Genomic DNA, 66,229 nt, shown 5'->3' with positions numbered 1-66,229 from the left:
AAGAACACCAACAAGAAAAGTATTAAAAGAAATTTACTCCATTCTTTTCACCGTATGCTCTCTGCTTTTGCGTAGCGGTAATAACACTGCGGATGGCGTGTGTGTTTATTTCTACCGCTGTATGGCGGAGTCTTTTTTTATATTTTTTCCACTTCGTAATCTCATTCCTGAAGGTTGTCGAATGCTTAAATCTGTTAATTTCTCGGGAGGAGCCCGCCTTATAAGTCTGAATTTTCCATCGCTCTCGTTCAAAATTTTGCTAATGAAATCTTATCTCTCTTTGAGTACTTAGTCGATTTGTCATTTGGTATTTTGACTTATCAGATTTAGTACAAATAAGATATAAAAAAGTGCCTCTGAACAAAATCGCGATATTATTGAGTTGTTTCCTCGTGACCTTTGTTAGCAGATTATAAATATCTTCGAAATTCTTTTTAGAATGAGAATCCAAATACCGATTTTGTAATGCATCTTACCGCCATCTAATCAAAGAAAGTCCGTTTTTCTCCGAATTTCCAACATTTATTTTCGCTGAAAATGCTGGCAAAAATCTTATATTTTGCTTCAATATGTACGTTAAATCTAATTTCAGACAGAAAAGCTGTAAAAATTCAAACTACAACATTGGAAAGGGGGGGGGGGCATAAATTTGAAATATTGCAGGCACTTCGTTTGTTCTTACAAGGGGAGTAAAACCTGTGAAGTTGATCACTCTTGTAAGTTGACCACCTGTCTAAGTTGACCGCTGTTTTCAGGCACGGAATTAGCCCTAATCATATAAATCAACCTTTGTAATTTGACCACCTGTTTAAGTTGACCACTAAAGTAGTGCACCGCAAGTGGTCAACTAACACAGGTTTCACTACCTTCGTTTTTGCCGGATGTTCTTAGACCCAACAGCTCACATTTTTTTGCATTGAAAAACCTGTTATGCGGAATATAATGCACAAGTAAAGAATAAATAAATATTTTGGCTTGCGGTTAGTAAAAGTAAAATTTGGGGCACATTCTATTCTAGAAGGTTAAGTTTTCATCAGTTGCTGCTGCAACTACCTTTTATTTTACTAACTCATGCTGAGATTTTATAAGCTAAAAATATTTTTAAAGAAAAATAATATGTCATTCACCTTCTTTAATTTTCTTGTCTGTTGACAACTCATCAAGGTTATTTTAATGGACGAGATAAACTGGTGAAGCAGGTAAAAATTACTTAAATGTGGACCTTTGTTAATGTGGTATCCAACTGCTGGTGTTATTTCTAATTACATCAAGCTTTTTTTTTCCCTCAATAATTTGTAAAAATGCGTGCAGCATAGGTTTAACATTTTAACAATAAAAGTTTTCTTTTAATGTTGCAACAGTGAAAGAGAAAAAATACTTAAGGCCTGTTTTCCCATCATTTGTTTTTCCCAAATTGAGAAACTTCTATAACCTGATTTCTGTTATATAACGAAATTAATATACATTGCTGAACTGAAGTTGTAACGAATATCTCTCTGAGGTCTATCTGAGCTGTAAAATTATGAAGTTATAAACGAAGTATGAAAATACTTAGAAATTAACATTTTAATGAATTCACAGCATGACAAAAAGTTTTCTTTGCCATAAGTAAAGAGCTTGTTTAAATTTCTTTTAGAGAGCAACTTTCTCTTAAATATGTGTCGGTTTTTTAAAAGGGTATTTGTTTTATTTAAAGGGGGGGGATCTTATGCACAAAATCAGTTATTTTTCGAAGGAAAATTAAGTGTAAAAGAAATTAAACACAAATCTTTAAAAAGGTCATAAAATTCAAAAGTTTCCAACACAGTTCTTCAGTTTATTCTTTTTAACGTTTGTCCTATTTACTAAGAATGGTAATCCCGGTTTCACACGCATTTGTTCTCTGATTTAAAGTAAATACTTTTGTAATATTGAAAGAACACGCATTGTTTTCAACTGATGTTAAACACTTTAACTGTGACAAAAGCATTTAACTTTTTCCTGGCTTCTATGATGTAACTTAGGAGAAAGTTAAATAATCGAATCTCAAATTTCAACAGTACTTGAATAGAAAGAGAACATCAAAGTTTTTAAAAACGACCATTTAACACAACATATTATCGAAAACAGACGTATCAAGTGCTCAATGCAAAAAAAGGAAGTAGCTAGAAAATGTGTTGAACTGGGTCCCCCCCCCCTACTTTCTGCTCTTATAAATAGCCTGACGCACCTAACCGATAAGCTGTACGTATTTCTCTCACGAACGAAGAGAACTTCGAAAGCCGCATCTGAACGGGCATGCGCTGTTTCGATCTTTGCCCTTCGTTCAATCTTCTCGTATGTCGACGAATGAAGTAAAATATATATGCCCCATTTTATTTTGTTTCACTTTTTCCTTATTCATCGATTTTATTTTGTTATCATTTTTTTTATCGCCTCACTTTTTTTATTTTTAACCTCGCAGACATTACTTTTTTTTTAAATTTAATTTAACAAAGCGAATTTTTTTTGTATCAGGAATTTCTGAGTTTATTTATGATAGTTACTTTATTCTCGTATCGATTTCAGGAAAAAATACCATTAGTTAAAGTTTGATTTCTTAAGGTATTGAAACGATATGAGGTCGCATATTGTACCCAACATTTTAAACCCTATTTGAAGTTAAGAATCCGTTTCGAAAATAATTATGCAGGCTCTTATTGTTATGCTACTTGTGAAATGCCAAAAATACATTTAAGTTAAGAAATTACTTCTGAACCTAGATTTCATTCACTTACTGCTGTATTTTTCTGTCCGATTTTCAAAAAGAAAAGTAATAATATTAGTATTAAATACATAAATAGAGTTGAAAAAAAAAGAAATTAAATAAATTAAAGTTAAATCAATTTATTAATTAAAATAAATTTTAAAAAAATGAAATTAAAACTTCAAAATCATATTCAAAAGGTATGAAATATATTCTACAGTAATTTTACAATTTAATTCAAATTTTCATATTTCTTTTACTGATTGAGATAAAAATGTACAAACAAAACTTTTACGCGATTAATTTGTTATTTGACAATAAGCTATAGTTACGAGGCAAACCTAACTTGGCAGCATCGTAATGTTGTGATTAAGATCTGCGTAGCCTTCATAATACTGCCAGGTTAGATTAGCCCCAACGATCATTAGCAATGTTTTATTCTTTAAATTATTTGAAAAATGTGAATGTGATGTAAGACTTATGCATGTGCTTGAAATTAGAAAGTTACTTTTCAAAACTGCTCCCTAAATTCGACTTATATTATCTGTATAAATCTGCTTTTCAAGAACTTTTAGAAGAAATAATAATTTTCATAAATCTCAGGGGTGCCGGCCCCCCTAAATATCACGAAGACCTCCCAAAATGAGAAAAATACCCCTCAAAAAATTTCAATGACGCAGTCTGTGCCATGACCCCCCTTAGGTGGGCACCCCTGTATATTTGTTGTACGTACCTTCAAATAAATACTTTTTTCAAATTAAATACTTTTTAGTTGCTTGCAACAAATTATTTTCTGTACAAGTACTTTCTGTGCAACACCAAGTGCTTGAACGGAAAACTTACTTTTCTTTTTTCTTCAAAAAGAAAAAAAAATCTCCACACTTCTATGAAATTGCGAACGAAGGCATTACATGAAATGTCCTTTTGTGTTTTACTCCCGCTTTAAATTCTTGAATTTTCTAATGGTTGCTGTATTTTTAATAATTGTTTACGTAGAATTCCCTACAACGTTCTCAAACGTTTCTAACGAACAGCGTCATTTTCCCCCCGCACCAGATGGATACCTGCTCTGCTAACGTTCCGCCGAAATAAAACGTAGTAAAGAAAAGAAAAAAAAATGGGGAACACTTTCTGACTAGGCTGCATCCCTATAGGACTCTCCTTGAATTCACTTTTGTGGACCCCTGTGCTTTGCTTAATTTACTCATGCCGCAGCCTGAAAGATAGATACTGCAGGGTTGCCGACTCTTAGGCGATGATGTGGAGAGTAGAGGGAGGAGGGAGAAGGTTTTTGCACTGTGGCGAAAGTTCTACTTTGTGTTCGCTTATCATTTTCCGCGATATTGTTCAATGGAATTAACGTCGGAAATATGCGTTCGATTCGAATTCGTTTGTTCTGATGAGCCTAAAAAGACAAAAGTAATGTGCTTGCCTTGTGGAATTTATACTGTTGGCCTAGCGTTAAAATTTAATTTGCTTTGACAATCAATTTAATAACGTGTGTGATAACTGCAAATAAATTGACAAAATACTGATATAAACACCGAAATTGGAAAGTCCCGATTTCCAACGATTGAAGTTCGAAAATTTTCTTGGTGTTATTTTCTATCGAACAATATTTTGAATATTATTTTATTACCAGCAATCATTAGCTCTTTAAACTGATAGACATCGGTCATAATGAAAGAAAGCGGTGAAAAGCGAATTCGAATATTATTTTTAAAAATTATTGATGTAATAATTCTTGAAATAAGTCTCTTTAAATACTATTTCATAAATGAAAAAAAGTATATTGAAATTTAAACGAAACTAATGACTAAAAAGTGAACAAATAAAAACTATCAATGATGAAACATCATAGTGAATTATGATGTTACTGTAGTACTATTTCAAATCCGCAATCAATTTCAAAGTTTCTGATGTAATTATTTTGTTATTTACTTTTTCCATCTGCTTGTACTACATGCAAGATTGTCCATCAAGGGACGTCTTGGTGTTGACTGTGCCATTGAAATTTTTAGGGGGGTCGGGGGCTCATTTTTGGGAGGATCTCGATCATAGGGGGTGCGCCATTGTTCTTCGTTGGGGAAGGAGGTAGGCACCCCTGAACTGTGTACCCCAAAGTTGATTCATTTTTTTAAAAATAATTTTGGAGCTTGAGAACAAAATGATTTTTTTTTTTTTTTTAAATCAGTGAACATAGTTTCATCTTTTAAAACTACATATCCACCAGCTGAAAATGCATCCGAAGGGTAATATTATCCATCCTTTAGCACGAAGTTTGGGCATAACATATTAATTACGCTTATCACTACCCACATAAAGTGCTCACAAGGGTTGCTACTCCTCCTCCCTTTCCCTAAATTCTTCACTGTATTTTTCCTATCAAAATTATGGTGCTCAGAAAAATGATGAAACCGATTCCCTATTGGAAAAAGAAGAAACGCATCTTTTTTCTTTTTTTGACAATAATGTGTCAAAAATAAAAATTTCCCCCAAACAGTACAAAACTGTTCTGCGGGTGCTCTTGGATTCTTATCAGCTTTTATTGACAAATTAGAACAAAGATCTTAAATGTTACTCTCCGAGTTCCTCAGAGTTTCAGTTATTGATTTTTTTTGCTGGAATTCGTCCTTCAGTGTGTGATTACCTCAACCTCGACACGGCGGAATTTCGAGAAATAGATGTCGTAATATGAAAATTCAAAACCGACTTAGTAAATTATAAGTATGTATTGTATAGTAGTGAAGTCCCTCCTTCACGTGGGTGCTGTAACACCCTCAGACGCAGTGCAGCTGCCTCAGTTGTATATGTTTGGAAGCTTTTCGCCTCTTCTGTGATCTCGACTAGCATTTCCTAAGCTAGCCTAGCTACCGATCCTCTTGTTCCCCCCCCCCCCTTTCCATCGTCAAACGTTCACTATCTCTCTATCCCTCCTACTCGTTTCGCTGTCTCCACCCCCCTTTCCTTCTTCCGTCTGTCTCTCCGTTCAGTACGTTCTCTCGCTCAAATCGGTGCGCGCTGTGCAACCACGCGCTAGCTTTGACCACTCGCCGAGGGATTGGAATAGCGAATTTCCCTTCCCTATCCTTTCCTGCACTGCCCCCCCCCCTCGCGCTCTCTCTGCTGTATTCTGTCTCTCGTTCTATCTCTCTCTGCAACTAAGGTATACGTAGTATGTCGCCCGTTGTTGCTTGTGATGGTGGTAGAATTTTTGCGTCTTTCGTCGGAATTGCGATGGCGTTTCGGAGGGCCGCAATAAATGTATTGCTGAGATTATTGCCCGAAAAAAATGACCCGGTCCCTGAGGCCGGATACAGAGCCGGATGATGCTGAGGTAAAAAGTGAACTCCGACAAAATTTGCCGCGATTCTAAGCTTGTGTGAAATTTATTATTATTATTTATTTATTATTCCTTCGTTCGCTTCTCCGTCTGTTCCTCTCCTCCCGACCAGTGCCGCCCTCCAGCCCTACCTCCACAACCCTGCTGATGTGCTGTCTCAGTAGTAGCCGAGTGGTTGTGTGTTGGATTGGAAGCCAAGATGGTAGCTTGTAGTATTCTGCGGATAACTTGGAGATCATGCGATTTGGTGGCAATGTTCCGTCACGGATTTTTAAAACTATCTGGCGGAGGCTTGCTTCCATCTTGCTTTTCATACGTGGCCATAGGACCTTCCTAATTTCTTTTTCTTCTCTGGGGGGGATGAGTGGTAGAGTATTTCTAACCACACGTTCTGTGTAAGACGTTTTTTTTTTACCTCTCCTGAAATGCGCTTGTTATTGTTGCTCCGTCATAATGAAGTTTGTCGCATATACTATTTATTTTGGAGCGAGTGATGCGAGTGTAAAAATATGTTAAGTTGCAACAACACAAGTAAGTGCTCTGTTGTTAAAAAGTTCAAAATAAAAATGTGCATGAACACTTAGACACAACAATATCTATAAATCTACTTCCGCGAAAGTCACTTGCTAATATTAGTGATTAATAAGAAGTAGATTTATAGATTTTTTATTCAAACACACCTCATTTTTATTTCATTACATTATTTTTTAAAAAAATGTTTTTTACAAAAATGTTTCTTCTTTTCTTATGATCGCACTATAATTGGCATCTGAAGCTTTCAAATGGGGAAAACAAACATTTGGGTTTTGTTTTTTTAATTACTATTTTTTTATGTACACATATGGCAGTTGGCGCAGTGCATACATAATTTTTTCAAACATTTATGCATACCTATCATATAGTTTTTAACTAACAAAACAATTCATAGAACATTTAAATGATTCCTTGACACACATTAAAATGCAGAGAACAACCGAAAACTGAAATTCTCTTCTTTGTTAACATTTTTTCATGTGACATATTTTTCGTGTCAAGCAAGTTAAAATGTGTCCCAATTGTGCATTTTGTAATACATATTGCATAAACTATCATTTACTCACCAAATCTTAAGTTAAATATTGATGATTTTATGTTTTTCTGACAACAAATTAACTATGAATATATTACTTCTATAAAATGAACTATAATTTTCAGAATTCTTCTGAAACAGTACATGGTTAAATTTAAAGTTTTTAAAAATTGATTTTGAGTTAAAATTCTTTTAAATCAATGTTTGAAGAAAAATTTTGCTATTTTCACAACATTAAATTCCTCTGATATAGTACATTTTAAAATTAGTATTAAAAATAGTGATTTCTTTTAAAATGAATATCTGAAGAAGATTTCAAAATATATGCTGCTCTTTGATGGGAAAAGTGATTTTTATTTATTTTTTAATTGAACAAACTACTTTCAAATTTTTTGCAAATAAATAAGTTAAATACTTATCACTAATGTTTTCCATGTTAAGTATAAATATTTCACTACATCAAAACTGAAAAAATAACATTAAATCACACCAAATGATGATTGACAAGGGAATATTTAAAATCTCATCGAGAGAATTAAATTGACAAATATTAATGCTAATTGTTCAATGGCATAAAAAAGATAATGGGCATTCAGTGTTGAATGTTCTCAAAAATAAATTAGGAAATAAAAATGAAGCCATGAAAAATTGAAATAAGGTAGTAATCTACGTCACATTAAAAACAAAATTTTTAGTAGTAATTCAGATTAAATTACAATTTTTTGTTATTCATATGTGACTTTAAATACCAATCTGACTTAGTGAAACATTCTAATAACTTTCAATTCCAATGACTGAATAATTTACAACTTCTAATTAGGCTTGCCAGATTTCTGAAATGTTCAACACTCCCCCCCCCCCCCCCCCCGTCAGCGTAGCGGGTATTCAAAAGGGTACACACCTCTGGTTGGTTTTTTGAGTGTTTTAGTTTTAGAGGGTAAATGGGTTACTAATTATGAGCCTAAACCTGGGGTAACAAATAATACATGACACAAACACACACAGATACATTTAAACATTTTATTTCCTACATGTTAATATTTTTTAAGTTACTTTAATTAGAAGAAAAACTTTAAATGAAAAATTTTAAAATGGAACAATATTTGCATGCTCTTCACATTGGCATGGACTTTTTTAGAAAGTCTTTTTTTGTTTTTGATCTTGTTGTAAAAATCTTCACAGGCTAATACAAATCTGTACCTCAGAGCCATACTAATGTAAGTCACATAAACACTACTTTACAGTAGATATATAAAAAAACATTTGTCTGACGCATGCAAAGAATAGGACGCACACTGTTTTAACACTGGTAAATAATTGCAGACTAAGATTTTTTCTTTAGAATTACATTTACATGGCTCAATGTGGGTTAGGGTTCAACATACATGCAATAATAAACAGAAAATCGTAATTTTTGGACTTGCGTCAGTCTAGCTCTGATGTATAGAAATGACAAGGTTATTATTTTAAATAATTCTTCCCAGTTAATTATTTTTAGACTTTTTTGGTCATCTGTAATCAAATTTACCTTTTTCCGGGACATGAAGTAAACCAGCCGTTACACCGGGATGTGTGGCAAGCCTACTTCTAATGAGCATGTGATCTGAGCCAAAAATGGCTAACAATTAAACAGGGGAAGCAATTTTCACTCCCCTAGTTATAAAATATTTGCCTCTATTAGCAATTGAATAAGCTATTAGCAGGGGTGTCTCCCCACAGACCCCCCTCCAGCCCACCACCTTCAATTACTGTGGAGGACACCAAAAACAAGATGTCCCCCCACCCCCTCTACGCAAAAAAGAAACAAAGCCATATTCTGTGCCACCTTTGTGGCATCCCTGCCATAAGTTTTCACCCCATAGCTGAGTGCATAAGCAGTTTATCAACTAACTTGTTATGCCACTCAGAAAATAGTTTTGCTGTTTTTAGAACCAGTAGCATATCCAGAGATTTTTTCTTAGGGGAGGAGGGGATAGATTTGAGGATATACCCCCCTTTAAACTAAAAATTCTTCCATTTTTGACCCTCAAAAATAGCTAAAACAAATATCTCTCCCCCCCCCCCCCCCAAAGTTTAACAGTATCTCCCTTTGAAATTTTTCCTGACAGTGCCGCTGCATCCCGGAAAAGAGTGAAACTGCAGTCTGCATGTCATAACAAGCTGTCTGGTATATGCTTAAAGGCCATTCATTAATTACGTAAGGATGATTTTGGCAATTTTTTGCCCCCCCCCCTCCCCACCCCTATGTAAGGGTACATAAGATTTTTCAAACCCTCCCCCCTATTCTTACTTAATATTCGAAAATGCTGTTAAAAAAGGATCAGTGACACTAAAACTACCAGTGTGACGTAAATCAAAGATTTTCATTTTTCAAATATAATACATGATGCCATGTTAATTAAAAATAAAACATGCCATACATAGTGTGGTTCTTTTATAATATTTTACACGATTCATTCTTTGTAAAACAAGCAAAAAACAGCTCACTTTAATATGTTTTTTACCTTCCAGACACAAATGAAATATGAACCCTGCCAAACCACTTGACCTTACGATTTCTAATGTAAAAAATCAGCTTGGAAAATATTACGTAAGAATGGGTTTGACTCCCCTCCCCCAAAGTAAGGGATATGTAGAACTTTTTCTAATCTCCCTTGGGACCCTTACATAATTAATGATTGGCCTTATAGTTCTGTCCACGCCAAGGGCGCCCCTATGCAAAATTGTAAGATGGGGGCTCAGATATTTTCCCCATGGTTTAGCAGGATATTTTCCCCATGGAAACTGATTTCAATGCAGATTAGAGTTATTAAAATTTGACATTTTTAATAACTTATTCATTAACGACTGGAGAAGAAATGTTTTTACATTTTTGCTAAGGAAAAAGTTCTAAAAGCAAGGAAGTTCTAAATTCTGTGAAGGGGGCGGGGAGCTTGAGCCCCCATATGAGCGCCCTTGGTCCACGCCTCTATGCAGCAGCATTTTTCTTTACATTATAATACAGAGCTGTACCAATTTTGTAGAGCCCTCCAGTGGTACCAGTGTGTGACAGAAGCACACTAAACTTAAATTTTTGGGAGGGGGAAATTAGAATTTAATCAAATAGAACTATGAATTTTACTGAATGATAAAATATGACCATGCATACAGACATACATCAGATGAAAGACATTAGGCATCATTTAAAAAAAAAATAATTACCCCCATAAACATTTTTTAGGAAAAGGGGCGAATCTGGCTGAGCAAAATTTCAGCTTCCATAAGAGGTTTACTGCCTCCAGCTCTGTCATGACTATTCTAGAGAGATGATTCCAAATAAGGGGGAAACTGCAGACTCTGGATGCGGTATCAAGCTGTTTAGTGTATGCATATAATGATGATTGGATTCCAATGTTATGTATTTTAGATAGCTATGCACACATGAAATTGTTGAGGAATTGGCACTCATTTTATAATATGGAGTATAACTTGATTGACTTTAAATAATGACATTATTAGGATTGAAGGGAAATGAAGTGTCTGGTCTCACATCATGGAAAACAGGACCGTCATTTGAGTGGTCGCATAGAACAAGGATAGATGTTTCAAAATATAAATTTAATAGGTGAACGTTTTTTCTAAGAGTGCCATTAAATTAGAAAAGCTGCAAAGAAAATGTGACATCCTAAAATGTCAACATTATCTAGCAATGCTTTGGATACTAGACTGTCTCATTTTCTCATTCTGCAAAAAGAACCAACATTATTTCATTGGAAAACCATTTTGAAGAAAAGTTGCATCCAAAATTTTAGCCGGCCGTTCATCAAGGGAAGTTGGGAGGGCACAACTGCCCGCCCCCTTCCCCCGGCTTTGAGAAACTAAAGTATTTGGATCTATGTGAGCGTGTTTTTTGTTGTTTTTCCATGAATATACATTAAGTATGTAGACATTGACCTTCCCCCTGGAAAAACTTGAAATGATCTGCCTGATGGGCAGATTTAGAAGGAGGTGCGCCCTGAAATCAGGGCCGGATTTGGAAGTGTGGAGGCCCCCTAATCAGGGTTCAAAACGATCATCATATTTTCGAAAATATTCGATACTTTGATATATATCTAAATATTTTGATATGTACGTATCTATCCGATATTTTGGACCCGTTAAAGTTATGATATTTTGTAAAAATTTTATTGTGGGGGCCCCTTCATTGTGGAGGCCCCGGGGCAGTTGCCCCGCCTGCCCTCCCCTAAATCCGGCCTTGCCTGAAATATTTTTTCTATGCTCACCCGTGTCTCACACACTCTCCCCTCCCTCCTACTTGACCACTGCCTGTAACAAAAAAAATAGTAATAATAAATACATGTTGATACTATAATGTTTGTTTGTGTAGCATAATACCTGTGTATCTTGCCAATTATGACAAGCTATTTCTCAAGTTATCATTATTCACCACCATGTATCAATATATATGAATTGCAACTCATGATGTTCACGCATATTTTGGATGAGAAAAGTAAAAAAATTATTATTTCCAGGTGGGAAGCTAAAGCGATGGATAATATCCATACATTGGATCCCAGAAAGCAAGAACTCTTAGAAGCGAGATTCATTGGGAATAATCGAGTTAGTATCTCATTATATGTTCTGATTTGTATATATTAATTTGACAAATTTTTGAACAATAGCTTTTCCCTCATTTATGAGTAATTGTTTGATTTCCTTTCCATGTTGAAATACTTTTATTACAGGGCTGTGCTAGATTTTTTTTTTTCAATCTGAAAAGTATTTTTTGATAAAATTATAGAAATTACTATGATTTTCCTTTATGCTGAAGGAGAAAGAGACAAAAGAATCTATATTGATCTTACTAGGGTTGCTCAGAATACCATATTTGCCAAATATCAAATGTTCTGAAAAATGTCTAACCAAATATTTGGCTGAATGCTGAACATTCAGTAAAAGACCTTTAACTGTAACTTTTGTATTTTTGTTTCATGTCAATTTAAAATAGCATATTTCTGTCCATTTTGCATCTTTTGTGAAATTTAGATTCATTTACATTTAGCATCCTAAATTTATCTACATAAAGTATAGTTATCAATTAAAAAGAAATAAAAAATAAAATAAGTCATTCCAAAAGCAAAGGCAAATTGATACAGTAAATGGCTAATTTGGTTTTTATTTAGCAATACTTCTGCATCAATAGATCATTTATTTCTTTCCTGAATTCTGGAGGGAAAAGTGTGTTTGCTATGCATCATCAAATAACTAAATTGGTTTTTCTAATCCTTTGCTGAATATTAAAGTATTCGGCGAGACCAAGTACAGTAAAACCTGTAAAGTTGACCACCTGTCTAAGTTGACTGCTATTTTCAGGCACAGAATTAGATCTACATCATGTATTTCAACCTCTGTAAGTTGACCACCTGTTTAAGTTGACCACTAAAGAATTGCACCGCAAGTGGTCTACTTACACAGGTTTCACTGTATCGTTGTATCTCTCGATTTTAGGTTGTTGTACAGTTGTGTTATGTTGTTGTAACCATTATTTTACAGAGCTTGATCCAAACATACAGCTATACATGAATATGTTTTGGAAGTAATTCAAGTTATAAATCTTCCAAAATTTAGTGTGTGCGTAAAAAGTAGGAAAGTATGACTACAACAATACTAGGGTTGGTTGTGAGTTGATGCAGGGGCGGATCTAGAGGGGGGCCATGGCTCCTCCCAAAGCCTTGTGATTGTAGGAATTTTTTTAAGGAAAAAAAGAGAAAAAAATATTTTGAGAAGATAACAAAATTTAACACATGTATTTTACTGAAAAAGAAGTATAGGTCTTAATTGGGAGATAACTTATATCCCTATCCTCAAAACAAAACTTTTATTTCCGAAATTTTTCTCCATCTTTACATCATTTCTTGATTCCAACTCCAGACACTTGGACGATCTCTAAATACTGCGGTTCTCAGAGTATACCTATTGTTCACAAGACCAAAGAGAGCCTAAATTTTCGTTTTTATGGCTTTCATTTCGAAACTTTCCCATGCCCTTTCACAAATGCCTTGAAATGTAGCAAAAAAATGCATTTTAAGTCTTTTATTTGGGAAAAATGTGGACGGAAATTAGCTTATCCAGCCCTTATCACTTAACTTGCTTAAAAGCAACTTAAATGAATTTTTTTGGGACTTCAATTACAAACGAGTTTTGATAGGACCCCCTCCCTCCCTAGTTTATATCGTGATGATAGCTTTAAAAGGAGGTTTTTTGAAAAAGCTCACGAATCTTCCATCCCTTTCTAAAATATGTATAAATATAGTTAAAAATCGAATTTTTAGAGACTCAAAGGCAAAATATTTCCAGGAAGGAAGGATTCTAAGCACCTCCACACCTTCTTAAATGTAAGCAAACATTACCAAAAGGTGTATTTTTAGGCTGGACAGCTGAAGAGCTAGAAGAGCACCCCTCCTCTTCTAACTTCTCAATGTATAATGACAGAATATTTTTTTTCTAAGCTTTATTTTCAAAAAGTATTTTGGGGCTAGCGCCCGAAACCTGACCTTTCTCCGTACATCATCAAAAATAGACAAAATATGTTTTTAGTTTCCTAATTTTCAAAAATTATTCGGAAATTTAAATTTTGAAACATTTTTGAGGGAGATTCCTAAATCCCCCCCCCCCTCACCTAATGTCTCAATACCCTGAAAATTGAGTTTTTAAAACTTCATTTTAATAAAATTTCTGGGGAGTTATAGGGTCAAATTTCCCAATAGACAGAGTAGGCAGCTGCCTAGGGCGGCAAGCTTTTCAGGGGCGGAAAATTTGCTATTATATATAATTAATTGTATATATTTGCTATTATATATATAATTAATTATTGCTATACACGTTTCTTGAATTAAATTGTTATTCTTGAAAGTATAATATTAGCATTCTTTCATTTTCCGCAGAGACAATTTTTTCTTGTAATTTAATAATGATTACTTTCACACATCTTATGAAAGTCAAATGTTTTTCATTCTCGGTATTTAAGAATCGTCAGCAAAATTTGCCGAATAAAAAATTTTTTGGGAGATCTCTGTGATCATTTCATCGGGGCGTCTCAGAATGTGAAATGCCATCATTTCTTCATAAGTTTGACAGTTTGAATCTGGGGAACACTTTTTACGTTTTTTTTTTTTTTTTTTTGAGTCAAGGATATTTTGCTTCTTTTAGGGGGGGGGGGGATGGCAGATTTCAAATTTGCCTAGGGGCGGCATGGAGCTAAATTCAGCCCTGGGGAGTTTGTTCAAAAATTTCGGATGGCCCCTCCCAAAACAATCGACTGGATCCGCCACTGAGTTGATGTTGTGGGGAAAAACGTGACATTTATATTCAGCCAATTTGATACTGTCTGCATTTCACTTGCTGTATAGATTTGCATTTACTTGATTTAATATAATATTCAATCTATTAGTTCACTATTTTTAACCATTATTTTTTACTACTGCCTTTAAATTCTTATTCTTTTTGTAAGAAACGTGCTTGGAGAATATTGCAATCAAAAACCTTTGAAATAAAACATTGGTGCTACCTAATAAATTTCATACATATTCATGAAATTTTTGAAGATAATTTCATGAAACTAGTAAAAAAAAATACTGCTTTTTGTGAAATTCAAAATTAACTGTTAAAAAAAGAATATTTATGTTATTTTGTTTTAAAAGAGAAGCTGTGTCATTACAACAGATATGCTTCAACTCCATTCCAAAATTCAAGTGTTTTTTTTAATCTGTAATGAAGCAAAAATCTACAATCTGAAACATTCTCTGCTTATGGGTCAATTTGCTTCTTGATTTTCCATTCATGTTCTTCATATACAGACTTCTTTTGCAAAGAAAGTAATGCATTTTTGATGATGTTTTTTTTAAGTATGTCATTTTATGTTTTTCAGAGTCTAGTCAATTTCAACATTCATGCACAGCAGTTGCAGTTACAGCAACAGATAGTGCAACAAAACTCTCCCATGATGACACTTCCAGGAAATTTGCCTCTTCCAGCTCAAACTTCTTCATTAGGAATCAACCATGCTTCCTCGGGGACCAGTAGCAACAGTAACATCAACCACAATCCGGATTCAAATCTTAGTGCAGCCAGTTATGGATCTCAGCCCAGTGACAAGGAGCTAGATGTGAGTACCCTCCAGCAGTTGTATCAAAGCCTCCCTTAAGACATTTCTTTTGATGTGCATTGATCATAGCTATTCAAGGTTTGTTGTCATTAATTTGAATTGATGGAAGCAAAGGGATGTAAGTGCTAAAAGAAAGGTTTCTGAATCGTGATGGATAACATCTCTTGCCAATAAATTGTTTGGTAAAAGTGAGTCCAACACCAGTGGAAGGGAAGTGTGCATTAAGCTTTCAGAGAATAGCATTAAGATTCAGTTCAGAAATGTAAATTACGCATCCATATTCCAATTTGAACTCATTGCTATCAAGAGAAAACTGTCTTTTATAGACAGTATGGATAGTGTAATATCTTTAGACATATTGCTTGCTCTTTCCAAAAACATCAAATATCAAAAATTAGCAATTTTGAGTTGTGCCTTTTTTTTGAACTGCCATGAATAAATAGCATAACTCTGCAAGACTTAGATTTCCATAACTTAATATTTCCGCGTTAGAGAGCAAAAGTGTTGTATTTGCATTTTCAACAATTTTCAGAATGTTCTTTTTAAGAATGTCACATATTGGGCTGTGTTGATCCATTCGACATGAAACATCTGTGTGGTTTAGTTAAAGACGGTATTAATTATTCCAAAAACAGTATTCCTATCAAGAACACACTATTTGCATTTATGTCCGTATTGAAATGAGAACAGTTAGCATCAATAATGACATATTTTGCAGTGTACTTCAAATAATATCTGAAATTTAGTGCAAGAAAGTCATAAATAAAACGCAACTTTTTAAAACTTACACTTTTTACACTTCTTCTTCGTGAAACAGAAGAAACACCAGATTTTCTTGAAAAAGACCTTATGCATAAGAAAAAGTTCAATCTGTGGCTTTAAATATAGTTTTACTACATGATATCTTACTTTTTATTTTTAAAATCGCTCTCCTAAAATATCACATTTTTTGAGGTATGACGTTGTTGAAAGGAGTGAGCGATATAGATCCTTACAGATAGCTGTTCTTCTATCCAACATCTAACGAACTGGCTTGACATGGATGATAAGTCTAGCCTGAATATTTTAGATCTTTTCTGCTGGCTATCTTCTTGCTCTAAGATCTGTCTGCAATGGAACCCTTTTAGCATTGGCATGATGAGCAATGTGGTATGAATTGAATTCAAATCATATTTTGGCCATAATTACTTATTTTCTGCTGGTGCATTTTTATGTAAAGGCAATAAAATTTAAAATATACTACATACAATAATGTATGATGCAGTTTTAGTAAGGTTTACCTTGATATATAGTTCTGTCTATTAGTACTATACTGTGGTTTTTTCTTTTGTTATTTATGTTTGGTAAGCATAAAGTTTTACCACAACAAGGTTGTATTGTAACGTGGCTGAAAAATATTATGTCCCTTAACCCCGCAGTACAATCGGGTATATGTTTTTCTCTCTGTCTTGTTTCAGCAAAGTATTGCTTCATATTTTGAAATTAAAATACCTTTTTCTTAGACACCTGAAAAACATCAACATAGGAATACCTCTGGTACAGAACGAAAAAGGAAAAGAAAAGATGATGGTATGTATAACTTTTAATTCAGTACTTTTTTTTTATTAAACATTTTTTTTATCATTCTTAAAAAATATCTCTTAACTTTTAGCCAACGACTGTCTGATTACCTGATAAGAATTCTTTAAAGTAGTTTACTGTAGCTTAATCATTATTTGGTCTCAAATTTGAAGTATTTGCCCCTTTTTCACTTAAGTTTAGAAAGTAAAATTATGTATTGTAGTTACAAAAAAAATTCTTACTCAAATTTCAGCCAAAATTTACATTTTACTCACTCTCAAATGAATACTGACTTGGTTTTTCAGCGTGGTGTCCATCCATGCAAATGTACTTATGAATATGTAGACAACTGAAATATCAATTTTGATAACCTCCAGGTTAACCATAACAAATTTTCCCATGTCATATGCATGTCTCCCATTAGTCAAAAACTGTACGCCGTAGAAGGCTGAAATTTTGAATGTAGAGTCTGTATAGGGTCTAGTATATGCTAGTTGCACTTTTCTCATTTTAATTGCAATCTGCAATTCCAAACGTTTTTTGTTTTATTAATTTTATTGTTGTGACATCAATGTTAATTTCAATGCTGACTGAACTAATGTCATAAAATGACGGCCGAATGGTTTTGTTGATTAAAGATCACTCTTCTTCCTTCCCTTTTTTGACAGAAAGCATTAATGACACAAAAAAATAAATAAAAACAATAACAATTAATAGAAAAATAAATATCAGCATCATACTTGTTTTCAAAATTAGAAAATCAGCATGGGCAGTATTACTGTTTAACTTAACTAGATGAATTTTTGTATTTTTATAAGGGTCATTCTCTAGAAAACGTAACTTTTGAACACAAATATTTTTCACTTTTGAACGCGTATTATTGATGTATTTCCCCTCCATCATTTATTTTCACTTTATAAATAACGACATTGATAAGGTCTGTCACGAAAGTGAGATTCAAGGAGGCAAGGAATTTCCCGTTAATATAGGCCTAATAGATACATTTTTCAGGTAATTTTTTTTCTTCGTTGCTACAATCTACACATGTTAAGCGTATAAAAACACATTCTTTTCTTTTTTTACATTAATTTACATCCTGAAATTCAAATTCACGGAGGTGAGAAGTCAGAATAACCATACTAAGTTTTTAAAGCAAAATCTATCTTTTTGTTTTTTGACAAAAATCTCACAACTTTAACTATGGCTGAAAATAAACAAATTGGCTCCCTTGTATCATGGAAAACAAAATTTGATGTCATTACTGCCACGTGTTAATGACTAATAGCCTTTTATGTTTAGGTAACGAAGGTGAGAATTTATTGCGTGACATGACTCCTTGTCCTACTAAAACGAACTAAAACACAATATCAAAAAATTAAATATACTTAAACAATTAGTATTTAAGATACTTGTAAAAGGAATAATAAATAAATAAGTACACACTTTTAATTAAATAAGTTATTAAGCAACATAAACAGTCACACAAGGTGTGTGACATGCCACAGAGGTGAGAATTCACATGTTGTGAACCAAAAATGTACTAAAATAAATATTATTATTGAAAAATTGTTGGCAGGTTTAAATAGATATATTTTTGATGAAATTAAAAAGCATTGTTAAATGAGTTGTTCCTTAAAATTTTTTCTGTAAAAGGTGTGTGACAGAAAAGTTACACTTTTTAAAGAATGACCCATAAATATCATTACAATTGCCTAAATGATCGTTATTGCGCTACTAATTCAATTCATTAATGTGATTGCTTGAATTTGTATTGAGTTGGAATCAGTTTTTAAAAATGTCTGTGAGTTTCAATGTATGTTTTAAAGCTAAGTTTTTCTTGTAGCTACTAAAACAGCAAGAGAAAATGCAAAAAAAATTAATGAATATTTTAAGGTACGAATTATTTTTTAAGTATTTTTAAGTGTTACAAAGCTTGATTTGAAATAAAGCTTTCAATTAATTCTGCCATATGTTTATTCAATTGATCTTTTTTAATGCTTAATAATTTTTCTAACACAGGGACATAGCCCTAGTCGATACGCCGGTTCTAAGTCTCCTACGCCTCAAAGTTACATGGTAAGAATCAAAGTATAATTAAAAAATATTTTTTAAAAACGATTGTTTCTTTCACCCTATTTTTAAATTTCTGTTATATGTGCATGAACAAGCCACTGAAATTTCTTTAGTTTACACTGCTATATAGTTCCTCTACAAATTGCATAAGTGCAATTTTTTACTTTTACAAGTACCTTTTTTCTCCCCCCCCCCCTCCCCCATGTACTGAAAAATATTTTTTATAAAACAATGTATAAACATTTTTCCATGCTATTTCTCTCAAGTTATTTAGCTACAGTAAAGAAACAAGAGAATTATTAAGATTGATTGTATTACATTTATTCTTGTTACTACTATCTTTATTATAATTTTTGGCATCTATGATATTTCAAATGAACTATTCCATTTAGAGTTTTCATTAAGAGTTAAAAATTTATCTTGATAACTTTTACATTCATCCATTGATTGTTTTCAACTTACAAAATGCTAGAGATTTAAATGAAATAAAATTCTATTCAGGGTTCGTACGCTCCTTCAAAACTCCTCCAATACTCCTTCATTTAGGAAATTTTTTTTAAGGGCCCTTCAAACTCCGTCATTTTGGTTTGAACTCCTTCAAAACTCCTTCTTTCTTAGTTCGAGACTACAGAGCTGGTAAAAAAAATTGCATCACCCTCGCATTTTCACAACAATGCGATTATGTGCGAAGTTTTGATCCACCGACTAACGATGAATGCATGTGACATTCTGCAAAACTTATGAAATAAACATTTAACAGCAGAAATCTGATAATTGTTTACGTAGATCAGGGCTGTTTCTGGGCCAAGGCAGACTGCTGACCCCATGCTCATTTTTCCATTTCTGAACCTAGTGAGGTTAGAGAAAAAGAAATTACTTAACCCCTTGTCAATTTAAGTCTAATGGCAGGATGAAAGTTTTTAAGTTGTTACTTACCAGTTTTTCCCTATGGCACGGAGCAGAATCATCCTGGAAAATGACAATTGGGACTGAAGTAAAGTGATCCTGGATAGTAGGAAGCAATTTCTCCTCCAAAATGCCAATATACACCTGAGTGTTTACTGTTCCTTGCACAAAGTGAAGCCCACCAACTCCTTGATCAGAAATACATCCTCTAATCATCTGGGATACGGGATGCTTGACTGTGTTGAATGCAGTCGGGATGATATTCCTCTCCTTTCCGCCGGTGATGCAATTTTTTTTTTTTACCACCACTGTATATCGTTATATTCTTCCTCTATGACAGTAACTTGAAATATTTCAATTGACAACTTATCTTCGTCATAAGGGCGATTTTAATGTAGTAATTTCGTATTTTTTTCCTCACAAAGATGTGATTTACAAATTGATTATAGAAATTATAAAAGTTGCAGGTGAAAATATTATTAGATGACGAAGACATTTCATAAATGAAGTAAACCATGCTCAAATGGTGATTGGCTATTATTTCAAGTTAAATGATTATTGCTTTTCCCGCCACGCCACTCTCAGCGCCAAAAGCCAGTTTGTTTAATTATTATTTAAATATTTAAAAATACATAAACAGATGTACAATATTAAGTGATTGTGTTAAAAAAACAATTGTTTAGCAAATCGCAGTTATGATATTGTAAAATGAGTCATCCACAAGTGATGTCATGCCTTGAGGGGGAGACGGGTTCATGAAATTGTGACAAGGGGAAGAGAGAGGGTGACAAAAAGTAACATCACGCAGTTATTATAACAATATGTTTTCAAAAATATGACGTGACAAGAGGAGTAAGATAGAGTGACACTTTGTGACAAAGGTGGAGGGGGTCAAACATGTTCAAAAAAAAAAGGTGTGACATCATTTAAGGACAGCCCATTAGTACTTCTTCAAAATCTCATTTCACTCCTTCAAAAACTCCTTCATTTTATTTCTGAAATTGAGTATGAACCCTGTCTATTGCTTTCCTACCCTGAGCTTTCTTTCTTTTTGCATTTATTGTATGCGATTAAAAAAAAAAAGAAATGGAACCTCACTTTGAGGATGTTGAGCTACCTCCAAAAGTTAAAATTATGTGTTCAAACTTCACAGTAATTATGTTTTACATAAATGAATAAGAGGGTAGAACTGAAAAGGGCCTTTTTTGGACCATTTTTTACTCATGCTACAAATAAAAAGTTGCTCTGCATTAAATTATGCAAATTGGTTTACTGCCTCTTGTTCTCACTGCTTCTGTGATGTTAGTGTACTTGTTTCTGCATCATTCTCAAGCAAATTCTGTGTTTGATATTGATTTAAACTTGATTAATTACTTCTTTCATCTACGATGAACCTTTTCTTTCCTGATATTTGAATGCATGCATTTTATTTCTTGCAGTATGCTCCTGTACCACAGAACATAAACTCGCCCTCCAATACTCCCCTTGGTGCTGGTCTAGATTACTCGAGCTTGATGGCTCCACCCCTCTGTCCTTCACATGCAGTCTACAGGTCAGTGCAGACAGATCTAACTATTAACAAAATCAAAGAGCTTGAGAGCAAGTCTGCTTTGGACCTGGAAATGCGAGACAACAGAATAGAGGAACTCCAAAGAGTATGTTTTAATCTTATGTTTCAGTAGTTTGTTAAATGCATCTCCGTTCATATTAGAAGCTATTAAAAAAATGCTTTTGAAAACAGTTAGTATTAATCCTTTAAGGATGTAGTAATTCATAGTTGAATTTATTTTAATTTTGCTCTTATTTTGTTTATATTGTTAAAATTATTTTAATTCAGCCATTTTTAGTATATATTATAAATATTGTTTTATGCTTGTATTATTTGTATGGCTTCTTCATTGCAATTTGTAAATTTTCAGGCTAATGAAGAATTAAAAAGGCAGCTAGGCGCCCAACAGAAACTAGTAGAAAAGGGTAAAGAGCAGCTACAAAGGTGTCACGATGTTGCAAAACAGTTACTTATTGAAAAGGTACATATTTGTTTTAATTTCTGAAGTTGACTTTGATTCTTTCACTGGCAAATAAAAGATTTGGATGCTTTTCAATAGATTTTAGTTAATATTCATTTTCCTGTCTAGTGTTATTCAAAGATATTCATGATTAAATTATTACATTCGGCAATTGCATGAAGTGAAGAAAAAATGCAATATGGTGCAAGTTCAAAACAATCAGAAAATTTGTTTCAGAGTTCAGTTTTTGGTTTTAGTGAGCATTTATCCTCTTGTGCTAAACAAAAGTGAAGCTTTATCACCAGAATAAGTACTTTGTGACAAAAGTATGCACTAATTGAAAATTGTGTTGTTATTTTGTGTTGTGTTCTTATGAAATTGTTTCATTTAATTATGAATTTGTGTTCCATTGTACTCTCTTGATTAAAACCATCAATTACTGTAAAATTAAAAAAAACACAAACAAACTTTCATTTATATTAATTTTCTGCATTATTCAGTAATGAAAATGATTGTAAAAATAGTTTTTTTTTATTATTATTAATGTATTGGAGTGTAAATGCTTATTATTCCTTTTCTTGCATATTTCCAATTACATTTAATCTCTGAAGTTAAGACAGCAAATAAAGGAAACATTTGAGCAAATTTTGAATCATATAAAAAAAAACCTTTTATTTTAAGCAGAAGTTTACAAATTGACTGCTTCTGTTTTAGCGCTAGAAAATTTTTAGTCAATAATGTGTATAAAAAAAAAACACTGATTTCTTTTAACAATGTAAGTCTTTTAAGAATTTATTTGAAAGACCAAGTTCTACACCAACATTACTTAAGCTGTGGCCCATAGGTCACATGCAACCCGCTGAGTGCACCAATTATAATCTGAAATCATACAAAAGATTTAAATTGTGCCCCAAGTTTTTGTAAAAAGCACACAAAAGTGTACATTGCAGCAAAATTTAATCTTCCAAATAATTGGAAGTAGGGATTGCAATACCGGACCAAAAATTCAATACTGGTATTCGGTATTTTTAAAACGTGATACCGGAATACCAATATTTTAAATTTCTCAAAAATTACTTGAAAACATATTGTTTTGTTGCCATATTTCATAATTGTGTATAATATTGTATTATTATGAAAATGTATTGTGAACAAATATAAAATGAAGGAACAAATGTCATAAAAAAATCAATGGCAGTAAAAAACATAATTCATCTATTGAATTGTCTCTAAGCCTGGAACTTATTTTAGTGCTCAATTTTCAAATTACAGTTGAAACTATTCTTTCTGAATTTACGCAGGTCGGTGGTGCTGTTAAGAATGCGTGATACTCCTCCTCTAATTTAATTGCCTAAAAGTATTTTATCTTCAAAAAAATTTGGTCTATTGCATGTCATTTTTAGATAAACCCTTTTGTGTGAGTATGTGTTTTTTTTTTTCGTATTGTGTGTATTTCTATAATTTTTTTAATTTAAAGCTAGTTGAAATTTCTTTCCTGAGAGACGATACATTTCCAATATTAACATCATTTTCTCTAGAACAGGAGGGGGTTTGTTTTCACTTTTTATTAGCGCTTTGGTTAGAAATTTACGATAAACTTGACTAAATTTGATCTTGTTGGTTTTTCTTATTCGTTTTAGCTTTCTTTTCAAAATTCTTTGCAATTATAATTATGTAAATATCTGAAAATATCTTTGAATATGTGGAACATATTTATGCTTTTCCTCTATGTAAATTTTCAGGGCAATGTTTGAAATCTAAATATTATCTTACCAAGTGTGAAGCCAAATAGTGAGACGACACAACAAACCAATGCTGGTGCCAAAAAATTGCCATTTGTAATGCTAACAAGAAACAGTTTTTGTCAACATTTAGTACAATTGAGACAAATATTTAAGAAAAAAAATCATAAAGCATTCCTTCAATTGATGGTTTGAATAAATTGTTCATAGGACAGGGGGGGGGGAGCATTCAAAAGAGATCAGAGAAAAGGAAAAAAATAAATACATGTTGCACAAAATACTTTTGTTTAATAATATTCTATTAGTTCATGCTTTTGAAGCTACATTTTTACATCAATAAATTGATTTCAGCTCTGTATCATGGGAAAATAAATGTACATTTAAAATATAAGTAGATATTTAATGAGATAAATTGAAAACTCTTGAATTAAAACTATTTATTGTTTTCAGCTAATACCAAAACTACCAGTATTTTCCTCAACAAATACCGGTATAACGAAATTGCGAAATTGCTCGAAATACTGGTATTTGGTATACCAGTACTGCAATCCCTAATTGCAAGAATGAAAACTTAGTTGTTTCCATCTTCCCCAGAGTACAGCATTTATGGGGTAAATGTAGACACCTAAATTCCGTATCAAAAATAGCTGGGAAGGTAAAATTCATAAATCAGTGTTTTTGGTAACCTTCCATATGACAAGTAAAACTAGTTGAAACCAGTTTGTTTGCATCTGTAAACTTGCTGGAGAGGAAAATGCGAGATCACTAAACTTTGAAACAGAATCATCTTCAAGCATTGATGATGCCTAAACAATTTTGTCCAGTAGAAATAGCTTTAGGGGTCAAACAAAATGCAACAGAAATTATTCTTGTGTTAAATGGTGGGTAACATGCTCCTAATGAACATACTAAAAATATACATCCGTATTGTTGGGACAAATATGTTTTTCGGCCACCATTTTAAAAAAATTTTAAAAAAAAATTTCATTAAAAAAAATCATTTGTGGGACCAAATGATAGAAAATTTTTATCTAAAAAGGAATAAAATATGAGATATTAATAGATTCGTGAACATACTATTAATATTGACCCGTACTATCGCAAAAAATGATGTTTTTATCCGCCATCTTAAAAAGTCATGAAAAAAAATTTAAAAATAAAAAAAATCATGTGTGGTATCAAATGAAAGGAAATTTCAAGCTGGAAAGGAGTATAGTAGTTTGAGATATTTAAAGTGAAGTGAACATAGTAAAAATATACACCCGTGCTACAGAAAAAAAATTTGGGGGATTTTTTGGCCGCCATCTTCAAGTCAGCGCGAAGCATATGAAGGCAAAAGATGTGGAAAATATGACCATGGTATTCAATGAGTATAAGAAACCAAATATAAAAGACATGGAGCACATGTTGCGCATAAAGCAGTCGTTAGTTGAAGTAGTATTTGATAAAAATTCACCTGTAATTATTTCCAAAAACAATTTTCTTTCCAATTCTGTGAACAAAGTTTTGTCAAAGAGGAGGTCATTCTGTGATTCAAGCGGAAGGTTACGACGGCACAGTGATAGGGAAAGAAACTGTAAAAATTGCCCAGGAAAAACATGAGACAGTAGATGCGAATGATGCAGACATTTTAATCCTTTTATTATATCATTTTCCCTAAGAATACTTTAATGCATCACCCCAAGGGTCTATTGTTACTATCACTGTAGGGACTCACCAGATGAATATTTTAATACAGTTTGCCATACAATCTGATAAAGTTTGTGACATTCAAGCAATTCAGAAATCTATTGGTGGGAAAGCCTTATTATTGTTTCCTAAAATGCCATAAGGAATATACAGTAGTAAAATTTCAGCTATTATATTAATTAAAACTGAATCCAACATCGGCATCCATATTACCCAACTAATGATGTAACAGAATAATAATATCTATTATCACGAGCATCTTTTATTCTTAAGGTTTAATTCTTAAGATTGTTGAGCATGCAATTTTGGATCATCGAAAAATGTTACTTAAGGAATATTTGGTTGGAATCGGTTGTATGATTATTGTGTCACTATATGGAGGTAACATCGACATAGACCACTTAAACGCGCTTCGCTAAAAGCAATACCTTAGAAAATAGCTTCAGCTAAAAAATAATTTGACATAGCTCGTTTGCCCTCAACGCAAAATGCATCAAAATATCATCTATATCGAGTAAATTTGCATGGCTGTATTTGGAAAAACCTTAAATTACGATCTCCTGATTGCATACTTAGGGAATGGCAGTTGGTAGATTGAGAATTTCAGCCAATATCCAGGCTTGAGTCCAGCACTAGATCAACTCTTAAATATAATTATATGTACTTGCCACAATACACGAGAAGAACCATGTAACTACAAAATATATCTGTCTTAGATATCTTTATTATATCTGTCGTTAAACTTTCATACTCGGTAATTTATAAAAACTGCACAAACACAGGAAACATTTTGAATTTGGATGAAGAATAAGATTTCATTTTGATGATGTAATCATTTGCTTTTGTAAAACTCCTTTAAATTCATTCTTTTGATTTTTCTTCCTACTTATTTTTTTTAAAAAAATGTACTTATTCAACCCTTTTGAAAAATGTACTCAGATGCAAAGTTATCCACAGTTCTTAAACCGTTGCGATTATTGAATAATGTTTTTAACACAACAAGGAACTCAGTGTTTCAGCTGCTGTTTCATTATCTCCTTTCATCAGTCTAAATCAAAATCATTGTCTCTTTGAGCATGAAATTTCTTTTCAGTTGATACCACACATGATGTTTTTTATTTTTGAAAATTTTCCATGATTTTTCAAGATGGCGACCAAAAAAAACCCCCCCTCATTTCGCGCTTCAGTACGGATGTAAATTGTTATTCTGTCCTCTTTACTTTAAATATCCCATTTTATATTCTTTTTCAGCCTGATATTTCCTTTCATTTGATATCATACACAATTTTTAAAAAAAATCATGATTTTTCAAAATGGCGGCAAAAAAAAAAAAAAGAACTAATTTTATTACTACAATTTAGAGGTATGATTTTAGCATCTTCACTTCACTTTTTGTATCCTATATTTCATTCTTTTTCAGCATGAAATTTCCATTCATTTGGTACCACACATGATTTTTTTTTTTTTAATTTTTTTCACAAATTTTCAAGATGGCGACCAAAAAACGCATTTGTGTCAACATGCGTATTTTAGATGAATGTATATTTTAGTATGTTTATTAGGAGTGTATTACCTACCATTTACCGCAAGAATAATTTCTGTTGCAATTTGTTTGACCCCAAGGTGTTTTTTGGCCTATTTCTGCTGCTCTAATTGTTTGGAAACATACAGAACCCCCAGAATCACTTCTTTATGTTTCTTAGCCTTCATTCACCAACAGTTTAGTTTCAAAAAAATACCACAAGTATGGCAATAGAGTTTGTTTCCATCTACCCTATGTTTCCTTTTATCCCCAATCGACCCTTATTAATTTGCAGACTTTTACTTTAAATATTTTAAAAGTTTTCTTAGGAGAATTTTGAGAGAACTGTTTTTTTTTGTTTTTTTTTTTTTTTTTTTTTTTTTGCTTTTGAGTTTTTCCCATTTTAAGAGAGCATTTTCGATCTATATATTAGTTTGTTTTAAAAAAAAAATATCCATTTGAATAATTTTACTTTTTTATTATATGGCATAGGTTGGTATAACCTGGATTGTAAATAATTAACTTACTATCTTTTGATTGAATCTTAACTAAATAAAATTTTCTTTGTTTCCATTGTATATTTTTATTAATGAATTTTCCCCCTGCAGTCGTTAATGGAGAAAAAGGCTTGCCGACAAAAATGCATGCAAAATAGGCTGAGGCTTGGTCAATTCATTACTCAGAGACAAGGTGCATCCTTTGCTGAAAACTGGGTTGACGGCTTTGCCTTCACTGAGTTAATTAAGTAAGATTTTCTAAGTAATGTTTACTTAAGTTGTGATTTGTCACTTATGTTATTGCAAATGTATGAAAGTTTTTATTAAATAATTCTCACTCTATTTGCTGAAATAAGACATTTTTAGACATATACTCGCACTTTGTTCCCATAATTTTAGCTTTGACTTTTAATTTCGATAAATTCTATTACCATGAACCTTTATGTATTGTAATACAAAGTATTAGCTTTCTAAAAAGTTCTTATGCATTTGAAGAAATGCTGTACATGTTGCTGGCATGATCATGCCAACAACTCATACCAATATTTTTTTTTAATGCTAGAATGCACCAATAAGCGAATTGGTCGATTACCGATTAATCGGTAGTTGATAATCGGCGGATTAATCACCTCTTTAATAAGCATAATGATTATTTTTTGACACTGCCGATTCCTCCGTCACTTTTTTTTGAGCAATTACAAATTGCTTATTGCTTTCATTTGACTGCTGAATGATGTTTTGATTTTCCCCCTTCCTCTGCAGCACCACCGTTGACCAACCCCTCCCAATGCATATTTATTTTTTAGAAGATTTTCAAACAATATTCTCCTATAGAAATCTCTAAGATGAGAAAATGAAATTACTAGATTTTACTCTGAATTATTTAATTATTTTGAAAGAAATTAGGTACAAATATAAATATTAAACATTCCTTAACTCTTAAAATTTTCATGATTTTCCGAAAATAAAATTGTTTTGCTTTCAAATGGTAATAAAAACCAAATAAACCCAATTTATACCAAAAAAACCTGGTTTAAACAAAAAACCCGTTTTTTTTGATTTAAACAACCAAACAAACAAAAAACATTTTTTTGCTTTAAACAAACAAAAAAAAAAACTTTTTTTTTTTCAAAAAAAAATCGGTTTTTATACCAGCCCTAGTTTTTTGTTGAAGGTATACTTAAAAACATTTATTTTGACAAATATTTTTTCCGCTGATAAATTGGCAAAATTTGGCCGATTATAAATAATCGGCTAAGTGGCCAATTAATCGGTACTGTCTATTAATCAGTGCATCCCTACTTGATACTACATATTATGACACATAATGGTTGCTTGTATTCAAATACTGTCAGCCCCGCTTAATCGAGTAACGGATAAACGAATACCCTGCTTATACGAACAAAACATCTCGGAACAGAATATTTCCCAATAGATGCAATGCTGAAGATCCCCGCTTGATCCAATTATTTCCCCGGATAATCGAAAAATATTGATCAGCTTTTACCAATATTTTGCTGAGAAATTTTTTGAAAAAATGGAAATAAACATTCATATTATGTCCGAACGTTTCCACTATCCTATCTAATTTCTTTTTGATGCCATTACAAAAAAAAAGAACTAGTAAGTAAGACCTTCTGGCAGTCGGTAAATAAATGAAATAACGCAAAGAAGCATACACATCTCTGACGATAATAAATAATAAATTTGAAAGGTAAAACACCGTTGAGGAGGAGGTATAAAAAAGAGTAGGAAAAGTTTTCCATAAGACTTGAGCAGGTTATCCACAATGATCCACTATGATGGAGTTTAAAAAAAAAATGCCAAAAGAAAGGTTTCATTTCTCAAGTTGTAAGTTGCATTTTTATAATTTCCATACATACTAATTATTAAACTATTTTGTAGATTACTTAGCTTATTTCAAAAGCATTTTAAAACTAACATTACTTATTTCCTTCATACAGCTATTAATTTATTATTGTTAGGATGTAAAGCAAATGCTGTCAATTTGGAAAGGTAAAGCAAATTTCCCTGCATAATCAAATTACCTCGCGTAATCGAATAATAATATTTCTTGGAACCAACAATATTCAATTAAACAGAGCCGACAGTATATCACAGTTAAAAGTCAAAGTATCAAATTCCAGGAATAAACATAAAAATGTTTTTTTTTTTTTTTTTTTGTGCAAATGGATTGTGTTATAATATTTTCAACTGTGTGTTACATTTCTCTACTTTGCTTTTCATTTCGGCTTTTCCCTCTTCTAAAATAGCACCTCAGACACAAGCCACTTTTTCCCAGAGTAGCAAACTAGAGAAATGCTTATTTTGTTGGGAATGGATATTTTTGCTACTAGTCTTAATTTTAAGAGGAAGAAATTTTTGAATCACATTTGCAATTCTATTGTTCTAAGTTTTGGGGTCTCATAAGAAGAAGGTGGCTAGATAAATTAATCTTTAATTATCATTATATTTTCTTTTATATAATCCATTTCCATAACCTGTCGCATTTAGAGTGTTTTCTATTAATTTACAGCCCTTAATATCAAAATTTGTATACCATTCCTTTTACATGTATTTATCTTTCCAATTTATGTAAAATAACATAAATTCGATTTTAGTAGCGTAAACGTACACTTTATAACGAATTGATAATTCTGAAATCTTTGAACATCTATTTGTGCAGTTGAAAGCTTACTGCACAAAAATATAACACGGTTATGTCAAAATTCCTTTAAAAAACATTTTCAATCAAATGATGAATACCACATGATTTGGCCAACTAACGACAGCATTTCTTGCAAGGGCGCCCATATAGGGGGCAAGGGGAGCCTCGACCCCCCCTTTGAAATTAAAACTTCCTTGCTTTTGGTACTTTTTTCTTTGCAAAAATGTCAAAACATTTATTCTCCAGCCATTAATGAATAAGTTATTAAAAATGAAATATTTTAATACTCTAATCTGTCCTGAAATCGGTTTCCATGGAGAAAATGCCCTCCTAACCCATGGGGAAAATATCTGACCCCCCCCCCTTACAATTTTGCATATGGGCGCCCTTGATTTCTTGGAACGAACAGGATGGTTTAGCAGTTGCAGGGAAATCTTGAAAAGATTCTTCTAGTGTTCCATCCTGTTATTCTTACATATACGGTATTAGCCGTTATTTGCAACAACTATGAATACATGAAACAGTGAAAAAAAGAAAGAAGTGGATAAAAAGGAATTCTATTATTTATTATTATTAACACATACATTGCAATATAATTACAAGTATATTCAGAATATTTGAACTTACCTCTTAATGTCTATCATTTTTGGATAAAATATTTGAAAAAAAAAAAGGATGATAATGAACAATGTGGTAATCTACAATAGAAGATATCTGAAACTTACATTTTTATATCATTTAATATTAAATAACAAACCAAGCTCCATGAACTAAATGGTTGTTTTAGCCAGGATTAACTATTAACCAGGGTCGTATTAAGAGAGCTCAACTGTATTAACTTCATAGCTTATACAAATGAACTCAAAAGTTCCGTTCTTGTTGTAAAATCTTCACTGCTCATTCTGTGGTGCAGTTAATTTCAGTCAGTGTCTTAGTTTGAAATCCGTACAGACAATTTTTATGTTTAAATAAATGAAGTAAATGGAATTAAGCAGAAAATGTTCAAGTTTGTACTTGAACATTTTCTGCTTAACATGCTTGAAGTTAAGTCCTGAATTCGTGGCGATTTTGCTAGCCTGTATTAGCCATAGGCAAAAAGTTTTATATAATGCACATGATGCTATATTCACAACTTAACTTATTTTATTTTTTTTCACTGCACAACAGTGTAGTGCAGTGAAACTTCTGAAGAGCACAGATGTGTGAAGTGAGACATTGGATAGAAAAGAGAACATTTTCTGCTGTAACAACCCGATAATTTCTCTTTTTTTTTTTGCTAAAAGATACTTTGTTGGTATTTGTATAATGTCATGCTTCATTCTTAATGTGTTACTATGTGTATTATTTTATAGTAATTATTATGTTATTTTATAAATATAGAAAGCAAGAAACAATAGCTTTAGAACGAGAAGAAATAGAAAAGCAACGTAAATTATTAGGAAAGAAAAAACCAAATGCCAATCAACCGAAAGGCCGAGCAAACATGAATTCTGCATTAGCCAATGGTGATTTTATTAGACCCGAACCCCCCAAAGAGTATGTTAATTATTGTCATTCGTTTATTGATTTCGTCTTTTGCACTATTTTTCATATATGTTGCCTGCACTTAATGTTAATACTTTACAATAATAATGGAACACCAGATATGTTCCTGAAGTAAAGCGAGCCGATATGGGAAAGTTTAAAGACAACTGTTCTTTTGAATCTCAAATAAAATATCATTCACTTTTCCTAAGTTTGATGAGGCAAATGTGTTTTTCTGTTCAATGGTGCCCATCGCCCTCAAGTTCAATGGCGCAATCCCCCCCCCCCCAAAAAAAATCTCAACCCTCTTTCCCTTTTTTATTTTTTAGCTCTCATTTTTATTTTATTTGTTTTTTTTTTAAATATTTTTTTTTATTAATTTATTTTTTATTTTTAAAATTTTTTTTATTCATTTATTTATTTATTTTTAATTATTATTATTATTATTATATTTGAAAAGTTCTGTCCGCCAATGACATGCACACACAAACTAAGTAATATAAAAACAGATTAAAATAAAGGATTTAAATTAAAAATTAATTAATTAATAAATTTAAATAAATAAATAATAAAAATTACCCCCCCCCCCCCAAAAAAAAAAAAAAAAAAAAAAAAAAACTTGATGGAAACATTGCAACTTGCTCTATAATCCCCCCTCCCCTTGTGTGCACCTTTGTTTCTGCATTACTTCTTTCTAAACGCTATTGAATGCCTTGACTTTTGAGAGTATCTTGGCACATTAAATCATTAAACATTTTAACCATAAACAATTTTTTTTCATAATTTTTAACTTTTTTCTCACAGAATACAGGAATCCATTAATAAAGGTGTCTATAAGATCCTTGATGTGTCTTGCATAATTCTACATTGCACTTAACAACCCTAAAAGAAGTAGAAGTAAGGGGTACATAAAATTGCCTTTTTTAAAAAAAGAGAAAGAACTTACTTGGAATGTGCCTAACTTAGAAACACTGCAATGTGCGCAAGAGAATAGAGAATAGGATAAATTAAGAGTTGAAAACTTTAAAAGAGCAATAAGAATGGAACACATCTGAAAAAAATTTTAAACTTCATATCAATTCTGCTTCAAAGAAATTGAAATGTGGTCAAAGATTATATATATATATATATATATATATATATATATTTTTCAGGCAATTTGATATAAATTTCTAAAGCCTTAAAATATATTTTAATCCAAAGTAATAGTTTGAAATATGTTAAGTTGTCCGTTTTTCAAATTAAAAAATCTTTATAATTGTTTAAGCTTCAAAACTAGATATTTGTTTTTATTTCATTATTATCAATTATTATTATTTTTATTTAAATTAAGTTAAAGCTCTCAAAATAGCCATATATTCATTTTAATCTGAGAATTTATGCTTCTAGTATATGTTTTATGAAGGAATCTATTTTGTTTTATTGCTTACTGAAAAAGTATATACAGTCAACTCTTAATATCTCAACTTCATTTAACTCTATTTTGTGTCAAAGTTTTTGGATGATCCAAAATTGATCTAAATGTAGTGTATGTGAATTTTTTTCATTAGCTCCTAATCCACTTCGGTTTTTTCTAAGCGTAAATGTCAGGTAGCAATCTTTTAACATTTACCAGTTGCTCCTTTAGTGGTTCGAGTGGGAATAGACAAGTCCCCACCTCATTTGACAAAAGTAAGAGTTAAGCTGTGCTCCCTGCCATTTAACATTTTCAGTGGATCTTTAGAACTAGTATAAAATGTCCAGTAGAAATAGTTTGATAAAGGATTAGCAATGCAAAGCATTCACATGGCTGTTATCCTTCCCCAGTTTAGTAAGTAGGAATTGTCCACAATGCCATGTAGCAGTGCCCAATCCCCTCGGAGGAGCCTAAGCCTGTTCAATTCCTCAATTATGAAAGTTTGAATGATTGGAGACTTTATGCACTCGTAACTTGTAGTGAATTGTTGTAGTATTGAAGTTTTAGAAAAGCAAGCATAAGATAGCTGCCATTTTAAACCATATCTAAGTTTATGACCTTCTAGTTTTGAGGAAAAAAATAAGTTTTCACCCTTTTCTGTGTATTTGTGTGTTGTTTTAATTGCTGTCTTAAAAACAAATTAATTTCTATTTTTTGTTACCTAAAACTTTGGTTGTGACAAATTTTTTTGCAGTCCCTTGCACTTTAAGATATCAAAAGGTGACTGTAATCTATTTTCTACTGCTGTAATATGTACATGTTATTCTCTTTCTGTGCTGATATTCTGTAACATTTATTCTGAAGTTGATTGAATTATATTTTCCGGAGTATTTTGTTGCATATGTATAAAAGCACTTTTTAATTTTTAATGCGATCTTTTCCTTTAGCATTCTCAGCTGGTCTGAGTATTATGAACAAGAAGAAATTTTTAAGTTAAGACAAGTTTCCTTGAAGAAAGAGGACACTGATTTGCAATTAGAATTAGAAAAGTTGGAAAGGGAAAGAAATCTTCATATACGAGAATTAAAACGAATACATAACGAAGATCAATCTAGGTTTGTTTATTTTTTTCATAACTGCCTTTGATAACTATATTCTTGTAAGATGTTAAACCTGTGCCTATCTGTTGGTGTTAAGTTTCTGGGTTTGCTCTTTTTTTTGAGCAATCACGATTGCTTATTGTTCTCACTTGACGGTTTTGAATTCCTATGATTTTATTTTCCCCCCACCTCCCTCTGCAGCACCACCCTTTGCGGGCCTCACAATGCTGCTCCTCTAGCGAAAACTCTCCAGGTTGCGTCAATATCCTACACTTATGCGCATACATACACGCACCTACACACATACACCCACACAAACACATAAACACGCACGCATACATACAGACACCTTCACATACACACAATTACCCAAACACTCATGCCTGCACACAGACACAAACACACATGCCTACACACACATACACATACCCCCCCCCCCCACGCACAAACACACATACACACAACTACCCACACACACACTCACAAAAACACACATACCTACATACACATACCCCTCCCACACACACGCCTACATACACACACCCTCCTGATTGCAAAAAACATAATTTGAGTTCAAGATGTCAAAGTTCAAATTAATTTTTATTATGTAATTGCTTTCATATTTTCATCTGTAGTAAACTCCCAATTATCTGTGGAATGGAGTAGTAACCACTGATAAACAAATTTCGTAGATAATCTGCAAAATAAGTAAAACACAATTCTTGTGTATGCAATATGGAAGAAAAGCAATTGCTCTCACATATACTGTCATAAGGATTTCAAGTAGAGATTGTGAGGTATAAATACATTTAAAAATTTTAACTAGGTTTTCTGAAAGTAATTCAGATAAGATTTTACTCTTTGAATTGGAATTTAAAGAATACTGGTACTATGCATTTTTATTAGAACTAATTTAAGCCTAAGTCTCCTTGTTAGATATATTGTTTTTTGAGCCATGTCACAGCTTTGTTTCAAATTCCCCAATGCATTATCATTATCAGTACTCCCCTTAAGTTGTTTATTGTTTGGTACAATTTCACTGAATCATCTTTTCATCAACGTGAAGGAATGTAGAAATATTGATGTTTGTCTGAATGTTTGTTGTTATTTGTTTTACACCACACACTTTTATTTTTGGACATTTAAGTGTTGTAAAATAAAGTCAGTTTTAAGATTGTCTACTTGAGATTTAAATTCTACTTTTTAATTAAATGTTTCAGATTTGTTGACATTACGTTAGAACTATATATTCTAAAACAAACTGTTGAACCAATAAAAAAATTCTTTTTTACATTTATCAATGCTGCTATTGCATTTTTATTTTCAAGTGTTAATAGCTGCTCTTAAAACACTATATTATACTGCTTCCAATTTAAATTGTTTAAAATAAAATTGGTTCTGCTGTCTCAAGTTTCTTTCCATTTTAAAATTGCACTTTGTTTTGCAATTTTACTTACAGGCATGTGATACATAATGCTTTGTATTTACAAATTCCTAATTGATTTCTCAATTTCAGATTCAATAATCATCCAGTATTACACGATAGGTATCTTTTACTAACTTTGTTAGGCAAAGGAGGCTTTAGTGAAGTTCACAAGGTATGACTTTCATTTCAAGTTTCTCTCTATCTTTTTTTTTTTTTTTTTTAATTATGAAATTGGAATTTTTAATGAATAAAACCTTAAATAAATATTAATTTAACTTACACCAATTTGCAGGCTTTCGATTTAAAAGAACAAAGGTATGTTGCTTGTAAAGTTCATCAATTAAATAAGGATTGGAAGGACGACAAAAAAGCCAATTATATCAAGTGAGTGCCACTTTTTTTTAATTCAGTGTTTAAGCTATTTTTGATTCAAAAGTTTACTTTAATGTTTTTGTTTTGTTAAAATTCAGGTAGAATTTCAATTTAGATTTTGTAAAAATTTGAAATATTTTTGAAATGTTGGTATAAGTTTAATGAAAAAAGAGAAAATATTGAATGAAAACTTTTAAAGGAATGTGATCTACAAAAATATCGCAACTTTTCTCTTCCTTCTTCTTTTTTTTCCAAAAATAAGTCCCTTCATATCTTTCAGAAGTCTTCCCTCTAGCATAATTTGAGTTTTTATCGATAAAGACTCACATATTAACCTTCATAACTATTAGGTGGTTTGCATTCACATGTGTTGTAAAACTCTGAAAATATTAAGTATTTAAGTATTGCTGAAAATGCAGTGAAATCCTGTTGCTATGAAATATCAGTTTTGCCAAAATAAATTTTCAGTCCAATTTAATTTCCATTACATTGATTAAATTCTATAACAATAAAATTCCCATTACAATGAACAGAATTTGTGGTCCCTTGAAGTTCGTTGTTTCACTGTATGTGTAAAAAATATTGTTGTGTATTTTACAGACTTATATTTATAACTTTGAAAAAGAAAATTCAGTTCTTATTTGAGTTGCAAAGAGAGGAGACTTTTCCTTCTATAAGTAAATGCTGCATATACAGTTGAACTTGGTTAATACAAAATGTAAAAAATCTACAAATTTGTTTGTATTAGCCGTTATTTGTAAGAACCGTGAATGAGTGAACCTGTGAAAAAAAACTAAGAAATGCATACCTATAAATTTCTTAAAATACAGTCAAACCTCCATATATCGCACTTCTACATATCAAAATTTTCTATATATCGAAATCCCAGCAAATTACTATGTTCATTACATAGAAAAATTGTTTCTATATATCAAAAAAACTCTATATATCGATTTTTTTTTCGAGACATCCGTAGGTTTTTTTTTTTTTTTTCCACTTTAGACTGTTTGTCTCATGAAAAATGAAGGTTAGGGGAGAAAATTATGTTCACTTAAGGTTGCTACGAAACTCATAAGGAATCTGGGGTTGAGGGGTTTGTAGATAGGTCGTTATTTCGTTCTGGATTTCTTAAATTCCCTCAAGTTTATTTCAAATCTTAGTTGTAACCAGTAACATTGTGAAATCAGTTTCAAGTTCTCCCTTTTGTCTGCTGATCATCATTCCTAGTCTTTTTAGCTGCAGTAAAAATCATTCAAGTACATTGATTTCTTACTTTTCTTTTGCTTACATTGTCAAAACAAAAATCCCCTAATGTTGCGGATCAAGTTGAATTAAAGAAGAATGAAGATGTATGTATGAAGGCACAAAAATGTAATTTCTGTTATTTTTTTAATTATTAACTTTTATTTAATCCAATGCTCGTATTAATTTGAAATTTGGTTTCATACACGTAAATTAGCTTTAATTTTAATGTTCTAGGAGACTTTTAGGATAAAATAAGATCGTTTCTATATGTCGCAAATTTCTATATATCGAATTATTTTCCGACAATTTGCTACTTCGATATATGGAGGTCCGACTGTATTACTATTAGTACATTCAGAAACATTTCACTTATTTCTTATAAATTAATGTTTTTGGAAAATATTAAAAAAGGAAGATGAAAATTGACAATCACAGAATAGGTTGTTATCCACAATGGAAGATGAACAGTTTTATCTTCCAGTCTAGTAAATTGAAATATTCACAGGTAAACAAATGTATGGGTTTTATTTTCTATGCAAAATATTTACAATATATTTTTCCTTGATACACAATGAGACTTTTACTAAAGTCTCATGAAATGATGAACATTTCTAAAAAAGAAAATTACAGTATTTAACCATGAACATTTCAAGTAAAGAGGTCGGAATGTTTGTTCATCTTAGCCGATAATTTCAATTTAATGTTTGTATTATGCATGAAATTTTTAACGTAGTTAAATTGCAAACCAAACTCATCGAACAAGATGTTTATTTTAGCCGTGATTTTTATATTAAACGTGATCGTATTAAGAGCGTTCAACCTTATAATTATTCTAGCTATATATCAAGAGTATCCATCCCCCCAAGAGCAAGGAAAGACCCTTCCTCCCACTAAAAAAGAAAAAAAAATACCACTCAACCCCCTCTAAAACTTTCAATGCTGTAATCTGCACCATGCCCCCCTTCCCAGTGGTACCCCTGTATATAGAACTTATGTAGATCTTTTCCAAAAACTAGTATGCAATATTAGCAATTCTTCCTTTTTGCCGTTCAAGTAGAAAAATTAATTAAGGTAACTTAAGATTAATTATGCTTGCTTTGTTAAAGCTAATTTCCTTTTGTCTAGAAACATTCTGTAGATATATATTTTTTTAATTATTATTATTTTAAAGAGGGTATTCTCTCCACTAAACATATTAAATTTATGAAAATTTCTTTTTTCTGGAAAAAAATCTGCTACTTGTGGGGAGGGCGAGTGCTGATTTTACACTTAGATTTTCTGTAAATGTATTTTACCCTAAATACATTTTTATCTTAAGTTTGTTTTTGTATATATGTAACGTTTTTTTGTCATGTTGGTCCTTTAAAATGTTTATTAAGTTTATATAATGCTTATTAAGGTCTTACAACGTAATTGAAACTGTTTGGCCGTTATTTCTTACTATAATAATTTACTTTTCAGGCATGCTCTTCGAGAGTACAATATCCATAAGTCACTTGACCATCCACGTGTTGTAAGATTGTATGATGTTTTTGAAATAGATGCCAATTCGTAAGTCTTTTTTCCTTCCTGTTTCACTTGTAAACATTAACAGTTTCAGTGAAGAAAAATCTCTTAACCCTATATTTGCTTTTAGAAGTCAATATGTTGCAGAGTGAGGCAATAGCACATAGACAAACTATTTTTTATGTAACTTTATTGAAAATAAATAAATCCACAAAACACAAAAAATAGTAAAAGGAGTCAACTTTTACTAATGAAACAAATCTAATTGATTTCAAAGGGACATTTTTTTCAGTTATGCAGAGGAGGGACGCCCCAAACTTAAATTTTTTGGAAGACATGACAGGAATTTCTCAATTTGCCGAACGTAACTCCAGATTTTGTCAATGTTAAAATATGGGCATTTGCACACTAACTGAAGAGGGACATTTGGGCATTTAAAAATTGCAATATTGCAAATGTTTCTCCAAATTTCTCAAATTATAAGACCAAATTTGCTGAGTAAGGTAATTTATGGGCAGTCACAGTGCCCTGCCATTGGGGCGCCCCTGATGCAGAGGCACAATCGCTTATTGAAAGTTTCAGCCATGCACTGCAAGTCATTTACCTTTAATCTATCCTATTCCTGCTGAAGTGATTTCTTTAAGAGTCCAATCTTTTGTGTGACTTAGGGCAGATCTTAGGCTCCGAAATCGGCCATACACTGGAATCCATGGGATTGAGATCTAGTGAGTAGAATGTCCACTCAACAGATAATATCATGTCAGGGAAACAAGAATGCACCTTGCACCACCATTATGTCTTTTAGGCCATGAGAGGTGCGGAATCTGATGGAAAAGTCCAGTCAACATTGCCCAGGTGCCTTTTGGCCCAGGGAACTACAACAGTGTCTTAAATGTCTAATTGGTTCATTTTAATGTCTTTATCAACAAAAACCAGAGGTTTCTTGCCCTTTGTGCAAAATCGCCGCATACCAAGATCGACTTTGAATTTTGGCTTTTTTCAACGTCTGCCGAGGTGCTTGGAATATGTATACCCCTTGGAAGTGCAATAATCTGGAGTGCGTAGCTAACTACCTACATGTACAAAAATAATACTGATAGAACTAGAATTAAATCATGACAAAAGTTGAGTTTTGTTGTTTGATTCTACATTAAACAAAAGTATTACAATTCTTCATTAATTTCTGGACTGGTATTTTAAAACATTATCATAGGCTGAATGTAGGTTGAAGGGGAAAAAAGCAGAATGCAAATGCATGTCATGGTACATTGATTTTCTTCAGTCTGCTAGCTATTTACTGGAATATATTTATCAGTTTAATTTGAAAAAGAAAAAAATAGTTTTTTTTTTTTTTGTTAAAATGTACTAAATTGATTGGTAGTTATTTTTTTATGAGCAACAGATTCACTTTTTCTCCTTTCTAAATATAAGTACACGGAAGTTTCAAAACTGTGGAACATAGGAGTATTTACAGATAACATTTTTCTGCATTTGTATTTATATTGTGTGAGTATGTTTTGTTTTTACTCGCATTGCTTCAAGTATGAACTTTGTTTGCAGGTTTTGTACAGTTTTAGAATACTGTGATGGTCATGACCTTGATTTCTACCTCAAACAACACAAAAATATTCCTGAGCGGGAAGCTAGATGTATAATAATGCAAGTTGTTCATGCCCTTAAATATTTAAATGAAATCAAACCTCCTATCATACACTATGATCTAAAGCCAGGTATGCAATGAAAGATTATACATTATTTTTTTGTTTTTAAATTTCAGTTGTTTCTTGTTTTCAAAATATAAGCACCTCAAAGCAAGTGTAAGTGCCAATAATAAAATTTTGAGATAACTAGTCCGAATGATAGGAGAAATTCTTAGTTGTTTTGGTGCAAAAGGTGATAATAGTAGTTCTAGGCTGCTATACAGCATGTTTTAGAAAAAAAGCCTACCTATGATTAAAACTTTGCACATTTTACCAAAAACTTTATAAAGTTCACTTGCATTCCTTTTCTTCTCACTGGGCTGCTGTTCCATTTCAATGTGTTGAAAATATTAACTACCCTACAATTCATGATGCTATTTCTTCAGTATCAGTTCCCCCCCCCCTCCCCCCCCCAGGGTGACACCGAAAGTGGGTTTGAGAGATTATAAAAAATAGAACTACAGTAGACCCTCATTTTACGTGGGGGTTACGTTCCACAGAAATGCCGCGTAAATCAAAACCGCATGAATTGAGTCCTAATGCTAATGTTGAAATAGGGGTTAGGTTCCGTACGTAAAAAAACTACTTCATTCTAGTGATGACTAATTGTATAAGTTTAATGTGTACTTATATTGATTTTTATGCACCACATGCGTAAAAAAAACATAATTTAATTTTGTGTTTTGTTTATAAAGATGAGCTGGCGATGATAGTCTTTTGGCAGTCATTAAGATTTTTTCTCTGTTAATTCTTTGCAAAGCATTAACGCATCCATGACCATTTGCGTCATTTCTATGATATCTTCTTCACTAACAAATCAGAAAGATCATTTCTATTGTCTAGGAATGGCTCAAAGTTTTCAATGTGAACGTTTTTGGTTGTATGTCACCGACGTCGGTATCCTCGTTGGGTTTGGCCTCCTTAGTCACTTCTAAAAGCTCTTCTTCCAGTGAATTCTGAACTGTGTGAGTTTAACAAGTTACTTCTAGAAAAAGCTTTGGGATCAATTGCTTAAAATGTCTCCAGTGGCCCAAGCTTGATTATTAGCACGCCAAAATGCAGTCTATTATTAGTGTTCACTCTAGGAAAAAAAAAGGGCAGGGTGCTGGCCTTTGAAAGGGGCACTTTTTTAAAAAAAGGGCACGATTTCAACGCGGCGTCTCCCCCCCCCCCCCTCCAAGACAAATTATGCACCACTCAAAAAGTACTGAGCGCCCCCCCCCCCCCAAAAAAAAAATTAAGAGGAGAAATAACACTTAAAACACGTTGCAAAAATTCAAACAGTCTAGTCCAGCACCATGACCTCCCCTCTCCCTAGGAACATTTAGCTAATGCTATAACTTGGCTTTGGGTGTTTTTCAACACTTTTCAGGCCATAATTTTAACTACCTATAAGAGTAAAAAAAAAGTTCTAGGCATTTCAAAACCCTTTGAATTTTAATTTAAGAAGAACAGTATTTAATAACTGATCCCCCCTTCCTACCAAAGAAACTGCCTAGTAATGTGCATTGTGCCATTAAGTATTTTAGTAGACATCAAAATTGTGATGAGTGTAAATTCTCCTTTTTTAAATATAGTACACTTCAAATAGAATAATTAACTTAAAATACTGTGTGCAGTTCTTCAAAAAATGCAGTGGTAGCAAGTTGCAAAACTAAAAAGATTTTATTTGAGTTCTATTTCCTAGTCTTGGAGTTGTTCAAATTCATAATACAAATGTGTTCGCAGATGTATGCGCTTCTAAATGCAATGCATAAGCAGCTTGGGCCAAGCTAAGATTTTTATCTCAGACAATTTTTGTGAAAATTTAATATTTCGCCATTTTAATTTTATGATTTTTTTAAAAATCAATTGTATAATATTTATGAATGAAAAAGAAACAGTGCAAGATTATTTCAGTTAGAAAAAAAGCACACGTAAGTCAAAAGTATGCTTTTTATTATGTCAATAAGTGTTTTAAATAATCTGTTATATGAGTCACACACACACACACACATATACAAAGATAATAAAAATACTTAGCAAAAAGGAAAGAATTGAATGAACGCCCTGTCAATGCGATGTTTCCATTTCAAACGGCTTTTTAGAGGGGGCTGGGGATGGGGGTTAAAAATCCAAGATATTTAAAAAATACCCTTGCATTTTAGCCCAGTAAGCTTTGTACTATGTTCTTTAGGAAACAATCAGAAAGTTAACTTTCCAGAAACAGATGTGAAAAGATTGCTACACAATCACTAGCAATGCGCTGTAATTAGCTAAGCCTAATTTCCATGTGCAGACGAAAAACGGACACAAAGGGCTGAAATGTTAGGAAATTGTCCTATTCCCTCTCTCATTGTTGATTCTCAGAAGATCAAGGATGGGAAGGAATGAAGCAAAGATCTCTCCCTTCCCAGAAGACCCCCACTCCTTCCCACAACCTTTCAAAAACCAACCTTCAGTAGAGGGGAAGAACATGCCTTTGTTTCCTACTGATAAGCCTCTTTGAATTCTGAGAATCTCATCCCTTCTTCCTCTAGGTATTTGCTTCCCCTTTTGTTTATGGGGCCGTTTTCAAGGTGAAATTCTGGGAACAAGGATAAGACATGGGCGCTTTTGCAGACAATCGCTGGACAAATAAAATTGCCCCGATATCGCGGCAGGTCGAAATGATGGTTGAGGCATCTTTTTAAAAACAAAAGGTGCAATTTCTTATTTTTAAAAAGGGCAGGGCGCATTTCGCGATCTAAAAGAAGGGCAGGGCGCATTCTGCTGATATGGAAAAGGGCAGGGCGCTGCGCCCTTCAAAAACGGTCTAGCGGGAACACTACTATTATGTGTAATTTGCAATTTGTAGGAGTTTGGATTTTGAAACGGGAAAATTTTATCTGTTTGCATTGCCATATCCGCGTAAAACCGAAACTCATCTGCGTAAAATAAAATAAAGGTGTCAAATCTTAAACCGTGTATAATCGAAACTGCGTAAAATGAACCCGCTTAAAACGAGGGTCTACTGTACTTTAATTCTGAAAGTTGACCCCAAGATATCAAAATTAAGTTTAATCCATCAAATCTCAACAAAAATAAAGGAAAATATTACAGATAGGAGGTGGTTAAATATGCATGCAGAGTAATTTTTACATAAAATGCATTTGTTATTAATAGTTGTTTTTCAATTTAACCTGTCCTTACACCACAAAAAATAAAAGTTGTTTCTGATACTTGTACAAACTTTGTATTTCCATAAAACCTCTTTTTTTTCTTTGTGGAGGACAGGGGAACACCATAAATTACCACCCTGGTTAACAGCCATCCTTTGAAGGCCACTGGATTATTTATCCATTTAACATGTAACCGAAGTAGCAAATTGTCGGGAAAAAATTCGATATATAGAAATTTCGATATATGGAAACGGTCTTATTTTATCATAAAAGTATCCTAAACCATTGAAATAAAAGCTGAAGCTAGGAAGACTAGAAATGATAATCAACAAACAAAAGAGATAATTTGAAATTGGTTTTAGTGTTACTGGTTACAGCTAAGATTTGAAATGAACTTGAGGGAATTTAAGAACTCCAGAATGGAACAACGACTTAACTACACACCCTTCAACCCCAGATTTCTTATGAGTTACGTAGCAACTTTTAGTGAATGTAATTTTCTCCTCTAACCTTCATTTTTTATGAGACAAACACTCTAAAGTGGAAAAAAAACCTATGAATGTCTCGAAATTTTTTTCGATATATAGAGATTTTTTCGATATATAGAAACAATTTTTCTATACAATGAACATAGAAATTTGCTGGGATTTCGATATATAGAAAATTTCGATATGTGGAAGTTCGATATATGGAGGTCCGACTGTATTTTAAAATTTTTGAAATGGTTGTACCAAATGTGTGTTTTACTAATTGTGTTGATACGACTGTATCAATTGAGTTTGTACCATTTGGTGAATGCATGTAATAATTATTTCATGAGTTTCCAAAAAGTTTGTTTGATTTACCTTTTTTCCCCCCTGTAATCTGCAGGAAATATACTGCTAGGAAGTGGTGAAATTAAAATTACAGACTTTGGTTTAAGTAAAATTATGGATGATGAAAATTACAGCCCAGAGGTTGGAATGGATCTCACATCTCAAGGTGCTGGTACCTATTGGTATGTATAATAAAGATGAAATTTACTTTCATTTCTAGAAACTGCTTATGCAAATGTATGTATGTAAAAGTTGCATTCAAAATTGGTTTAATTTGTTGCTAGCTTGGTGTAAACTGTTGAAAATTGATAGGTTATTTATTTATTTATTAAAGAAGTTACTGCTAATGTCACATACATCCATAATTCATTATTTATAAGTTCTGTCAGGACAGTACCCCCAAAACAGAATCTTGGTTGTTCCAATGTAATTCCTAGCCTTAATGTTTTGAAATTCTTAAAATAAATAAAGGAATAAGTATATAAAAGAGGACTCTTTAATTGGTGAATCAGGTTCTGAAGTAAATTGAAAGAATTGGAGAAGTGTGGGAATTTCATAAAACAGAAAGCAAACCAAATTTTGATGGATTTTTTTTTTTTTTTTTTTTGATTCATTTGCACTCAATTTATTTCTCCAAATGCAGTAGACTTTTGTTATAAGGATCCCTGCTGTCCAAACAAAAACGTAAAGAAAACATGAATTAACTTAGTGTTTATAGAAAAGAGCTGGCTGTGATATTCTTTTGGCGATCATTAATAATTGTTCTCTGTAGTTGGCATCCGTGATCACTCCATTCTGTCATTTCCATGACAGGATCTTCCTTCATAAATAAATCTGAAAGATTACTTGACATTGTCAAGGAATGGCTGAAAATTTTCAATGTGAAAGGATTTTGGGTTTTGTGCCATTGTCATTGATGTTGATATCCTCATTATTTTTGTTCTAATATGTCATTTCTAAAAACTCTTCCAGTGAGCTCTGAATTGTGTCAGTCCAATAACTTTACTTCTGGAAAGAGCTCTAGAACCAATTATAAAAATTTCTCGCCACAATGTAGTTTATTATGTGTTGTCTGTAATCTCGGGGGTTTCAGGGGAAAATTTTATTTGTTTGCCGTGCAGCATCGGCGTAAAATCAAAACTCATCCGCATAAAATGAAATAAGGTGTCAAATCTTAAACCGCGTATAATCAAATGTGCATAAAATAAACCCTTGTAAAATAAGGGTCTACTGTATGTAAAAAAAGTTTTAGAGGATAATTTTTTTCATCCATTGTTTTCCATGAAATAAAGTTGGTACAGCGGAAATTCTTGATTCTCATATTGATATTATATCTTTTTGAAAACTAAATATTATTGTTTGTGTTCTTTATAAAATAATTGAGAATTAAATGCTTTGTTTTGTATATATATTTTATCAATAATTATGCTTTAATATATGATGAGTGTATTTGTTTTAAAGGTATCTTCCTCCAGAGTGCTTTGTAGTTGGAAAAACACCTCCCAAAATATCATCTAAAGTTGATGTATGGAGTGTTGGTGTAATATTCTACCAGTGCCTCTATGGAAAAAAGGTTAATATCAAGTTCTGTTTTGCAATTTTAAAATGGAGTCATGCTTTATATTAGTATTTATAAGAAAGCCTAATGTTGTCTTGCTTAGATCATACTGTAAAATGTTTAATTTTATGATTTTGAAACACTATGTAATTCAATCAGTGTAGGTTTAGAAAAAAATGTTGAGATTGCTATCACCTAAAAGTGGCTCCATTTAAATGTGTTTCTCATGCCTGTATTGAAAAATAACCTGTTTTTAAATATTGGAGTACAACAATTTCCTAAAATTTTTGTGGATTACATTTAGGAACCCTTGCCTATAATTAGATTATCATCAAAAAGTAAAAAACGTTTTTGTTCTAATAAACTTATGTAATTAAGAATAACAAAGAGAAAAAAATTTATTTTTCATGTATGCCCCTAAAAATACATAAAAACACAACAGATAAGTAGAAATCAAGTTTTAGGAATTTATTCAATTAATCTGTTAAAATCTTCATTTATTTTGTTTTTAAAGTTCTAAAGATTTTGTTAGTTTTTAATTGCTTTGCTTGTTTTTATCATTTTAATTTAGCCATTTGGTCACAATCAATCCCAGGCAACTATACTAGAAGAAAATACTATACTCAAAGCAACAGAAGTAGAATTTCCAGCAAAACCTGCTGTTAGCAGTGAAGCAAAAGTATGTTCTTCATCTCTTTTTTTGATTTGTACAAATATAGAAATGATTTGACTTATTGGAAGTTTTAACTAAAATGTTATTTATCTTGGAAATTTTCTTCCAATGTGGTATTTGCAAGTTGTTAGTTTCATAAATGTTGTTTTGATCTTCTATATCTAGAACACTCTGTTGTATATTGGGTTATACTTTGTGATTTCGACAACAGTCATATACTTGAACCAATTTTATGCTAATTTTTATTTTTGATTACTATTTTAAGTCAGTGAAGTGGGAAAATACATATTGCAGATGTATTATGCAAAGAATGGAAGTTCAGTTTATACCTAATATAGTTAATATAATAAAAAATCCTTATTGCTTAATGTTGCATGACATGAAGTCAACATATTAGAACCCTTCTCTTTGCAGAAAATATACCAAAGTTATTTAAAATTATGCTCAGGTAAATACCTTTTGACTTGTTCCATGGTGTATAATGTGCTTTACTGTCCCGAAGTATAATTTTAATATATATATATATATATATATATATATATATATATATATATATATATATATATATATATATATCAAGAGAACTTTTTTGGTTCTGCATTGAGTTTTTGGGGGGTTGAAGTGAAAAAAAGTACATCAGCCCTGTGAATAAATACTCCCAACCTCTGGACAAGCACAGCATTTTCTAGTCAATTTCTTTTTGGAAATGTATAGAAGAAAGTTACTACAAGCCAATTATCAAAGAAAAACTTTTGAAACTTTTTTTTAAAATAAATTACAGGCTGTTTGTTCGTTGGTCTGTCTACTTTATAATGTTCTCTGTGTAAATTTACATAGTGTGTAATGTACTTCATAAATATTGGGGGTACGCACTTAGAAATAAAGGGTGGTTTTTGTAATTGCATGACTTGACTCATCCTGTTGCAAATCTAACATTAAATGTGACCTTCCTTTTTGCAGAATTTTATAAGGAGGTGCCTGCAGTATCGGAAAGAAGATAGGATAGATGTCATATCTCTTTCGAGTGAAGACTATCTGAAACCAAACTACTCCAAACACAGTCGGCAGTCCAATGCCGTACTGGACAAAACATAGCCTTTCGATTGTAGTTACTAAATTTCTTTTTCAACTGTGTGTAAATAGAGGGGGCTCTCCGAGCGAATCGCGAGAGAGAGAGCACCACAGCTCAAGGTTGTCTGCTGCCGAACTGACCGTCTGTCCTCGCTTCCAAGAGAGAGCACACAACCTTGTGCTGGTCATACTCATGCTTCATTCCTTGTTCCTAAATCACTCGGAGTCTGCCAAGGAAGCGTGCGGAGAAAATATAAAGATGTTGCTGTGATAGGGTTGTGTGAATGAACCAACTTGTACTCATCCACACATTATATATATATATATATATAAATATATGTATAAAAAAAAACGAAAACCATAACTTTGGACTAGGGGGAATTTTTCAACAAATTGCAGCATTTCAGCTTGTGATTGGACTTGTTTTGTTATTTCACTGCCGAGCGGTCATTGCTTCTGGTAGTGTTGTTGTAAGTAGTATTGTACACAAATTAAAAGGTAAAGTGCATGTCTGTGAATGTGTGTCTGGAAGAAGAGTGTGTTGATAGTTGAGTGCTAAAAGGTTTCATAGTGTGGAGTTTTGAATCATATTTATAAGTTTTGGAGAAAGTCAAAATATTCCATGCTTCCAGAAGTAATACTATGATGGGGCTTTCTACTACTTCCTCCTTCTAATGCTGTTGTGTACAGTTAAGATCATGATGTCAAGTGATAAATTTCCTTGTTGATGTGATTGGTCTTGTTGCCGTTTTTTTAATAGAAAACTTGCTACATTTATCTCATTTAACTATACAAGTGCTCTTCACATTTTAAATTAATGTAATTTTTTATAAATTTGAATTATGAGCTTTTTGTTTTCTGCCTCTTTGTTTTTCTTAGTTTCCTATTAGAATATGTAATATTTATTGATTGGGGGAATCTTGTTCCAAGTTCCAATTTTGTGTTTACTCCCCCTCCCCCCTCTTTTTTAAATAACATTAGGTTTTTTTTATGGTTGTTATTTGTTAAGTTTTATTTATCTTTAAGAAAATTATTATTTTCTTTTTAGTAACCAATTTTTAAATTTAATTCTTTTGAAACCTATCTTTCTATTGTAAAAATTGGCAACCAAGATTCCTTGTTTAAACATGATTTGCTTTAGAAGCTTTTATTTTCATCAAAACAAAGAAATTGTTTCGGCTGTCTAAAAGCTAAACATTCATTAGCAGTTGTTTAAATCAGTGCACTAATGATTAAGAAAAGTTTTAATATATATGTTTTTTAAAACTGTTACTATTACAGCAGAGTAATGAATGAAAACTTTTTAGAAAAATATGTTTTCAATAGTATAAAACCATATGTTTTAATACCTGTTCCCTAAATTCATAAGTTCATTTCTAATCATTTAAGATTTTCTTTCTTTTCAAAGACTCAAGTAATTTTTGCTGTTTTTTTTAAATCTGCATTGAATTCTTGCACTTTAATAATTTAGATATAGTTTGATTTCTACAAAATTATTGAAAAGTTGTTTGTTTTGAAATAATTAGGCTTATATGAGCCCTATGCTATTACCCATTATATTTCTAATGAAAATTAATGCATTTTTTAAGCTTTTATGTATGCTTTTGAATTTTTTAAATTTTTATTGTTGTTTTCAAACACTAAAACTTCTATTATAGTACATGTATATAAGGAAATGAAGTTATTAATTAAATTCATGTTTTATCACTGGAGACTCATTCATAATCAAATTTAACATTTCTATTAAACTGATTAATCTGTTAACCATTTACTAATTTTGTCCCTCAAACCTATAATGAAATATATCAGTCTATTCTAGTATGGATTTGATTTTTTTTTTTTTTTTTTTTTTTTTTTTGGACAAACTTTGACAATAAGAAATTTAAAACATCTTTTCACTTCCTTCAACTGCAGTATTTTTTTCTGCTTTTGTAGATTTTTTTTCTTATCTGTAGAGGTATGAAATACAAATATTTTTTGAGTGCCCTCATTATATTTTTGCTTCATCTTATCATTTTCTCTTTAGTTTTAACCTATCCCATATCTTTTGACTTTAGATAAACTTGATGGTTTGATATTATAAGTTGCCTTGTTAATCAACAACACAATAAATAAATAAATAAAATAAAACTTTTTGGTTACAAATTAGTCTTTGACTACTGTGTGAATATTTGTATTCTTAAAACTAAGTGTTTCTGCTAGAAAAATTAACACTTTTTTTTATTTTCTATTAAAACAACTCCCATTTTCTTGAAAACTTTGAAATTTCTTTCTAAAGAAAAATTAGAACCTTCTTTTTTGGAGCTTGAGAAAAATATTATTTATTTTATCATATGCATTCAATGAGTTACTGGTAGTACATGTTATTGAATGTTAGTGTAAATATTTATGTTTGTTCACTTCAAAATGAGTTGTCAACCATTTGTGTTAAGTTTGATGTTGCTTTGCAAAAACTATCAGAGATGATTTTACATTTTTTAATTTTTTTTTTTTTTTTTTTTTTTTTTTGCAATTTAGTATTCTTTTTAGTACGTTTTATCTTTTCACCAAAAATGTGCGATTTAAGTACACTTTATCGCAAGTTGAGAATCATTACAATAAAGATGTAATTGTTATTTATTTTGAATTCTAGTTCTGAATTAAAATTCATAATCATGCTTTAATACTGATCATTAATTTCAAAAAAGAATAATAGTTTAACTGGTGAGCAAAAATTAAATTGTGCTTGTTTGATAGATTGCAGGAAGCAGAACATTTATTATTCATTTTTTAAGTACCTTTTGTTTTTGTGAATTTTTAGACTCATATTATAATAATTCTTATTTATTTAATGAATTGTGCTAGAAATTGATCTTTTTTTTTCCTTTCTTTCTTTTCTTTTAATGCATGATGGTGACTTGAAAAAAAGAAAAAAACTAAATAAATACTGCTAATTCATTTTCACTGTTCTTTTTGTTCTGCACTTATAATAGATGTTTCTTTGTATTACATTTTCATTGTATATCTAGATTTCATCTTTATTATATTATATGCTCTCATCATCATTAAAAATATTTTCTTATTAACCAAATGATGGTTTCCTAATCAATAAATATTAATTATAAATTTTATTGTTTGTAAGATGTTTTTTGTTTTTGTGTTGATTTTGTAAAATTGCTTCATACTGCCATTTGTTTGTTCTGGACAAATATGTTTTGCATGCATGAGATTATTAATTGCAAAACTATGTTTTCACTCATGTTTTTTTTTAATTAAATAATACTGTCGGCTCCGCTTAATCGAATATTGTCAGTTCCAGGAAATAATATTTGATTAAGCAGGGTGTTGATAAAGCCGGGAAATTTTCTTTACCTTTCTAAATTGACAACCTTTGTCTTAAAACGTAATAATTATAAATCAATAGCTATAGAAAAGAAATAAATAACGTTATTTGTAAAACGTTTTAGAAATAAGCTAAGTAAACAACAAAATAGTTTACTAATTTATTCATATATTATAATAAGAATGAAAATTATAAAAAAAACTTTCAACTTGAGTTATGAAATGTTTGTCTTGGCACCTTATTTCAGTACAATATTTTTTGAAAAAAAATCGGTAAAAGTGGATTGCTTGCTCCAAGGTCTTTTGGAAACCCTTTTCCAAGCCTTTTTCTCCCTTCTCATCTGCCATGTTCCACATTTAATATTTTTCAATTTGTTATTGTCCGAAATGTATATTTCTTCGTGTTATTTAATTATCGACTGCGCTGTTTATTGTTTTCTGTAATGGCAATGACAAAGGAAATTAGAAAGAATAGAAGAACTGTTTTGATGAAAAATAGAAGTTTTTTCAAGCCAGTTGAAGGCAAAAAAGTATTGTTTTATATTTTTACTTCAACAATTGTTTTTACTTAACTTATTTCTAATTTATTCAAAAAAAATTATTTGTGAAAGCTGATAAATATTATTTGATTATCTGGGCAAATTATTCGATTAAGCGAGGAATTGTAACATTGCATCTATCGGGAAATATTCGGTTCCGGGAGGTTTTATTCATATAAACGGGGTATTCATTTATCTGTTACCTGATTAAGCGGAGCTGACAGTATTTGGATTAATTTTTGATCTTTTGTAATTTATTAAGCTATAATCGTTGCCAAAAGTTTCAGAAAGTATGTTTACAATTGTGGTCAATTTATAAACACAGTTCATATATTCCTCTCTTTGTGCAGTTGTAGTTTTTAGTAAACTCTGAAGAGTGAGTTAAAAGGTATTAAAAATGGACTTTTTTTCTATAATCTTAAATCAACCATTAATATGATTATAGGTCCTGATATAATGACATTTCGAACCATAGTATGTTTTTGAAATGTCAACATATCATGACATGATCAATAAACATGTCTGTTGACTATTTGTTGAAAGTAAAAAAAAATTAAAAAAAAGACATAACCATTTGTGTTATGATATAAGATTGCAAAGAAACACAACATTTTTTCAATACAGTGGAACCTCAGAAATCTGTGTCCCAGAGGTTTGAAATTCCAGATAATCGGAACAATTTGTGAAAGCCTAAAATTAGATATGAAAATAGTTAAAATCAGTAACTATGATTCAAAAGCTAAACTAGTTTGTGTTATGATGTAATAAGCACTTGCTTTGATATTAACTTATAAACAAAAATTTCTGGGTTACTAAAAGTAACAAGAATTTAAATAAGACACAAGTTAACTTCGAACTTTTCATAATTTGAACAGGGCCCATCTCCAATTAGTTTGCATTTCTGAGGTTCTACTGTATGTATAAGTAATTAAAATTCTAATTGTTAATTTCATTAAAAAAATCTCTTAAATTTTAAAATAATAATTAAACTGAAGTAACAGTGAAGTGACTGTTTTTTTCACTATAAATGATATGGTGTACTTAGTGTAATGAAATTGTTGGTACTTAAATTATGTACTGTTTTTTTTTTTTTTTTCAATTCAGATTCTACAAATAATTGCATATTGTCCTAACTTCCAACTATCAAAATTTAAAATCAACAGTCAAGTGAAATATTTTATGGAAAAACAATAAAATGTATAATGAAAAAAAAAAGGTTTAAAGTTAGAAATGTAGTTTACAGTATATATCTTCCTCATACTTCCTGGTAATTACAGTTATGTGTTAAGGTCAAAGCCTTTCAAAACTAATGTATATAAAATTATATTCATATATCTTATACTTGATTGCCCACAGAAGTATAAGATAGCTTGAAATTATTTCATTGTATTATAAAACATGCAGGTTTTAAATATTGTTAGACATATTTTTGACTTTTTATAAACTTAGAGGTTTTAAGTTTTTAATATTGATTTTATGTCACTTTTGATTACTATTTCATTTTCAATTCTTCAGTATTTTCAATTTAATGTCAGTATACTGAAATGCACACTAGACACAAATTCATGACTGAAACTACACTTAATGTGATATTTTCCTTCATATTTGTTCTTATTTCAAAGATTTTTGCAATTAATTATTGCATTTTTATCAAAGTTTTATCTATTTTGAAGAAATTATTTTCATTTAAATTTTTAATGTTGTTCGAAGCTTTCCAATATCAATTACAAGTCCCATTTTCAATTATTTATTGTAAGGCAAGAGTGAACGACAGAGCCATATATTGTCGTGGGAAGACAAAGCTCAGTAACTGCAAATTTTTAATCTATTCTAATATTCAGCTTTATTGCATTGTCTGTTTTCCTTAGCTGAAACCTCCCCGCAAATTTGGAATTTTCCACGCATGCTTCAGTTCTGCTTTGATTTTATCGAAACAGGGCTGAAAAGCCAGAAGTAAGGAGGTGCAAAATACTGTGATCAGCAGTTCTTCCCAAATAGTGTCGTGGAAAAAAAAAGTAGAAAGCGTGAGCGGAAAATGAACATCCTCAACTTATTGCCCCTTTTTAAAGTGGAATCTTTCCCGAGTGCTAGTCTTTCCTTCCAAGAGCAGACAGTACAAGCTTGTTTATTTGGTTTCCGCGAAAAATAAAAACCAGAAGAAGCGTTGGATTCCAACATTCCCCTATTGTTAGTATGCAATATAAAACACGCTTCTTTCAAATATCTCAAAACCTCATTTCTTCAGACACTGTGGTTTACCTTCCCTTGACAGTACACATATATGCTCTAGAATCTTGTTTTTACTATAAGTATGAAATGATCAAACGTAGAAGAAATTAACTTTTTTCTAAAAAATATTTATACTGGAAGTGTCAAAGCTACTATAATCATTAAATTATTCGCAGTTAACCACTTGCACCGTCGAGAAATTCAAAGACGCGTATACCGAAACAATAACTGCAACTCACTGCTAGATATTAAGTGATCCCATTGTTTTAGAAGAATGCATAAGAGAGAAAAGTGACATACCATACATGTCATTTTTATTTCTGTGATAACTACCTGCCAACTTGTACAGCATGGTGATTTTTATGACAGAAGCATCGTGTCATCCGTGACACATCTTTCCGGCTCAAGTGGTTAGTTGCCGCAACTTCTTTTCCATTTATACTCATTGCTATACTTAAAAATAAAAGACATTGTACTGATAATTCCATTTCAATTTGAAGCTTTTTACAGGAGTTTCTTTAAGCAAAAAGTAACTTTTTTTTTTTTTTGTCTTAAAATAATGTCAGTTTTTCCCAGTTGCAATTTTTTATTTAAGTGATGAAATGTATGTTGAAAAATTCTTTGCTTACTATTGCCTAATGTTATTCTATCATTTTTTTAACATATATTAAAATTTAAAATACAATGAACATTTCCTACTGAATAGCTATAATCAAGTCTCTCGTAAAAAAATTAAGCTGTACTGCAATTCAAACTATTACGTTTTGTTATTTAATAAATTATGAGGGTTTAAATTATTTATTATTGTAGAGCTAATGTCATGTTCTAATGCTGTTTTCTAAGCAAAATATACATTCACGTATGTTAGGTAGAAAGAAAATTATGCCCTTTTAGTTAACTTTTAAATGTCACTGATATTGGCTTTAAATTTCAAGGCATAATATTCTTCAGCTTTCTTAGGGAAACTTTGTTCAGTCCACATTTACTATTCAACTTTTTATTTTTTTTTTTGAGCCCAGTTTTCTTTCTTCTTAAAACAGAAATAATGATGTTTTGCCTGGTTAAATGTGAAATTAACATGGTTTTTCTTTTGAAAAAAAGTATTGCTCAAATACAGGTTTTAAATACTGAGACAATTAATATTGCTCAATAAATAGGAAAATAATATTAATATTTTGCCAATTAGTTTTAATTATTTTCATATTTTGTTATTTAACTCAATCTTGAATTATATGAGTTATTATTGACATTTCTCGTACAAGTTCAGCTTTGGTCTTTTGATTTAAAGTAGAAGTATGCATGTGTATTTTGCTTATTGAATATAAAATAATCAAACTGGTACTTTAAGTGATTCCAAAAGTTTCTTATGTTAATTATAAACTGATCAATATACAATTCAGTGTTGTGAGAAATTTCTCTATTAACAAATTTTTATTAACATTAAACACAAATTCACAGTGACAATTGCCCTCACCAAAAGGTGTACACAGGAATTTTTCAAAAGGGGGGGCGGGAGGGATCAAAGGTCCACCATTCTCATTTAATACTCCATCACGCATCCAAATATATTTTGATTTTATCTATCGTTGGGAGCAAAAGGCATTTTTAAAAACATTATGGAATAATTAATTAGTATTTGTTAATAAAATTAATTTATTAATAACAAACACTTAATTAAAATACCAGAAAGTATAGGAATGAATGTATTTAATTTTCTCATAATTGAAAATCAAAACAGCGTAGCAAAATCATCATTATAGAACAATTAATGTTCACATACAGTTTAATTTTGCTGGAAAAAAAAGAGGGAAAGTGAATTTTATTTTTTCATTTATTAAACCTGAAATTATTGTTGCCTTTGCTTGGAATTATTTTAGGTGCTTCATACATAAGATATTGTTTTATACTAGTTTTTTTTTTAATTGAATTATTTGGTTACTAGTTACATTATTATTATATTTTAAGACAACTTTCAAACATTCTATATAGGGTGGGAGTAGACTGCAATCGAACTGTTTAAAGTCGGCTATAGTTCAAATGCTTTAAATAAAAAGAATAAATGATATTGAATTATTTTAAAATTAACTAGTTAAGCTGAAGTAAATTAATAACTCAATGAGTAAAATAAAATATATTAGTGTATTATATTGAGTATATTGGTATGCACTCTAAAAAACGTTTTATCCATTTGCCAGAATAGGTAAAACACAAACGGCTAATAACTAAGTGGTAGTTAATCACACTAATAATTGAATGAATTGAAGTAATAGTGTACTATTCAGAAAAAATAGTGAACAAAAAATCTAGTGGATACCACAAAATAATGAAAGCTAAATCGAATTAGTTATTAAATAGAGTACATAATTGAGGTTTATTTAACACATGTTTAGAAAACAGACCCCACCCCCCTCCTCCACAAAAAAAAAAAAAAAAAAAAAAGCCTGCCACACAATGAAGTAGCCTTGCAATCAACTTGCCACCTTATTTTATGCCTTTTCTATAAACAATCCTGTTGGATGTTACTTCATTACATCAGTATGAATTGTCATAATTGCCCCCTTGAGTAGCGAAGATGAAGGATGAACATCGTTACTTTTTTTTCAGAGTAGCCATTTATTGATCACATTGAAGATTTTTCTTTAAAAATCTAGAAAAGGGGGGAAAGATGGGATTATGAAAATTCGATAGAAGTAAAAGATTTTATATAGCCAAAATCAATTCTGAATTAATTTCATGAAATTTCCCCCATCTTTTTGCCTTTATAGTGAATTAAAAGGAACTTTTGGTAGTACTGAATGAAATATGCAAATCTTTTTTCCTTTGTTACAGCCCCAGCTTTTTACACCTCATTGTGATACATTGTTCACGCTTTGAAGTTCAGCAACTTTATGTATATTTGAGATTTCATTTGAAACGATGTGTATGTTTTGTTACAGGAAAAAAAAAGTTGATTCCTGATGTCTTTGTGCATTGAATTCTTCCTTGTAAATAATTGTGAAAAAAGAAACAACAAAAGCTTGTATATATGTAAGCTTCTCAAAATTATAAAATTGGAGAGAAAAAAAGGTTGTTGAGTTAAAAGTTATGCCATATGTGATTACAGATGCATGAACTTAGCTGACAACAGTGAATAAAGGAATTGTGTAGAACTTTTGTGCAAATATGTGTTCTCAATTTATTTAGGCTTTTTCTGGGAAGGAATTCACCTTACACTCACATTATAATGTAAAATTGCATATTAAATGCACAAACAGATCCATCGCACAAGCCTTTAAGCCCAGGACGGGTACAAGGTACCGAGATGCATGAACTCTCTTTTGGCATATGAAGTTCGAAAAACGTAATTTTAGACACGATCTTCAATAATGTTACGAAAAAAAAGTCTCCCTCGAAATTTTTTCAGAATTGTAGTCTTGAAAATGTAATTGTGGCACATGTCTTTTTGCACAGAAAGTTTTGTGAAGTTCCAAAAACTCAATTTTTGACTATCTTAGATGACATGCGATGGGTTTCAGAGGCTCTTTCCCTAGAAAGTTTTTTAAATTGAAGTCCAAAAAGAGTAATTATAGGACACCTTTGATGACTTTTTTTAGAAATGGAAGTTCTAAACGATCTTCCATGATGTTAGAGAGGCGGAAGTTTTGAAGTTTATAAAAGGGTAAGTATCTGACATCAACCGCCCGCTCCTTGAATATTTTCGGGATGAGTCCTTGCTTTAAGCTCATTCAAAAATAAAGTATAATTCTGTGTAAAAAAAGGGATAATGCTGTGTTATTTAAACATTAGAAACACTTTTTATTTTACATTTAAATATGGTGAGCGTACAGAATGATGTTTTCCCTTACCTCTGGTTCCCGCCTACTCTGATGTCTCCATACCTCTGGTCCAGTTTTTCCTCTCGTTCGTAATTCGTTTAGTACATCCAAGTGAAAGAAGTCTAAAACTGGACTACTTGAAGGACAGTAGGAGCATAAGCAGTTCCAGTGCAGCAACCAAGATCATTTTTAGAATTAAAAAAAGGGGGAAAGAAATCCCTCCCCCTCCTTGTTTTTGGTGCACCAGAAATTATTGTGCCATGGTCCACAGACCCGGAGAGCCGTGCATTAGTCAGGCCCCGACCATTTGTTCATTGAGTGCTGATAATTTTTCTCGTCCTTATTTTGATTTTGTGATGACATTGTGATGCAAATGTCATCACCGAAGTTTCCGAAATACATGATTTAGAAAACAAAATTGATGATGTAGAAGTTGAGTCTCGATAGTTCAGTGGAACCGTTTTGGAGGTGTTCTTTGAGTTAATGCCACTAAGACTACTCAAAAAAACTCTTCAGCCAACACGATTCACTGAAACAACACTTGCAAAACCTTGCAGTAGTTGAGAGACTTCAACAGTCTGATTATCGATGAGAGGGAAAAACGAACATCCAGTTTTACAGGCGGAAACACACAGTTGAATCGATTATTTCAGAAAAGGCAAAAATCCCATTTTTTGCAAAACTGAGTTAGCTGTGGTTTTGCCATACTTGTATGTAGAGAAATCGACTAGTGTAGCAGGGAAGTCAATTCTTGTGCAACAAAGCACTTTATTTAGGGACGACATTTTTCGCTTAGTAAAATTAGTTAGTTAGAGCGTAAGTCCCGTACTTATACCCTTTCTGCACTAAACGCTAATGAAGGAATAGTAAAACGTAATGCCAATATATGGTAATAGAAGAACTAGATTTGGCGTAATGAAGTAAAAACAAACAACTCTTTAATCTAGCATTGTTACGGTAATGGTAGGCTCTTCAGTCGGGGGGGGGGGGATTGCCCCTTCCTCCGTCTTTGAAAAGTTGATTCTTTTTCATATGAGTGGGTGTAGCTTTCATTTCTTTTGATAAAATTGTTGAGTGTACATCCTCCCCTCCCCCAGGAAAAATTTGAAATCACGACCTGGGTAGAGATAAGGCAGAAAAGTATCGGAATGAAATTCGCTATTTTCTCAGGGACTTTTATTAATAACATCACTCTAGAAACAAAAATAAAAAAAACTACGCTTTCAATGACATACGCTGGTCAAAATAAGAATAACACTATAGCAGATTTTTTCTAGAAACGAGCTGATGTGTGTATCACATGACTTCCTTTTACTACAATTTAATGTTATTTTCTCATTATTGGCAGTTTTAATGTGATTCAATAGTTTACTCTCTAAATATCACCAACGTGGCCAAATTGAAACCAGATTTAAAAAGGATATTAGTTTGAATTTTTGGCATCTTGAATTCAAATTATGTTTTTCGCAATCACGAGCAAGTGTATGTATGCATGTGTGTGAGTGTTACGTATGCAGTGCTGTGCGTGTAGGCGTTCGTGTGTGTGTGTATGTAGGCATGTGTGTCTGTGCAGGCATGAGTGTGTGTGTGTATGTAGTGTAGGTGTGTGTATGTATGCGTGTGTGTGTGTGTAGGATATGGACGCAACCTGGAGACGGTTTTCGCTAGAGGAGCAGCATTGTGAGGAGCCCGTCGACGGTGATGCGGCGGAGGGAAAATAAAATCAGCGTAACGCCAAAAACAGTCAAATGAGAACAATAAGCAATCGTAATTGCTCAAAATAAAATAAAATTTTAAAAAAATCGCCAAATTTGTCGCCAAGTTGGCGATAAAACTTGGCGACCAGAAGACTGGCAATATATCGCCAAGTGTCCGTCAAATTATAACTCCACTTGAGTTTACATCGAAATTAACTGATTTCCCCCCAAAAAGGGGCAAAAGACCCCATTTGGAGCATCCGAATGCAACCAAAAGGGGAGGTGCACAACTAGACCCCACTATAGGAGTCATAAGTACCAAATTTCAACTTTCTAGGACATTCCGTTCTTGAGTTATGCGACATACATACACTTATACGCACATACATACGTACATACAGACGTCACGAGAAAACTCGTTGTAATTAACTCTGGGATCGTTAAAATGGATATTTCGGGTGTCTGTACGTTCCTATGCATATATCCACCTGTAGTCGGGTTGAAAAATAAACTCAACATTCATTCCGGGGTGAGCAAAATCGAAATTAAGGCCGATTGTTGAGTGAAATTTTTTTTGCGAATACAATACTTCCTTTTTTGTAAAAGGAAGTAGAAACACTGAAGAAATTTAATAAGATTGCTCACGACTTTCCTCTGAGAGGACTTCGCTTGCGCTTTACGACCGGGATTTTGGGACAGTAAAATTAATGTCAAATGGATATGACAGGTTATCACCCTATGAAATCGAAATATCTTAAAATGGAAAATAAATCAAGATTCACCGTCAAATCAGTTGAAAACAATGAAATCTGAAACTGCTAAAACAGGTGCCCATCATTTTTTATGTGATTTATCGCTCAAATTGAGATTTTAGAAAAAGGTTCTACTGGGCGACAAATGTTTTTAATTCTCAAAATTCATAATGTTCAAATATTCGATAGAACACCAAAGGAACGGTTTCAGACTAGTAATTTTATAGACTGTTTTCAAGAGCATATTGCAAAAAAATGCTTGTCAGATGAACTACCTTTTTCAATATTGAGTACAAAGAGAAAATTTTCATAATTTAGGAAGAAATAACAGATTTCAAGATGAGTATTCAGTGCCCTTCGAACATTATCATATTAATTAATATGTGGGGCAAAGTGAAATGGTCAAGACCGAACGACGTATCGTTTGGTCCACATTGTATGTGTTCTTCGTCCTTCTTTTATGCACTGATGAAGGGGCTTGCATTTGACAGCCCCGAAACAGCTGTTTGCTGAGTTTTTAACTCTATTTTAATACTTTATTTGTACTTTATACACGTTGTTGTTTTACTCAAAACAATTTCTGTTGCTGAAAGCAATCTATGACACATCAAATACGTTAACAAATACTCATAACAAACTGCCTATGTTTACCTCAACAGACATACGTGGAGTGCAATGTTTTACCTTTTTCTGTAATTTTGTAAATCACCGCAAGGTAGCGTATTCGAGCGCTGGAGTTGCGAATAGCGAGTAATCAACTGTTATTCGTATTGTTAAGTTTTCAAATATGCCGAAAATATGAAAAAAGATCTTGGGAAAAAAAAAAAAAAACTTTAACGCATAGTAGACGTTAACTGTAAATATACTGGCGAATCAAATGACCTTTTAATTTTCAACTACGCGGGTAAATCCGAGCGGGTACCGCTATTGTACAATAAAACAACTACAAATATTTTTAACTGCTCAAAAATTTTTAACCGTCTTTAATGATGTTTTAACGACCTCTGTTGAATGTTTTCCCGCTTTCCATGCTAGTCCCATATCTCTTGATAGACATTAATCAAAATTGTACTACGTTTCTAAACTAAATATTAGATTTATAGCACTTTTTGTGTTATTCCCTAATTAAAATGCGCGCATGAAAACAAAAGACTTGCTATTTTTCAGATCATAAATTTGGCGAAAATAATAATTTTCTGTTGGATAAAATAATGAAGCGCATAGCCCAAATTAAAATGATTAAATCATTTCAACTGTCTAATAACAATTCACAATACCAAACAATTATTCTAAATTACTTACACAGAAGTACAGTACTATGGTACTATACAGCCGTGCTAAGCACAGATGTGGTATCTGCAGTAGAGTTCAAAATGAGAAATTGACGATTAAAGTTTTACAACTCGTTTCTTTGATTTATGACTTAATTAAATGCTCAACTTGCGGTAGTTGTTTCGTAAATAACTTATCTAAAAACCGTGAGAGAGTATCTTTGTAAAAACCTTAATTTAAAATTAATAAATGTAGTTATGACAAATTTTCTTTTCAAAACCTTTTCATATACTAAGCTATTTTCACCGTAAGTGACAATGACTAGGCATTTTTAGGGGTATCTGCACAGATACGACAAAAATAGCTTAGTAAAACGTGCTCAAAGTATCATTAAATAATACTAAAAACATCTGCTTTCTTTGGACTTAGCTGTTTCGCTTTATTTTGTTAATACAAATCTAACAGAATCTGCCTTCTGAAAGATACCATTTTCAAAACTTTGGACACTGTAATCCATAACAATTTTCTGTTTTTTATATTCAAAGAATGTGTTTTTTATAATGTTTTGTTTTCTAGATTCATTTTTACCGAGCATGAAGATAATTTTGACAGCAGACTATACTTAAATAAAAATATGACTGGCCGTAGAATGAAATGCGGTTTGTTTGCCTGAAAGAATTAGATATGAATACTTTACTTGCATTTCATTTTTAGAATTGCATTTTAAATAAACATTTAAATAGAAAAAGCTGAATATTTACTTTAACAATTATGCAAAGTTGTATTAGTTTTTATTATCAACCTGTATCAACTATTCAACGGTAAACTAATTTTAATATTCTGTGTTACAATAAACTGCTACATTATTAAATATGCTGCTTTACTAAGGTATAAAAGTCGTATCTACAAAAAATACTAAGGAAAAAAGTGGTAACTGCGCAGATGCCACTTTAAAGGCTTAGTATTTGTCACTTACGTTCAAATTGCCTTAGCAAACTACACAAACTGTGCAGTTACGACTTTTTTTCTTAAAGCTTTTTTTAATATTTCGCGTTCACAAATCGCCAAAAAAAACTTGACATTTAGGTAAATTAAATTACCAACGATCACCTGGTGACAATAACTCAATTTTGATAAAATGTGCAGATACCACATCTGTGCTTAGCACGGCAGTATAAGTAAATAATAAACAGCTCGATACGGGATTTAGAGACTGTAGGTTCATCCTTGTTTGACATCCCCAGTCAGTCATAACAGATCTGGAAATATATAACCTCTCATAGACGTTGTGATTACCCTCATACTGGTAGCTAAATTTTGAATTCAGCACACCACTGAGAGGTATGCAAACCTGGTATGGCTCCACCTCATAATACAAAGGCCAAAGCAGAATAATAAAATAGAACTTAACACCCCATTGCCGAAGCTTCTATCCCAGACTGTTAATCCCAAACAGGAGGCGTGAGACAGTAGTAGTTTAGATGCCGTAACGAGCTATTTAATAGTTTTGCCTTAGGTTCTCTGATATGAGGCGTTACCGCGTTGTATATTGCTCTGGGTAATGTTATCGAGTCGCTCACTCATATAACTCTCTCTTTCAATGCGCCATAATTTAATTCTGGCTCAATTATTTGTTCTCTGGAAAGAAAAACCCATCTGCATCGCTTTTATACCTGAGAGTCAAATTGACTGGAAAATTCTAGAATATTTCCTCTTTCTCAATAGTCGGGGCAAACCTCCTGGCAGCATTGTTGAGACTACGCTGATCCTAATCACAGCATATTAATTCTGTAAAAGTAGTTTTTCTGCCAGCACACTGTCAATGCAGAGTAAACAACCTACCCTGGTTACTGCGTCTTGGCTCGTGGAATTTGAATTTGCTATTTGAAACCTGAAATTGAAATTTGTATCTCTTTGCTCTTTTAGACGCATAAAATGGAAAATCTGCCTGATGTATTATGAACAATCAAATTCAGGACGCGGATTCTAACTTGGTTTTTTCTTCCCAATAGTTATTGAGACAAGTTTTTCTCATTTGTTTTATATTATCAATTTGTTGCTCGAAAAATCATCAAATTCTCTCTCGGACAACTTTTGCTAAATTATCAAAAGTGGTTCGGATTTTGTCTTTCAACCAATCAGAATGATCGCAGTCGCTTCATTACCCTACAGAATATATTTTGATGTATATTATAACAAATGATTGATAGAACTTTTGAAGAGTTCGAACCGAGAAAAAGAAAATTTCTTTTTCGCTCAAACCACTGCCAGATAGTTTCTAGAATCCACCGGCATTTGATAACACGTTCCTTGATCTTGATCCGTGTTATCAAGAGGCAAGAGGGTAAGAAACCGAAGCGAACTGCTTTGCTTATTGTTTCTTCGTGTTTACGGTACGTCGTCCGATGGAATGAATCATGCGACCAATCGGTGCTTTAACCTGGTTGGGTTAGTTTATCTAGTTGACCGCGCTAAAGCGTGAATCATCCATTAACCGTTTAACCGCCGAACTATTGACGGAAGATCAAATTTGAGTAACTTTTTGAAATTATGTCTATTTATGTCTAGTAAATACAGAAATAAAATAAAATTTCCAGAAAAAAATTTTTTACTATGTTTTTCAGTGTGTTCCATTTTTGGAACATTGGCGCTTTGCATGAAGTTTTTTTTTTCAGGGATTTTTTTTAAACTAAGAGGTTTTGAATGCAGTTTTTATCTTAGCATACTTTATTACGGAAAAAATAATATTTTTAATTGCATTTATGTACATACCAGAATTCAGAAAATCCAATACAGAAATATCTAATGCCCATGATATGAAAGGAAGCATTGTTGGTGAAGTCGTTTGTCGCAATGGAAACATTTCTTAGTAGTATTTTTTTTGCACACCGCACAACATCCTTGGGATGCAGATACAATATAATGTCCGTCAGACATTCTTGATTGTTTTTGTAAATGACAACGAGGCCCTGGATGACTTTCCACTCGTACTTTTCTTCTTAGGAGGTGAGTTGTTATTTCTCTTCGGAACTCTAAATGCTTCATCTTGACTTCGTGTAACTCACAATGAAGTAACCAACTAGCTACAACTGAAATATTCAGAGCATTACTAAAAAGATTCCACCACCATTTTTTACTTCTCAAATGAGGTCTGTAGCTCCCTAAAAGATTATCTAAGACGTCCACACCCCCCATTCCTTCATTGTATCTCTTGATAAGATGAGGTTGTGGCACATCTATCTTGCATTTCTGCGCATTTGAGTAACGTTTTGCAGATGCAAGTGGCTCATGTGTATAACAATTAGATGCTACTGTAACCACTGCATTATCATTCCAGCTGCACATGTACACTGATCCATCAGATAGATAGTCAAAATTTCCACGATCTTCTTTAGAAAGGGCTTTTTTGGATTTCAGTGGACAATGGCCAGTTCGGTTTTCACGAATTGTTCCTGTTGCTCGTACACCTTTTTTTGATAGCTGAGAAATTAAGTCATATGATGTAAAAAAGTTATCAAAGTATACTTCATGCTTAGACGTGTCAGTCAAAACTGATAATAGATCATTTACAACTCTGGATCCTAATTGCACATCAGGGGATCCTTCTTTTTTGCCTGAATAAATCTCCATGGAATATGGGTATCCACTTGAAGAGTACAGCATCCAAATTTTGAAGCCGAATCTTATTGGTTTTCCTCTAATAAACATTTTACATGAATGCCGACCGTAGTAGGGAACCATAGATTCATCTATGCTCAATTTTTCATGAAATACACCAAATTGTTGAAGGTTTTTACACAATTCTTCGTAAATATGGTATACTTTTCCAAGTTTGTCATTTTGTTTTAATTCATGGTTGTCCATCAAATGAAAGTTGTTTTTTATTTTTCGAAAACGATTTCGAGGCATAATTGTTGGTACAATTGGCACAGATGTATCTTCTGCACTGCTCCAATACATATCTTCAGAAGGAACGGAATGGTACCCACTCAATAGCAGCAAACCAAAAAATTGTAGGATTTCATCTCTGTCAACATCTATTGATTCTCCTTTTTGCAATGCATACAAGTTTGTCATATTTGCTAAGTGTTCAACATACTGCAAAGGTAAAATTTTAAAAAATAAATCAATTGGAGATAAATCCACCATATTCGGAAATGCGTGTCGAAGTGGTTCAATACTTTCTGACGAAATCAGTTTCTGAAAATTAGCTTTCTTCTCCCAAGTTAAATCCATTTTCATTCTTTTTCTACTTTTATTTCCTGATAATTCCAACTTTTTATTTTTTTCCGTTTTCATTCGCTTTTTACTTTTATTATCTAATGATTTCAGACTTTGTTCTTCCTCCGATTTTTTTGTTAAATTTTCACGAGAGTTGGCGAAAAAAATGTCCACCTGTCCACATACATCAATTGGTGTAATAGGTTGTAACTCGTCTTCTAGAATGTCTTCTTCCTCAGTGATATTGCCTGGTTCATCAGGGGGTAATTGGCATATATCTACATCTGACATATCCGAATCTGACGATGTCTCTAAATAAGCCACAGCTTGTTCTACAGTAAGAAATCTTGTATACATTTTTTAACAGTTATGAACAGTTGGTATACGTCAAACAGAATTTTGTTTCGCTCGAAAACAAAGCTAGCGAATTATTGAACTGCATTTAAAATATGAAGAATAAAACGCTCACTAATATAATTTTTTTATTATCACGTGACAATGCAGCTGTCCGAGCAGGTGTGGATGCTGAGCCATATAGTCAGTCAAACAGTAGACTGTTTTTATTTTCTTTGCTAACGAAACTTCATATCCTGTAAAAACATAAACTTACTTGGTTTTGCCAACACCTACATCAGAGTACATTGAAAATGAGAAGAAAAAAGAAACATATATTACGAAAAATGAAATTTCCCCTTTGAAGTCGAACGATTTACTTCTTGGAAATTTGACTCCCTAAAAGCGCCAATGTTCCAAAATTGGAACATGCTATTTTGAAGGGGTACATCTTTTGGAAATATCATTGTACATTTCTACAAGCATTTTAAAATCATACATTGAAGTATTTTTCACAACTATGATAAATATCATCACATTTTCTGAAAAAGCCAATTTTTGGTAAATTTTATAAGAAA

At 32.0% G+C, this 66,229-nt stretch overlaps 1 protein-coding gene across 1 annotated transcript; it reads left to right on the top strand.

Moving 5' to 3' along the window:
* Positions 1 to 5,919: 5,919 nt before the first annotated feature.
* LOC129234131 (serine/threonine-protein kinase tousled-like 2) lies at positions 5,920 to 56,722 on the top strand. The gene is made up of 19 exons (XM_054868025.1): positions 5,920 to 6,062; positions 11,649 to 11,736; positions 15,044 to 15,280; positions 16,783 to 16,849; positions 18,684 to 18,733; positions 18,860 to 18,916; positions 21,259 to 21,474; positions 21,739 to 21,849; positions 27,390 to 27,526; positions 31,327 to 31,482; positions 33,814 to 33,981; positions 35,483 to 35,564; positions 35,685 to 35,776; positions 38,471 to 38,560; positions 40,076 to 40,245; positions 44,226 to 44,352; positions 45,632 to 45,743; positions 46,300 to 46,407; positions 47,362 to 56,722. Exons 1-19 carry the CDS (start codon positions 6,052 to 6,054, stop codon positions 47,494 to 47,496), a joined length of 2,214 nt encoding a protein of 737 aa, XP_054724000.1. The 5' UTR covers positions 5,920 to 6,051; the 3' UTR covers positions 47,497 to 56,722.
* Positions 56,723 to 66,229: the final 9,507 nt, after the last annotated feature.

This window comes from Uloborus diversus, chromosome 1 (assembly GCF_026930045.1).
Source record: "Uloborus diversus isolate 005 chromosome 1, Udiv.v.3.1, whole genome shotgun sequence".
Lineage (NCBI taxonomy): Eukaryota > Metazoa > Arthropoda > Arachnida > Araneae > Uloboridae > Uloborus > Uloborus diversus.
Note: the sequence above shows the minus strand (reverse complement) of the source record. Positions and strands in the feature narration are given on the sequence as shown.

What these genes read in the sequence shown, in the direction of transcription:
- LOC129234131 (XM_054868025.1), top strand. An exon ending in GAATAGAGGAACTCCAAAGA is followed by an intron (nt 21,475 to 21,738) that starts GTATGTTTTAAT and finishes GTAAATTTTCAG; the next exon opens with GCTAATGAAGAATTAAAAAG. An exon ending in TTTGAAATAGATGCCAATTC is followed by an intron (nt 38,561 to 40,075) that starts GTAAGTCTTTTT and finishes CTTTGTTTGCAG; the next exon opens with GTTTTGTACAGTTTTAGAAT.